Source organism: Pan troglodytes, chromosome X (assembly GCF_028858775.2).
Source record: "Pan troglodytes isolate AG18354 chromosome X, NHGRI_mPanTro3-v2.0_pri, whole genome shotgun sequence".
Taxonomy (NCBI): domain Eukaryota; kingdom Metazoa; phylum Chordata; class Mammalia; order Primates; family Hominidae; genus Pan; species Pan troglodytes.
The window spans coordinates 41753751-41824843 of NC_072421.2; the positions used below are offsets into that span (position 1 = coordinate 41753751).

The following is a 71093-nucleotide window of genomic DNA, read 5'->3' on the forward strand; positions in this document are numbered from 1 at the left end:
GGAGGCAGAGTTTGCAGTTTGCAGTGAGCAGGGGTGGCACCCTTGCACTCCAGGCTGGGCAACAGAGCAACACTCAGCCTCAAAAAACAAAAATAAAAAACAACAACAAAAATAGTAATAGTATGTGCATTTCCAGACTTCACAGACACCCTGTATGTTAACGTCAACCATCTCAGATCTTTGACTGGCTTAGTCTCACAGGATGCGACAAATCCTTTGGTTTTCTGAGGCTTTGTGCAAATTCCTGTATGGCATAAACTCTCTTGTCAGTGCTGCCCAGGGGCCTCCCACAGGGAGGAACTCAGAATTGACAAAGTTGACTGGGAGTCCATCTGTGACAGCCAGAGAAGCCAGCGGGCAGCAGCGCGAGAAACGGATCACCTCATTCCAGTCCTTCCCCAGCAGCACTGGGCTGTGGGGCCAGAGGCAATAATGGCAACAGGGAAAGCAGGAGCCGAGGTGGGGCCGGTCCACAGAACAAGGAAGGCCCTGATTCCACCCCCACGCCGCTCTCTCCCAGGTCTTTCTGGAGAAACAGTTCCCCCAACGGGACTTGCCTTTCTTTTCTCTCAGCTTCCCCAGCCAACCCAGTAGAGGGTCACCTCAGATTGGAGGACCTGGGAGAATCTTCATCACTTGTCCTTGTGATGAGGTCAAGAAATAATACAAGGGCCGGGCTTGGTAGCTCACGCCTGTAATCCCAGCACTTTGGGAGGCCGAGGTGGGCGGATCACCTGAGGTCACCAGTTCGAGACCAGCCTGGCCAATATAGTGCAACCCCGTCTCTACTAAAAATACAAAAAAAAAAAAAAAAAAAAAATTAGGCCAGGTGAGGTGGCTCACGCCTGTAATCCCAGCACTTTGGGAGGCCAAGGCAGGAGGATCACGAGGTCAGGAGTTCGAGACCAGCCTGGCCAATATGGTGAAACCCCATCTCCACTAAAAATACAAAAATTAGTTGGGCGTGGTGGTGCGTGCCTGTAGTCCCAGCTGCTCGGGAGGCTGAGGCAGGAGAATTGCTTGAACCCGGGAGGCAGAGGTTGCAGTGAGCCAAGCTCACGCCACTGCACTCCAGCCTGGGCAACAGAGTGAAGCTCTGTCTCAAAAACAAGAACAACAACAACAACAAAAATTAGCTGAGCGTGGTGGTGCACACCTGTGGTCCCAGCTACTAGGGAGGCTGAGGCAGGAGAATCGCTTGAACTTGGGAGGTAGAGGTTGCAGTGATTGCATCTGGAGATTGCACCACTGCACTCCAGCCTGGACAATAGAGCAAGACTCTGTCTCAAAGAAAAAAAAAAAAGAAAGCAAGCATACAAGGAGCTTGTGATCATTAATTAACTACCAAGTAAGGAGGCTTTCCTGCTATTAAAGGTAGGTGAATGAAAGAGCATAATTGGCCAATAAAACTTTGGGGAAAACAGTAAAAAGGATACTCTAGCATGGGTGCAGTGGCTCACGCCTGTAGTCCCAGCTACTCTGGAGGCTGAGGCAGGAGGATCGCTTGAGACCAGGAGGTTGAGGCTGCAGGGAGCTATGATTGCACCACTGCACTCCAGCCTGGGTGACGAGCAAGACTTGTCTCAACGACAACAACAAGAAAAAAGAATGTTCTAGCATGTACAATGCCAACTGGTTTATGTTTCTAGACACTATATTAATCTTCCAGGATCCTCAGAAAACACTTCACCCCTGGCTGGTCTGACTGCAGTGGTGTTTACAACTAGTTGATCACAACTACTTACAGATTTCTTTGTTCCTTCTCCACTCCCACTGCTTCACTTGACTAGACTTAAAAAAAAGAAAAGAAAAGAAAAGAAAAAGAAAAAGAAACAGAAAAAGAAAACACTTTACTCCAACATTTGTCAGAAGAGTTTTACCAAGGAGGAAGGCAATGATGATTTCCATGCCCAGGAAGGAAGGGGAAGGAACCTGTATTGGGCCTTTAAAAGAAATACGCTCCCAGTATTACCACCATGAAACAATCACAAAAGATTCAAACTTTAAAGGCACATTTGAAGCTCTACATATATTTTAATGGCTGCGAAGTTCTCACACATCATGATGTAAGAAACAGTTTTAAAAGAGACAGTGTGGCCAGGCGCGGTGGCTCATGCCTGTAATCCCAGCACTTTGGGAGGCTGAGGCGGGTGGATCACCTGAGGTCGGGAGTTCGAGACCAGCCTGACCAACATAGAGAAACCTCTTCTCTACTAAAAATACAAAATTAGCCGGGCGTGGTGGTGCACGCCTGTAATCCCAGCTACTCAGGAGGCTGAAGCAGGAGAATTGCTTGAACCCAGGAGGCCGAGGTTGCAGTGAGCTGAGATTGTGCCATTGCACTCCAGCCTGGGCAACAAGAGTGAAACTCCGTCTCAAAAAAAAAAAAAAAGAGAGAGAGAGACACAGTGTGGGCTGGGCGCGGTGGCTCACCCCTGTAATCCCAGCACTTTGGGAGACCGAGATGGGTGGATCACTTGAGGTCAGGAGTTCAAGACCAGCCTGGCCAACATGGTGAAACCCTGTCTCTACTAAAAATACAAAAATTAGCTGGGCGTGTTGGTGGGTGCCTATAATCCCAGCTACTCGGGAGGCTGAGGCAGGAGAATTGCTTGAACCCAGGAGGCAGAGGTTGCAGTGAGCTGAGATTAAGCCATTGCACTCCAGCCTGGACAACACAGTGAGACTCCGTCTCAAAAAAAAAAAAAAAGACAGTGTGCATAAAGAAAAAACAAAGTTGGGAGTCAGAAATACTGACTAGTTTCTTTTTTAAACTATTTAATTTCAAAATAATTATAAATTCACAGGAAGTTGCATAACTATAGTACAAAATCAAAACCAGGAAATTGCCATTGGTACAATCCACAGAACTTATTCAGATTTTGCCAGTTTTACAGGAGCTCATTCGTGTGTGTGTGTGTGTGTGTCCCTATGCAATTTTATCACATGTAGGTTGCACCACATCAAGATGCTTAACTCTACCATCACCACAAAGCTCCCTTGGGCTGTCCCTTCATAGCCACATCCACTCCCCTCCTCCTCCCCCATCCCTAATCCCAGGCCACACTAAACTGTTCTCCATCTCTAGAATTATGTTATTCAATGAATGTGATATAAATGGAATCATGTGACATGTACCCTTTTGAGGCTGGTTTTTTTTCCACTCAACATAATTCCCTGGGGATCCGTCCATATTGCTGTTCGTATCAATAGCTCATTTCTTTTTCACTGCTGAGTAGTATTCCATGGTATGGCTGTATCAGAGTTTGGTTAACCATTCATCCATTGAGCAACGTTTGGATAGTTTCTAGGCTTTGGCTATCACAAAGCTGCTGTGAGCATTTGTGTAGAAGTTTCTGTATAAAAATAAGCTTTCATTTCTCTGGTATAAATGGCCAAAAATGCAAGTGCGGGGTTGTATGGTAAATCCGTTTTTAGTTTTAAAAGGAACTGCCATGGCTCACGCTTGTAATCCCAGTATTTTGGGAGGCTGAGGCAGAAGGATGGCTTTAGGCCAGGACTTCAAGAGCAGCCTGGGCAACACGGTAGTAGATAGATAGATAGATAGATAGGTACATAAATAGGCCCGGCGCAGTGGCTCATGCCTGTAATCCCAGCACTTTTGGAGGCCGAGGTCAGGAGTTCGAGACCTTGAGGTCAGGAGTTCGAGACCAGCCTGGCCAACATGGCGAAACCCTGTCTGTATTAAAAATACAAAAATTAGCCAGGTGTGGTGGCACAAGCCTGTAATTTCAGCTACTAGGGAGGCTGAGGCAGGGGAATTACTTGAACCTGGGAGGCAGAGGTTGTGGTGAACCAAGATCATGCCACTGCACTCCAGCCTGGGCAGCAGAGCGAGACTCCATCTCAAAAATAAATTAAAAAATAAATAAATAAATAAACTGCCAAACTATTTCCAGAATGATTGTACCATTTTACGTTCCCACCAGCAATCTACAAGTGATCCAGTTTCTCTGCGTCTCCAGCATTTGATGTCACTATTTTTTATTTTTGCCATTCTGATAGGTGTGTGGTGATAGAGATTCATTGTGGTTTTAATTTGCACTTCCCTAATGACTAATGACAGTGAGCATCTTTTCACATGCTTAATTGCCATCTGTATATCCTCTTCAGGGAAATATCTGTTTATGTCTTTTGCCCTTTTTCTAATTGGACTGTTTATTACCAATAAGTTTTTCTTTTCTTTTTTTTTTTTTTTTTTTTTCTGAGACGGAGTTTTGCTCTTGTTGCCCAGGCTGGAGTGCAATGGTGCGATCTCAGCTCACTGCAACCTCTGCCTCCTGGGTTCACGCCATTCTCCTGCCTCAGTTTCCCAAGTAGCTGGGATTACAGGCATGCACCACCATGCCTGGCTAATATTACTGATAAGTTTTGCGAGTTCTTTATATACTCCAGATGCTAGTCCTTTGTCAGATATGTGATTTGCAAATATTTTCTCCCAGTCTTTGTCTTTTCATCCTCTTAACAGGGTCTTTGGCAGAGTAATTTTTAATTTTGATGTGGTTTCTCCTTAAAGGTTAAAAAATAATAATGATCTCAGGCCGGGTTCAGTGGCTCAGGCCTGTAATCTCAGCACTTTGGGAGACCGAGGCAGGTAGATTGCTTGAGTCCAGGAGTTCCAGGCCAGTTTGGGCAACATGGCGAAACCCCGTCTCTACAAAAAATACACACACACAAAAAATTAGCCATCTATGGTAGCATGTGCCTGTGGTCCCAGCTACTTGGGAGGGTGGGGTGGAAGGATCGCTTGAGGCCAGGAGTTGGAGGCTGCAGTGAGCTGGGATCATGCCACTGCACTCCAGCCTGGAGTGACAGCGAGACCCTGTGTCAAAATAATAAAAATGAAAATTACCAAAATAATAATAATTATTATCATCTCCTGGCCTGCCCTGTCATCCATGCCAAGTAAGGGCATGTACAAATTTCATCTACCCATTCAGTCAATGTTTATTGAGTACCTACTATGTTCCAGGTTCAGTCCCAGGTGCTAGTGATCTGAAAATGAATAAAATACAGTTGCCTTTAAGTGTTCACAGTCTAGTGGAGACAGAGACATTTTTTTTTTTTTTTTTGAGATAGAGTCTCACTCTGTCACACAGATAGAGTGCAGTGGCACAATTTCAGCTCACTGCAACCTCCACCTCCCAGGTTCAAGTGATTCTCCTGCCTCAGCCTCCCGTGTAGCTGGAACTACAGGCCCCCACCACCACGCCTGGCTAATTTTTGTATTTTTAGTAGAGATGGGGTTTCACCATGTTGGCCAGGCTGGTCTCGAACTCCTGACCTCAGGTGATCCACCTGACTTGGCCTCCCAAAGTGGTGGGATTACAGGTGTGAGCCATGGCACCTGGCCGGGACAGAGACTTCTGAGCACATGCCTTCCGTGGAAGTGTGGTAAGGGATGGAAAGCAGGCTGTGGGACCTCAAGGCAGAGCACATGCTCTGGCCAGGGAAGTGGCGAAGGCCACTCCTTGCTTGTCAGTTACAAACCAGTTGAAATCTTAGTATTATTCTTGCTATATACAGGTTATAGTATATTCTATAAAAACATTTCCAGCCATTATTTTCATCATGATTACCACTGGTTCATTTTCTGCAAGATTCTTTTCCAAAATGCCAAAATGGCTAATATCCAAACTGAGATCTTGTGAAATTTATGGCGGATTCACCCCTATAAATGATAATTTTTCAAAAATACAATGACAACTGTTAGTTCAACAAGTGGTCTTTGCTGTGAAGCTCAGGCATCAAGGAAAGGTGTAGATAGGTCTTACTGCATAACAGTCCTCGGTCCTAATATAGCAACGTTCATCTGAGAAGCTTAAAGGACTTGCCTCACATGACAAGCTGCCTCATTTTTGCACTGACTCTTCGAGGAAGGCAAGATAAGATTTATTATCCAGTGGCCTATATTCCAGGTAGAGAAGGATCCTCTCTGCCCAGGTAACTAGAAAAGTGTGTCTGATGACACATTTGGGAGGAACGAAGGGATCCAGCAGCAAGAAGGGGATTGAACCATTGGTTTCAGGTTGCAGTTCTCCACCAAGAATTTTTTGAAGTGTAAGGCCTGATCTTGCTTATATAGGACTGATTACATTTCTTTCTTTCTTTCTTTCTTTTTTCTTTTCTTTTTTTGTTTGTTTGTTTTGAGTTGGAGTCTCACTCTGTAGCCCAGGCTGGAGTGCAGTGGTACAATATCCAGCATTGCAACCTCTGCCTCTTGGGTTCAAGCGATTCTCCTGCTGCAGCCTCCCCAGTAGCTAGGACTACAGGTGCACACCACCATGGCCGGCCGGCTAATTTTGGTGTTTTTAGTTAGAGACAGGGGTTACAGGCGTGAGCCACCGCACTCATACTAATTTTTTTTTTTTTTGAGATGGAGTTTTGCTCTTGTTGTTCAGGCTGGAGTGCAATGGTGTTATCTCAGCTCACTGCAACCTCCAACTCCGAGGTTCAAGCAATTCTCCTTCCTCAGCCTCTCTAGTAGCTGGAATTACAGGCGCCTGCCACCACGTCTGGCTAATTTTTGTATTTTTAGTAGAGATGGGGTTTCACCATGTTGGTCAGGCTGGTCTCGAACTCCTGACCTCAGGTGATCCTCCTGCCTTGGCCTCCCAAAGTGCTGGGATTACAGGCATGAGACACCGCGCCCGGCCCTTACATTTTCATTGCAGTAAATACTTGAGCCTCAAAACCTGAGAATGCTTTCCAGCCCCATCTCTAATCAGGACCTTGTCTTGTCAATTTTCCCTCCATGAGACAGCTCTGGTGAAACAGTAACAGAGGGACGGGGAACACCGAGGTATTGATGTCTGGGCCAGAGCTGCCATCCAGGGCCCCACACCCCACCTTTGGTCCAGACAGCCCCTTGGCCCAGGTGTCCCTGCTGCCAGAACACATTGGACTGGGGTACAGGAGTTGCATATTCCATGAAGCCGGTGTCAGGGGAAGCAGGAACTCTCACATTAGCCAGGTTATTCCTCTCCTCCGGGCCAATTTCCCTCCACAACCCAGGGGTTTCAGTCTCACATCAACTATCATGTTTTAAAACAGAAAACGTGCCTGTAATCCCACCACTTTGGGAGGCCAAGGTGGGTGGATCACCTGAGGTCAGGAGTTCGAGACCAGCTTGGCCATCATGGCAAAACCCCATCTCTACTAAAAAAAAAAATTAGCCGGGCATGGTGGCACATGCCTGTAATCCCAGCTACTAGGGGGGCTGAGGCAGGAGGATCACTTGAACCTGGGAGGCAGAGGTTGCGGTGAGCCGAGATCATGCCACTGCACTCCAGCCTGGGCAACACAGCGACTCTGTCTCAAAAACAAAAACAAAAACAAAAACAGAAAATAGGCAAAATGTTTGGCTAAAATAAAATGAAAACACTGCAGGGAAGAGGCTTGAGTGTGCTGGTGGACAGGCCGCCCTGCTCACCTGTGGGAAGGGCAGGGCCAGCAAGGGCAGGAGAGCTCCCTGTGGGCAGCTAGGCTGGGTGTGGATGTGGTCCTCCAGGTGGTCCCAGGGAGGATGCAGGGACAGGAACAGTCCAGGCAGACAGCTCTCAGATGAGTAGGGCTCTGCCTGAGGTGTTCTGGCATCAGGAGGCTGCCTGACCCCCAATGGGCATGACACAGGCTCCAGGGAGCAATGGGACATCAGCCCAAAGGATCAAAGCCCAATTTGGTCAGATCCCAAGCTTTACCTACATTATGTCTCTGGCTCTGTGAAGGGTACCCCCAACTCTGGGGACAAGCCATGGCCTCAAGTGGCAGCTGGCTACGCTGCTGAAATCAGGACACATCTGTATCATACTCACAGAAAGCTGCGCCATCCTAGTGTGACAGGCCACGCTCCGTCACCCTAGGGGAAGCTGGAAAAGAACTCCAGATGTGCCCTGGAGAGCCCCCCACCTCTCAGGGGCCACCTCCCAGGGTGCCCCCACCACCCCATTCTTCGAGTTTGGCTTGAGATTTTAGGAAGCATAATTTCAGGTGAGGAAGATAACAAAGTCTGGTCCCAACCCACTCTGCTGGCAAGGATCACTCCCCACCTAGTCGGCATCAGAGGAAGCCACGTATACAGACAGGACACACATAGCACACACGGGGCATAAGGAACCGTGCCTGCACACCACTCACACACACATGACATGACCAAGTGGCAGCCAGAGAGGCCAGGGCACGCTCAGGGGGCCGCCTTCGGGGCATCCATGTAGCCTGGGTTGGAAGGAGGCTGGCTGGTGGGGTAGGGCGTGGCTGCTCCTCCAGCCAGGGTCTCGAAGTAGGCCGGCGGGCCCATGGGCTGGGCCGGGTAAGGTGATGGGTACTGCACTGGGTAGGATGCTGCTGGCATTCCTGGCTGGGGGGGGGGGCATGGGGTGGTAGCCCTGGTAGTCCAGGGTAGCTAGGTGGCACACTTGGAGGCTGAGGGTAAGGGGCATGCACCACAGTGGTGGGCGTGGTGGTGGTCACAACTGGACGTGGTCAGCGGCACATCTTGTAGAGGGAGCAGCAGGAGCAGGTGAAGCAGATGATGATAGTGACGACAGACAGCACAAAGATGGTCAGGCCGACGGCCACGGTCGCTCTGAACCCCATGTTAGCCTCTGCCTTCACCCAGGGGCTTCCTGTTCCCCTAGACTTCCCCTCTTTCCATCATGGGCCACTCAGTTCCAATTTCCTCTCCTTTTGGAGAAAAGGAAAGCAAATCTCCCGATGATGTCAGCCACAGGAAGGACCACTTCATGAACTCTCGAGTCCTTGATGGCATCTTTCTCCTTAGAACAGCTACTGTGCTTTTGGTACTATTCATTCATTTGTTCCACATTTACAAAGATGAATAGAATGCAGGCCCCACCGTAGAGGAGCTCACAGTCTAGATGACTGGCACTACATATTGCCTCATGTTGTGTCATAATCTTTTTGTGCATGTGTCTTGTGTCTCCAATTCCATGACAGCAGAGGCCATGTCCTAAACTTCTTTGTCTTCCCCAGAGCCCTTACTTAGCATGGTGTTCAATAAACATCTCTTTTTTTTTTTTTTTTTTTTTTTTTGAGATGGAGTCTTACTCTGTCACCCAAGCTGGAGTGCAGTGGCGCAATCTTGGCTCACTGCCACCTCCACCTCCCGGGTTCAAGCAATTCCCCTGCCTTAGCCTCCCGAGTACCTGGGATTACAGGTGCATGCCACCACACCCAGCTAATACTTTTTGTAGTTTTAGTAGAGATGGGGTTTCACCATGTTGGCCAGGCTGGTCTCAAACTCCTGGCCTCAGGTGATCCACCTGCCTCAGCCTCCCAAAGTGCTGGGATTATAGGCGTGAGCCACCACACTTATCCAATAAACATCTCTTGAATAAGTAAAATAATTTGATTTGATTTGGTACTTTCCTCTTCCGTGGTTTACTTCTGCCACCTAGATAAAATAATGTATCACCCATATGTAGAAATGTATTTTATTTATTTATTTATTTTATTATTATCATTTTTTATAGAGATGAGGTCTCACTTTGTTGCCCGCTCGAACTCCCAGGCTCAAGTGATCCTCCCACCTCAGCCTCCCAAAGTGCTGGGATTACAGGTGTGAGCCACCGCACCCAGCCTAGAAACTTGTAAGTGAGGAAATTGAGGCACAGAATGGTGAAGTAACTTGTTCCAGGCTGCAAGTGACTCATGGTTGCTTCATTCAAAATATATGCTGGACAACTTTGGAACCAAAGACAGCTATATATCCTTGATGCCAGTATTTAGATGTCTCTTAGATTCTGAGATGCAAATTGTGCCTTCATATACACACATACAGACTTTATCAAAATCATGTATATGTTTGAAGTCAGACTCTGGTTTATGCAAAATGATTAATATTTCTTCTTATATTCAATATCAAGTTGTGTGAAAGGTAACACATGATAGGTTCAAAAATATTCCAGAGAGGAAAGAGTGGGTGGCAGTTGGTGAGCTGCAACATTTTTCCTTTCACAGAACAATTCTTGTAGAAGAAACAGCATCGCTGACTTTTTCTATTTTCAGCACAAAGTAACACTTAACTGATTAATATTCAAGTGAAGGTGTACAGCCACAAACCTCATTTAATCAACAAGCAATGCAAAACAACAAACTAACGCACAGCGGGGATGCAAACGGGTGGTCTGCCAGCGAAACTGAACTCATAGAAAGGGTTTCAAGAGTTCTCAACTTAATTTTGAATACATAAGAAATGATATTTATAATATTTCTTTTTCTTTCTTTCTTTCTTTTTTTTTTTTTTTGAGATGGAGTTTTGCTCTTTCACCCATGCTGGAGTGCAGTGGCGCAATCTCGGCTCACTGCAACCTCCGCCCCCAACCCGGGGTTCAAGCAATTCTCCTGCCTCAGTCTCCCAAGTAGCTGGGATTACAGGCATGCGCCACCACACGTGGCTAATTTTTGGATTTTTAGTAGAGACGAGGTTTCACCATGTTGGCCAGGCTGGTCTTGAACTCCTGACCTCAGGTGATCCACCCACCTTGGCCTCCCAAAGTGCTGGGATTACAGGTGTGAGCCACCACACCCAGCTGATATTTATATTTCTATAAGGCAAGAAAAATACAGGAAAACCAAACACTCATGTACCCATCAACCCGGCTGAAAAACAGAACAGTACCAGTAGCCCTGAAGCCTTCTAGACACAAACAGTACACTGAAATAATCGGAATTAGCTGCCGACAGTTACAAATTGGGACATTTCACACAAAAATCTGGATTTCCAGCCTCTCTTGAAAAAGCTGGCATCACTGTGCCTATATTCCCATAGGGAAATAAGGGGCTGGCCCTTCATGGGGCACCCATGCCGATCACCCCATCCCACCCTCATCTGTTCTCTGCTGCCTCCTCCATCCACATGACCTGCCCAGCCCTGGAGACATCTGCGTTGGTAACCCCTGCCATGTGTTTCCTTTCTGGGTTGGCTCCTTCTCCCTTGATGCTGTTCAAGCTCTCCATTTCCCTAGTTCTCCTGCCTGTGCTTTGGGCCGTCTCCTTTCTTGGTGGAGCAGGACCTTTAAGAGGCCAGGCAAGGTGGTTCATGCCTATAATCCCAGCACTTTGAGGGGCCGAGATGGGAGGATCGCTTGAGCCCAGGAGTTCAAGACCAGCCTAGGCAACATAGTGAGACCCCGTTTCTACAAAAAAAATTTTAAAAACCTAGCCAGTCACGGTGGTGCACCTCTGTGGTCCTAGCTACTCAGGAGACTGAGGCAGGAGAATCACTTGAGTCCAGGAGTTCCAGGCTGCAAATGAGCTATGATCATGCCACTGCAACTCCGGTATGGGTGACAGAGTGAGATCCTGTCTCTTAAAAAAAAAAAAAAAAAGGCACTAGGCTCCATGGAGATGTGCAGACAAGGAGAAATGGTCTGCCCTCAGTGGACGTGTAGCTGTGGAGGAAACTGACCTGTGGGCCAGGCGCAGTGGCTCATGCCTGTAATCTCAGCACTTTGGGAGGCTGAGGCGGGAGGATCACAAGGGGCCAGGAGTTTGAGACCAGCCTGGCCAACATGGTGAAATCCCATCTCTACTAAGAATACAAAAATTAGGCGGGTGTGGTGGTGCACGCCTGTAATCCCAGCTACTCGGGTGGCTGAGGCAGGAGAATTGCTTGAACCCGGCAGGCAAAGGTCGCAGCGAACCAAGATTGCACCACTGCACTCCAGCCTGGGCGACAGAGTGAGACTGTCTCAAAAAAAAAAACAAAAAAAACCCGACCTGTGTCTGATTACATATCATACAAGACAGGCAAAGATAGAAATAGAAAGAGGGTTACGGGAGCACAGAGCAGGAAAGACTGTATTAGTCAAGGTCTTCCAGAGAAACAGAACCAATAGGATGCATGGGTATGTGTGTGTGTGTATGGAGAGAGAGAGAGAGAGAAAGAGAGAGCAAGAGAGAGAGACAGAAAGAGAGAAGAGAGAGAGTATGTATGTATTTAATGAATCGGCTTACATGATAGTGGGGTTAGCAAGTCCAAAATCTTTAGGACAAGCTGCAGGCTGGAGACCCAAGGAAAAGTTGATGTTGCAGTCTTGAGTCTAAAGGGAGTCTGGAGGCAGAATTCCCTCTTCCTAGGGAGACCTCAGTGTTTTAAAGCCATCAGCTGACTGGATGAGGCCTGCCTGCAATATGGAGGCTAACCCACTTTATTCAGTCTACTGATTCAAATATCAGTCTCATCTAAAAAATACCTTTACATGGCTGGGCGCGGTGGCTTATGCCTATAATCCCAGCACTTTGGGAGGTTGAGGCGGGTGGATCACCTGAGGTCAGGAGTTCGAGACCAGCCTGGCCAACATGGTGAAACCCCATCTCTACTAAAAATAAAAAAATTAGCCGGTGTGGTGGTGCACACCTGTAATCCCAGCTACTCGGGAGACTGAGGCAGGAGAATCGCTTGAACCCGGGAGGTGGACGTTGCAGTGAGCCAAGATTGCACCACTGCACTCCAGCCTGGGCGACAGACTGAGATTCCATCTCAAAAAATAAAAAATAATAAAAAATATATTTACAGTGACGTCTAGACTGATGTTTGACCAAATATCTGGGTACCGTGGCCTAGACAAGTTGACACATTAAAATTAACTGTCATTGGCTGAGTGAGTGTGTATGCAGGGATTAGAAGGTGGAAGCACAGGTGCCGGGAGGGACGTGGTGAACAAAGGTGCAGAGGTGGGGAGATGCTGAGCATGCTCAGAGAATAGTGAGAAGTCCAGTGGAGGAGCAAAAAGTGCAGCCTGGGGGTGGGGTGGTAAAAGGGGGCAAAGTGCACAAGATGGGTGGGGAACCGTGGAGGATAGGAGCCATCGTGACTGGATAGGCGCTAGGTCTGCAATGACCTTGAATGCCATGGGAGGTGTCAGAGGTTTTCAAGCAGGGAAATGGCACAACAGGACTGTGTTCAAGAAGAAAACTCTGGTAGACACACAAAGGGTGAGGTAGAGGGGGAGAGGTTGGAAAGTTCTATGGGACAAATGATCCATTTTGTTTGTTTGTTTTTTGAGATAGAGTTTTGCTCTTGTTGCCCAGGCTGGAGTGAAGTGGGGTGATCTTGGCTCACTGCAACCTCCGCCCCCCAGGTTCAAGCGATTCTCCTGGCTCAGCCTCCTGAGTAGCTGGGATAACAGGCGCCTGCCAACATGCCCGGCTAATTTTTTAAAATATTTTTAGTAGAGACGGGGTTTTGCCATGTTGGCCAGGCTGGTCTTGAACTCCTGACCTCAGGTGATCTGCCTGCCTCAGCCTCCCAAAGTGGTAGGATTGCAGGCGTGAGCCACCGCGCCTGGCATTTTTTTTTTTTTTTTTTTGAGACAGGGTCTCACCCTGTGCCTTAGCCTCCTGAGTAGCTGGGACTACAGGTGCATGCCACTACACCTGGCTAATTTTTTATTTTTTGTAGAGATGGGAGCTTGCTATGTTGCCCAAGCTGGTCTCAAACTTCTAGATTCAATGGATCCTCCCACCTTGGCCTCCCAAAGCTGAGATTATAGGCGTGAGCCACCAAGCCTGGCCCAGTTTTTCTTTTTCTTTCTTTCTTCTTCTTTTTTTTTAAAATTTTTATTTATTTAAGAGATGGGGCCTCGATCTGCTGTCCAGGCTGGACTGTAGTGCACTCATAGCTCTCTGCAGCCTCAAACTCCTGAGCTAAAGAGATCCTCCAGCCTCAGCCTCCCAAGTAGCTAGGACTACAGGCATGAACCACTGTGCTCAGTTTGTATTTCTTGAGAGGACACTGGGTTGGACAGTTATAGCAAGATATCTTTAAAGGGCTGAGTGTGGTGGCCCATGCCTGTAATCCCAGCACGTTAGGAGGCTGAGGCTGGAGGACCACTTTAGCTCATGAGTTTGAGGCTGCAGAGAGCTATAAGTGCACTACAGTCCAGCCTGGACAGCAGATTGAGACCCTGTCTCTTCAAAAAAAAAAAAAAAAAAAAGTCTTTAAATAATTCAAAGTTAAAACCTTGAAAAAGGTCCAGGCGCGGTGGCTCACGCCTGTAATACCAGCACTTTGGGAGGCCAAGGTGGGCGGATCACAAGATCAGGAGATCAAGACCATCCTGGCTAACACGGTGAAACCCCGTCTCTACTAAAAATACAAAAAATTAGCCGGGCGTGGTGGTGGGCGCCTGTAGTCCCAGCTACTTGGGAGGCTGAGGCAGGAGAATGGTGTGAACCTGGGAGGCGGAACTTGGAGTGAGCCGAGATCGCGCCACTGCACTCCAGCCGGGGTGACAGAGCGAGACTCTGTCTCAAAAAAACAAACAAACAAAAAAAACCTTGAAAAAGTTTTAAAAGCTTTAAAAATGATTAAATCTAATAGACATCAAAGAAGGTCTGAAGGACAATAACAGCAATAATCTGTAAGTAGGAAGGTGTAGGGGAGAGTAAATTGGTTTGAAGTACAGAGCATATAATTCCAACACAGGACTGCTATGCAGCCCGCAGCCCTGTCTGTGAGGTAAGGCTAGGCTTTAAGTTCTGCATCACCTGAGAGAGAGTGATTGCTTAAAATGCCCCTACTACCTAAGAGGCAGCTTGGCCTCCTGAGGGCATATGACCCAACCCCCTTCACTATACTTCCAAGACTTCAGTCTTCGGTCACTTTGCATGAACAAAGGCAGAAATGCACTGAGCTTTGCTGTTTGAAAATATTTTTAGCAATTTTAGTGGTAGAAAAGATGCCCTTTGATACAATTTTGTTTTTGATCTTGTCTTCTTTGAGGAAGGAAAGCAGATTCCAGGCCGGATCTGCTGTTTGAGAGTATAATAATTGCCTAAGGCCAGGCGTGGTAGCTCACGCCTGTAATCCCAGCACTTTGGGAGGCCGAGGCGGGCAGATCACCTGAGATCGGGAGTTCGAGACCAGCCTGACCAACACGGAGAAACCCCGTCTCTACCAGAAATACAAAATTAGCTGGGCGTGGTGGCGCATGCCTGTAATCCCAGCTACTCGGGAGGCTGGGGCAGGAGAATCGCTTGAACCCAGGAGGCGGAGATTGCGGTGAGCAGAGATCGTGCCATGGCACTCCAGCCCCTGGGTGATAGAGCGAGACTCCGTCTCAAAAACAAAAAACAAAAAACAGAGAGAGTAAGTACGGAACTGCATTTACCTCCACACCTATAATTATCCTTCTTATTATAGGGAAGTTCTATGTCTTTGAACTTTATTCCAAATCCACCCTAAAGAAAAGTATGGATCAGCTGGACCCAGGAGGCCCTTCCCCTGGACCTTGCAGAAAAATGACTGGCAATCATGAAATTCACTAAAGGCTTTAAGGTACCTATCTCTTGGAATCCCTTTTACAACTCCTTTTCTTCTAGCTTCGGAATAGTCTAATTATCTTTGTCCCAGGTTTTAGGTTATTTGGGCACATTATTTATGTGCATCGCAATAATGTGATTTCAGTCTATCTCTGTCTCCATTCTGCATACAGAGGTGTGACAAATTTCCTGTCCTCTGTGGGCTCACACACAGCTGCAGTACCACACGGAATTACAGTGGAGGTTTGAACAGTGGAGACTGTGGGAGCCCAGTGCCCAGAGCAACCTACTCTACTAAGGGAGTTGAGAGGATGGGGAGCTAGACACGTGTATGTGGATCCAGAGCCACTTGGTACTAAGCTCTTACTCCCTGCAAAACACTTAAAAAAAAAAAAAAAAGATCTTAAACACTACCTCTCCTCCCCCCCCCTTTTTTTTGAGACGAGTTTCACTCTGTCGCCCAGGCTGGAGTGCAGTGGCGCAGTCTCAGCTCACTGCAAACTCCACCTCCTGGACTCAAGCGATTCTCCCACCTCAGCCTCTGGAGTAGTTGGGATTACAGGCGCGCGCCACCAAGCCGTAACTCCTGGAATCAAGTGATCCCGCGTGCCTAGGCCTCCCAAAGTGCTGGGATTACAGGCATTATCCACCACGCCCTGCCTCGCAGAGCACTTTCAATTCATGCACAAGCCCTTGAATCCCAAACACTCTTGGAGGCAGAGACTACTTTTATTCCAACTTTATAGATAAGGAAGCCAGGGCACTGTCAAGGGAGTTGCCTGGTGCCTGTAAGCAGGGAGCTGAACTGGTAGTTAGAGGAATTGCAATTCCCAGGCTCTGGTTCACTGCGCTACCTCCAGGAATGGGGGTGGAAGTGGAGGGAGGGGGCGGTGTTGCAGGAAGTACATTTGCTTCAATATGAACAGTTAAAATGCCTGGAAACATTAAGAAAGGGAGCGTGCAAAAAAAAATTTCCCTGGTTTCAGCCATTTCTTTCTTTTTTTGGGGGGGGGGGGCGGAGTCTTGCTCTGTCGCCCAGGCTAATTTTTGTATTTTTTTTTAGAGACGGGGTGTCACGGTGTTAGCCAGGATGGTCTCAGTCTCCTGACCTCGTGATCCGCCCGCCTCGGCCTCCCAAAGTGCTGGGATTACAGGCGTGAGCCACCGCGGCCGGCCTGGTTTCAGCCATTTCTAACCCTTTTTAGGTCACTTCAAATAAAATTTGCAAATAACTGCCACGTGGAGAAAATATGCAAATGTTGCTAAACGGAAAAGTCATTCGGAGTGCTGTGAAAGTTGGCTCATTTATTTAGCTGCCCCAAGTGTGCACATCATTCTTTTTCAAAGTGAATGTGTTTAAAGACAAAGCTTTGTATGTTTTCCCGCTTCCTCTCCAATTGGATATTCCAATTATAACGTATTGATTAACAAAATACCCTGGTGGTTTGAACCAAGTATGCCTATGAGCAGGCGTTAATTGAAAATAGGGAACTGCTGTATATTTTAATTCTTTTAGGTACTCCCATGGCGGTACCCTGTACTCGGCTCTACTCAAAAGTAAAACAAAGCCCAGAACCAGGGTAGTCAGTGCATCCCATTGTTGCTATATGCAGTTTGAAGAGCTGTCGGAACTCAGTTTTCGAACCTGACTCATGTTTACCCTGGTTCATAGGAAAACGAAACTGAAACAAAACCGAGGTCCTTCACCAAAACTCCATGAGAATCCACGAATCTCAGGGCAGGAAGGGACCCTAATATCATTAAACCTAGTGGCTCTCCAAGGGGCATTGTAGAAATCTGTGTATTTCTGGTTGTCACAATGACTGGCGAGAGCTACTGGCATTTAGTGGGCAGGAGCCAGGCACGCTAGGATGTTCTATGATGCTGGTCAGTCCCACAGAGCGAATAATTGAATCACTGGACACATGTCGGTGAAAAACTAGTTCATTATCATCTAAGCCTAGAACTAACACTGTTTTATATATGAACACAAAGTATCTTTGCCCAGTTTCCATATATCCTGAATTTTCCACAAATGCAACTACTGTTTCAATTGAAGGAAGATTGTACTGTTTTATTTAAAAATTATTAATAGTTCATCATTTTGGAAAATGAGGTTCCTAGTAGCAATGCTGCTCATGGAACTTGAGTTGTGAAATCAACACACCTTTCCAGTTTGCATTTGTGGCTCTACTGGGCAAGTGTCTTCCCACCAGTTAGTGTAGCTGTGCGGCGGCATTTACATATTATAATACATTGTTTTATTATAATCATTTTGCTTTCGTTTGTTGACAGATCATGTTTTTTGAAATTGTGTTTGTAGGTTTACATAAACAATTTAGGTTTTGTTATTTCAGTATAGGTAAAGGGGGCGTTAGAAAATACTAGTTATAAAAAGGAGTTGGGTCTTTCACAGGGTTATGGAATGTAGCAGACTCCTTTTATAGATGAGCAAATTGAGACCCAAAGCCGTTAAACAACTTGCCCCCGACAGTGTGATATTCTCTCCCTATCTCGTTCGAATTTCCGTCTCGATTTTAAAAATTGAGAAGGGAGAGAAGTTATGTGTATAGTAAATTATGTGATGAGCACGAACTATTTGAATTCTGGCAGCAGAAGACCTTTTGTGGGGGTGGTGGAAACCACTGCGTTTTATTTAATTCCGTAGGGCTGAGGGTCAGAAGAGAGGGGAAAGCGGTCATAAGAAACTACGGATGTGCGGGCGCCGGCTCAAAGCCGGGAATCCACTAGTAAACACCTTCTTCTATTTAAGGGCCTGCGGCACCGAAGCCGGGACTTGGGGTGGCCTGCCTAGGAGGGAACCACAGGAAGAGGTTCCACCGACGGCAGAAACCCGGTTCCTCCTGTTCCTCATCCACCGCAGCGGCCTGAGAGTCACCCCGAGCCCAGGCCGGTAACCCCGCTGCAGCCCCTCCGGCAGGCCCAGGTTGCACCGGCTACAAACATTCCCGACACCCTTGGGCCCTAGAAGAGCCGTTCGCCACCCGCGGGGTCCCCGCAACGCCGGTGGTCACCGGCCCTAAGCCGCTGGGCGCCCCGCGGGAGGAAACTAGGGGCAAATGGAGCCCGCATTCCTGCGGAGAGCCGGGGTCCCGGGAGGGCGCGCCAGCGGCGGTTCCGGATCAGCGCGTGACTGTCTCATTGTTCCCTCACCGCGGGGGGCGGGGGCGGCGGCGCGCGCGCACACGTCGGGGGGTTGGCCAGGAGGGGCCATTGTGTGTTTCTAGGCGGCGCCCCCGCTGCCTAGGCAACCGCGCAGGAAGGTGTCCGGCCACCTGCGCGCGCCGCCGGCTCCCCTCCATTTCCCCCCGACTCCCGCCCCGGTCACCATCCTACCCTCCTCCCTCCTCCTTTCCCCTTACTCCGCTCCCCTCTTTTCCCTCCCCCTCCTCCCCTTCCCTCTGTTCTCTCCTCCTTTTCCCCTCCCCTCCCCCGTCCGGAGCACTCTATATTCAAGCCACCGTTTCCTGCTTCACAAAATGGCCACCGCACGCGACACCTACGGTCACGTGGCCTGCCGCCCTCTCAGTTTCGGGAATCTGCCTAGCTCCCACTAAGGGGAGGCTACCCGCGGAAGAGCGAGGGCAGATTAGACCGGAGAAATCCCACCACATCTCCAAGCCCGGGAACTGAGAGAGGAATTAGAGTGAAGGCCAGTGTTAGGAAAAAAAAAAAAACAAAAAAAACGAAAAACGAAAGCTGAGTGCATAGAGTTGGAAAGGGGAGCGAAGAGGCCTAGGTTAACATTTTCAGGCGTCTTAGCCGGTGGGAAGCGGGAGACGCAAGTTCTCGCGAGATCTCGAGAACTCCGAGGCTGAGACTAGGGTTTTAGCGGAGAGCACGGGAAGTGTAGCTCGAGAGAACTGGGACAGCATTTGGCACCCTAAGCTCCAAGGCAGGACTGCTAGGGGCGACAGGACTAAGTAGGAAATCCCTTGAGGTTAGACCTGAGGGAGCGCGCAGTAGTCGGGCAGAAGTCGCCGCGACAGGGAATTGCGGCGTGAGAGGGAGGGCACACGTTGTACGTGCTGACGTAGCCGGCTTTCCAGCGGGTATATTAGCTCCGTGGCCGCGCGGTGCGCTCCAGAGCCGCAGTTCTCCCGTGAGAGGGCCTTCGCGGTGGAACAAACACTCGCTTAGCAGCGGAAGACTCCGAGTTCTCGGTACTCTTCAGGGATGAGTCATGTGGCAGTGGAAAATGCGCTCGGGCTGGACCAGCAGGTGAGCCGCAAGAACCCCACCGGGCTGGCTGCTGCGTGAATTCCTCCCCTGACCTAACCTGGCTAATGGCGCAGCGCTAACCGGCACCCTTACTTTTCATTTTCTGGGTGCCCCGGGCTGGCGGGTGTGAGTGCCCCGGGGCTATGGAGGGACAGGAATGTTGGTTGGGGCTGTCGCCCGGGCCCGGTCTCGGCCCGCTGTATTGTCCCCGGGACGAGCACAATGGCGGCTTTTGTGTGTGCGTGCGCAGGCGGGCGGAGGGGGAGGGAGTGCGCGCGCTCTCGCGGGGATGCGCATGCGCGAATCCCGACTGATTAGTGACCCGGGGGGGTTTGCGGGAGTGCGCAGCGCGGCGGGACGCGATTGGAGGCCCTTTTGGCTTGGAGGGCTTCGGCCTTCACGGCTGGCGCAGCCTGGATTCCCGTCCGGAGGACCTGGCGGCACCCGGTGTTTGCGTGCCTGCGAGCAAGGGGTAGAACGCGGCCCAGGAATGTGGGAGGGGGCGGTCTTCGCTCGGGGTAATGGCGGCGGCCTCTTTTGTGTGGTGCTGGGCGGCGCTGTGGCTCACCTCCGGGAGACGGCGGGTCTCGGGCGGGCGAAGGCCTGGAAAGGAGGAGGGAATGGGTTTCTTGTTTTTCCTGGGTTCCTTCCGCTGGCTTTTTCGCTTCAGCCCAGGTTCCGCAGGGTCCGGGGGCCCTGCGCCGCAGCCGGGGAGGCTGCGTTTCCGGAGTGGAAAGTTTTGTGACGCAGAAGATTGGGGAGGAGTGGGGGAGGGGTGGGGGCGGGGAGGGGAGGCAGGAATGGGCCGCTGCGCGCTGGTCTCTGGAGATAGAGGTTGGACGTGGCGGGGAGGTTAGGGAGCCAGCGAGGCCCTTTCTCCTCCTTGCTTGCCCCAGATTGTCCCTGTGTGGTATGTTAGCCGGGAGTCCCGCGTTGTTTTTCTGGGGTGGAGGGGTCATCGCGGGTTGTGGGAGTGTCTTCGTGTTAGTGATCCAGGAATCCGCCATTGGAAAAACACCCGGCTTAGGGGGGAAGTAAACAGTTTCGTTGTTGATTTGTTGCTGTCTGTGGAGTAGAATCTTGCAATGGGTCCCAGGCCCCCGGGTCTTTTCTCTTAGCCAGAATCCCCTCTTCTAAGGGTTTAGGGGCAGAGGAGAGAAAGATGTGTGATCTGAGAGGAGAAGGTTATGGACTTTGGTGGCAGGAAGTCTGCATCCCACCGCAACAGTGGCACCAGGCTTCAGATAAGCTCTTGTGTGGGTTATGCGGAGCTTTTAAATAAACTACTGTCTACTGTGATTAGGGGAGCGTTGATTTCACAAACTCCGGAATAATCCTGAGAGGAAGTTTAGTGGCACAAATTAATTGAATACATATTTTAATGTAGTCATATGTAATATTTTTTAGAAATTGATCTGTTCCTTTGAAAGCATTTTCTACCCGTTAATGAACCAATTATATTAAATCCTCTAATTGCTGACACTTACATGTTGAATTGAACACAGACACTTTAACAACCTACCAGCAGCACAGAGTATTCCCAGTTTTACCATTTTCCATTTAGCTATAGTGTCCTTTTAAGGATTCTAGGCAACAGTGAACCTTATTTAAAAAGCAAAATTGTGCTATAACAAGTGCAAAAGGAACGTTTGTGTTCCTACCGTGCTTTAAAATATTGATGGTAGCAAGAGAAAACGCGGTGGTGTTTTTGCTCATAGAAATTCTGGAAATTAGGTGCCTGAAGTCTTACACTCATTTTTTAAAAGTATAGCATCTGCTTCCAGTTTTCAGTGACTCCATTGATGATGCATGCGGTTTGGCCGTATCATATTGAGCTTTCAACACAAGATTTATAAACATGGTATGTAGTGCATCTTTTGCAAACACGTTGGCAACGGTACTGTGTGACTTGGTCTTTTGTGGCTTTTTTGAGAAAAATGAAACACTTTGCATGTATAGTTTTTTCCCCCAACTACTTGTGAGTAGTTCCTGGTTATAAAACGTTATGAAGGTAGCACATAACCCTTTTCTAGAATGAAGAGGCTTTTGAGCTACCAGTGTAAGGGGATAGGTAGAAATAGAGATGAAAGGCACTAAGATGTCCTACTCTTTAAGAGCATTGAACGCCAGTTGTGCCATTTATTCAAAGTCATCTTTGAACTTATGTTAAAATGGGGTAAAAACAGGTAACTACTTCAGGCCGGGCTCATGCTTGTAATCCCAGTGCTTTGGGAGGCCAAGGCAGGTGGTTCACCTGACCTGAGGTCAGGAGACCAGCCTGGGCAACATGGCGAAACCCCATCTCTACTAAAAGTACAAAAAGTAGCCTAGCGTGGTGGCGCACCCCTGTAATCCCAGCTACTCAGGGAGGCGGAGGTTGCAGTGAGCCGAGATCACTTGACTGAATTGCAGCCTGGATGACAGAGGGAGACTCTGTCTCAAAAAAAATAAAAATAAAAACAAACGAAACAAACTACTTAAGAGTTGTGCTTAACATAGTGTTCTGTAAGTGGTAGGTATATTGCTATTTTTTTGTTGTTCTTAAGAGTACTACCCGACTAAAAATACTTGGGCAATATTTAGGGATGAAGTATCTAACTAAAAGAACGGCCACTTCGAAATTTGTCCTGACATTTTTCAGGTGTGCATTTTAGGTTTAAAATATCAAGTATTACGGAAAGTTGGCATTGGAAACTTTCATAACCGGCACTAAAACGAATCCTTTATCTATTTGACATTGAGGAATAATTTTGAGATTCAGTGTAAGCTTTAGTTTGGTGATTAGGGAGCCTGTGCTATGGAACATGTTAGTGAAAATTTATTTTGAATGCATGAATTAAATTTGGACAGTTGCTACTGAATAGCACAAGCATCTTGGTGTGCCGCCTTCTGTAGTATATACAATAGTAATATTGCATTTGCTTAGAGCATTGCAGACTTGAAAACATTCTTAGTCACATTCTCATTAAGGGTTGGTATTAGCCCTGTGAGGTGGACTGGGCAACTACTTGAATGCAGTACTAGCAAATGCTAGAGGGCAGGACTAGTTTTCTCTTAATGTAGTATTTGAGCACATGGGGTGCTAACCATCTCACTCTCTTCTAGTTTGCTGGCCTAGACCTGAACTCTTCAGATAATCAGAGTGGAGGAAGTACAGCCAGCAGTAAGTACAACATCTTACGGGTTTATTGAATATTAGAGCTTAACATCTTAAGATTTCATTGGGCTTATGTAAAATTTAAGAAATTTGCCTTTCAATTTTTTACTGCTTAAAGAATTATGTAGTCTTTGTGTTATAGAATTATGTAGTACTTAGTGATCAATCTAAAGCATCGTTGCCTTTTTTTTTTTTTTTTTTTTGGTTGAGATGGAGCTTTGCTCTTGTTGCCCAGGTTGGAGTGCAATGGTGTGATCTCGGCTCACCGCAGTCTCTGCCTCCGGGTTCAAGCGATTCTCCTGCCTCAGCCTCCCGAATAGCTGTGCCTTTCTGATAAAACATCAATGACTAGCTGGCTCTCTTGAGTAAAAGCAGCTAATCATTGGAAAGAACCTTATTATATCAAATTATCTCTAGAAGAGTTTTTGTCCATTATAAATCCTGAGCCCAGTTTAGAGGTGATGGGAATGTGTCCCTGTTAACTGACTATATTTATTAAATTGAATTAAGGGAATATGCATTTCATTGGTTATAGCTACTCCTTTCTCCTGAAGAACAGAAGACTATACTGAATTTTGGATTGGTGGTTAGGTTAGGTTTTCAAATGTGTCATTTCTTTTAAAAAGGCATTAGAAAAGTTGCTTTTTTTCTTCTAAGGGGGGTTATTTAGAGACTTGTTAGAGGTTAGTGTTAAGATAGGGGATCTTGGTGGTTTATTATAAGGGCAATAGACCCTTATTTTTAGCTCAGATCTCTTCCTACTTATTAAAACAAAAGAGTATGGGCTATGATGTGTCCTCATTTTTAGGCAAGAACAGCTTCACTGGGCACAAAATTACTTGGTGGTTGCTTTAACTTTCACCTTATTTGTCATGCTAAGAATCTTTTAGGAACTGATTGTCCTAGTAGAGATTTTTAAAAATGTTTAATTCAGTCTAGAAGTGAAAAAGAAAAATGACACGTTTACTAGTTATAAAGCAAATTTGTTTGGGTTTATGTTATTTGCTTTTTTTGCTTATCCATATTCGAGGCTGTACTCCTGCTCGCATACAGAGCAACTGTCAACTTTCCTTAAACTCAGCAAGCCCCAAATTAAAACCTGCAATTCCTTGAAATTAACTCCCCTTTGCAGCTTTTCCTTGTTTATTTATTGTATGTTTTGCAACTTACTGGCATAGAAACAAAAGATTGTGAGATATGTTACATGAGTAATCTTAAATTGTTACAGTAATACTTAATGCTTTTGTTGACAGTTTTGATGACAGTTCTCTTAAATCTAGCAGGCCTTTAAAAAAATCACATTAAATGACCACTGGTGGCTAAATGTGCTCAATTTGTGAATTTCAACTATTAGGTTCCAAATCAGCTTTTTTTTTTTATCAAACTCCTTTCAGAGTTCTCCTTATAAAGCAGTAACCCATTTAAAATTAGATTCTTATTTTTCCCCCCTCAGTGTCCAGGTAAGTAATCAGATTGGAAGGCTGGAGATTTTAATTTCCCAGAACCATTTTTTAGTAACAGAAATTTAAATGGAAGGTTTTTTGGCATTTAATTAATTTTACATATATATATATATATTTTTTTTTTTTTTAGAAGGGCGCTATATTCCTCCTCATTTAAGGAACCGAGAAGCTACTAAAGGTAGGTCCTCACAAGTAACTTCGTAGGTCTATTTTTTGCCTCCTTTAGAAATTAGTAAAGCCTAAGGAAAACCAGGCATTTGGGGGAGGTCTAAACATGGTGTTGTTTTTCTATGCTTCTGTCAGCCTTGGTTCAAATACTAGAGCTTAATAATTTTGGAAGAACTCATCTAATGTTACGCAGTGGGAAATTCGGCATTCCTATGTCAAACTGTTCTGACGCCAAGGGCATGGTTTTGTACAGTTTCACTAGTCTTGTGCTGAATCTGTTTGTAATCATTCACAGCATGGTTTTAGTTTGGAAGAGGTGGGTGCCCTACTGTGTAAACCAAGCTGTATAATGATAACAACCTGGTTATTTCTGTCTTGGCAAAGTTGCCAGAAATGAAGATGGGCTTATTGTAGAACAGTTAACAAGTTTTACAGCGTTGGAAGTGATTCTCTGGTTTCATCTCCTTGCCTTGCTGCTTTTGAAAGGTTTTGTCCAAAATGTATTACAATATCTGGTGTCTTTTCCCATTGTAATTGTAACGTAGCGATAGATGACAGCTAGTATATGTTTCATATTATGAGACAGCTGTTCGGGTGCTTTATATTCTGTAAAATAGACCATCCAAAATTTGGAGGAAAAGGGAAAGTCAGGAAAACCAAAGATGAGGAGGGAAGATAATGTATAAAGAAGGCAGATAGGAAGAGTGGAGAGTCCACAGGGGAGCACATGGTTTGCTGCTGTTCCTCCATCTCCATATGTAGTCTGTATTACCTTCACTGTCTTGGCAATGCATGGATATAAAATCTGTATTATTTCTACCAGAAGATCACTTTGGCTTTTTTTTTTTTTTTTTGAGACGGAGCCTTGCTCTGCTGCCGAGGCTGGAGTGCAGTAGCGCGGGCTCACTGCAACCTCCGCCTCCTGGGTTCAAGTGATTCTCCTGCCTCAGCCTCCCAAGTAGCTGGGATCACAAGCATGTGCCACCATGCCCGGCTAATTTTTGTATATTTAGTAGAGACGGGGTTTTGCCTTGTTGCCCAGGCTGGTCTCGAATTCCTGACCTCAAGTGATCCACCCGCCTCAGCCTCCCAAAGTGCTGGGATTACAGGCGTGAGCCACCATGCCTGGCTGGCATTATATTCTTTTTAGGGGAGGTTACTTTGGAATTTGTCTTTATCATCATGGATGTTCTCAATATTCCTAGTATACTAGCTAGAATTGACCCTCGTGTATATGGCAGTATCATAGAGGTTTTAGAGCTGGTAGAGATCTGGCAATCTAACTTAACTCTTTCTTGCTAGCAAAGGCTGTTGGTCACCTGACTGGCCTAACGGTAGGAGGTAGAAGGCAGAAGGAAAGTAACTGAATTGAGAAGCTGTTTCTGTTTAATAAGGTGTTGCTGAAGCTAGTTAAACCCTCTACCTGTCTTTAAACCCTCTACCTGTCTTTGGGTTAATTTACATGTTTGTCATCCCCTTACCTGGATATTTATAGCTGTACCCAGGAACCTTGTCTATACTGAGAATATATAGTGATGAGGGTTTTTCTTTTTCCCAGGTATTCCTGATTGTCATCAAGCTTATAGTAGATGAACCACTAAAATAATACTACAATTTGACATTAGTGTTCTTGTACTTTATACTATTGAAACTGAAAAATACTGTATTAAACCAAGTAATCTGACAGTCTAAGAATGTTCTAAATGAATACCACCTCCAAGAAACATGGAAACAATGGTAACTGTTTTTCCTAGTAAACTCATTCACACCTATAAAATGAATGGAAATTAAATTGTTATGGTCACACAACGTCATAATGCGTTACAGGCAAAGCTGTTGACCACTTAGAGGTAGTATTCATTGAGAAACATTCTTAGACTGTCAGATTGCTTGATTTAGTGTAGAGTAATTTTTTTTTTTTTGAGACAAGGGTGTTTCACTCTTGTTTCCCGTGCTGGAGTGCAGTGGCGCAATCTTGGCTCACTGCAACCTCAGCCTCCCGGGTTCAAGTGATTCTCCTGCCTCAGCCTCCTGAGTAGCTGGGATTACAGACATGGGCCACCACGCCCGGCTAATTTTGTATATGTAGTAGAGACGGGGTTTCTCCATGTTGGTCAGGCTAGTCTCGAACTCCTGACCTCAGGTGACCTGCCCGCCTTGGCCTCCCAAAGTGCTGGGATTACAGGCGTGAGCCACCATGCCTGGCCAGTGGACAGTATTTTCTAGTGGGGAGAATTAAAGAAAAACTTTGTCTTGGTGTAAACCAGCTTTAAATCTTGGTTCTCTTACAGTGCCATGGTAGGAATATCTTGAGATTGAACCTCGAGCCCACAGAGATAAGATAGTCAGTGGAGGCTTTCAAATTCAGAAAGATTGATAATACCTTAACATGGTTCCTATTTCTAATTAATAATAAAATGTATTTGTGCTTTTTTAATCAAAGGTTTCTACGATAAAGACAGTTCAGGGTGGAGTTCTAGCAAAGATAAGGATGCGTATAGCAGTTTTGGATCTCGTAGTGATTCAAGAGGGAAGTCTAGCTTCTTCAGTGATCGTGGAAGTGGATCAAGGGGAAGGTAGGTGATTTCTTATCACCTTACGTGTATGTATAATAACAGTTTAATAAGTCATTATCCTGACCACCTGTTTGGATGTTAAGCATTATGTCTGTTTGGTCATTGTATTTTCTTAGCCGTAAGAGGCTTTTACTAAATTGAACCTGTTACTTAGAAATTAGATGAAAATAGGAATATGCTCATTGGCATAATGAAATGAGTTATTCTATTTCTCGAGTTTTATATGTTCTACTTAAAAGAGTAAGTTCATCTAGTGAATGGCCTAATTTGGTTGGGATTTTTGTGGACTCTGTAACAATTTCTAAACACCTTGTATTTTTGATTACACAAGTGTGGTGAACTGACCCCACGTGCCTAATAGCTGTGGTTAGTCCTGTGTCCTGATTTTTCGCAAACAGGCCTAAAACTCTTAAAAACATCTTAGTTCAGGTAAGGATTATTTTCTACCTTTTATCCAAAGTCTGTCACACAGGTGAATTGTCCTTTAAGTGACATCCTAGTATAACTAGGACGATTGATATTTGGTGTGCTATTTTCTTCTTTTCCCTACCATTAAATATATTTGGATGAGCACTTTAAATGAAGGTTGTGAGCTGTGTGCCGATTTCAAATAAAATCCTTATTCTTAATTTTGGCATCTGTGAGGCCTTTTAGGCTATACAACTTTATAGAAATGTAAAGATTACTGATTTTAGAAAACGAGGTTATGTAAATGATGCTGGTTAGAGAGCCTTATTTGTCAAGTAACTCAGAATTGGATTGTTGACATCCTTATGGTTAGCCATAACTTAAGTCTCCAGATACAGTTCTAGAGTAGGGATAAGAATCTGATAATGGTTAAATGATATGATTCTGATTAATTGCTTGTGCTGTTCAGATTTGATGATCGTGGACGGAGTGATTACGACAGCATTGGCAGCCGTGGTGACAGAAGTGGCTTTGGCAAATTTGAACGTGGTGGAAACAGTCGCTGGTGTGACAAATCAGATGAAGATGATTGGTCAAAACCACTCCCACCAAGTGAACGCTTGGAACAGTAAGTTTTTGAAGTGTATGTTACTTGTGATGAAGCCTTACTAGCTAGTGTAACAAATGAACTTATCCATTTTTTGATTTGAGGGAACTCTTTTCTGGAGGCAACACTGGGATTAATTTTGAGAAATACGATGACATTCCAGTTGAGGCAACAGGCAACAACTGTCCTCCACATATTGAAAGTGTGAGTATTTTTGCTTGACTTTTTAAGACACAGAGAGGTTAAATGTTTTCATGTTACATTAGAATGTGAGATGGGCTTCATAAAGTCATGTAGACCAGAGGCTTCATAGATTTGTGGAAAAGGAGAAGTTGAGTTCAGTGTCACCATTATGAATAATTTATTACCTAAAATAGAAAATGGGTCAAACATAGGAACAACCCAAAGTCTTCTCCAATGTGCAGTAAGCCTGGGGGTTGGTTTTTCTCAAAGTATAATGTGATAATTTTACTTAAACTATAAACTGAGTTACCAATCAGCTGTTGGTTGGTTGTTTCCATTATTAGTATAAAACAGAAATAGCTCTAGATAGCATTCCTAACCACATTGAATTTCTTAACAGTTCAGTGATGTTGAGATGGGAGAAATTATCATGGGAAACATTGAGCTTACTCGTTATACTCGCCCAACTCCAGTGCAAAAGCATGCTATTCCTATTATCAAAGAGAAAAGAGACTTGATGGCTTGTGCCCAAACAGGTAAGCTCAACTCATAAGAGTAAAACATCATATTTCTTCTGTAAAGGACTAGACAATAAAATATTTTATTTTTTATGGGTCATGCAGTTTTGCAGCTGCTCTGCGCTGCTATTGGACTGTGAAAGAAGCCATAGGTGATACATAAATTATTGGTTACGGCTGTATTCCGTAAGAGCTTTATTTATAACAATAGCAGGCTTTATTTACAAAATAGTCTCAGTTTGCTGACTCCTCTTAGAGGTGGAGCAGAGAAGCCACTTTTTGGAAAACTTAAGCATAAACTAAAAGTACTAATTATTAGTAATAGGGTAGTTAAAAAACACTGTCATCTACCAATGTCTGTTTAAAAGTAATGAGCAGGATTTGTTTGTTTGTTTTTGAACAGGGTCTGGAAAAACTGCAGCATTTCTGTTGCCCATCTTGAGTCAGATTTATTCAGATGGTCCAGGCGAGGCTTTGAGGGCCATGAAGGTAGATGTTTCTTTATAAAATGGGAAATTGTAGAACTTTGTAGGTGGCCATTGAGAGGGCTTTCTAAATGATGCTAAGACTTAAGTAGAATGAAAACCAGTTTTCAAGTGTAATCTGTAATCTATAAATTACAAAAGGGTATTATGTTGTGATGAACTTTTCAAACAGGGTAGGTAGAGTTAACTTAAAAATTAACTTATTTCTTAGGAAAATGGAAGGTATGGGCGCCGCAAACAATACCCAATCTCCTTGGTATTAGCACCAACGAGAGAGTTGGCAGTACAGATCTACGAGGAAGCCAGAAAAGTAAGTATGAGTTCCAGTGATTATTAGCTTTTTCATTGATTCTAATTAAATGTTTTATGAACATGTAAAAATTTTGACCTTGAAGTTCATAACACTTTTTTTGCTTATAGTTTTCATACCGATCTAGAGTTCGTCCTTGCGTGGTTTATGGTGGTGCCGATATTGGTCAGCAGATTCGAGACTTGGAACGTGGATGCCATTTGTTAGTAGCCACTCCAGGACGTCTAGTGGATATGATGGAAAGAGGAAAGATTGGATTAGACTTTTGCAAGTATGTTTTATTTTGTTTTTGTTTTTTTGTTTTGTTTTGTTTTGTTCTTTTGTTTTTGGCAGAGTTTCGCTCTTGTTGCCCAGGCTGGAGTGCCATGGCGCGATCTCGGCTCACCACAACCTCTGCCTCCCGGGTTCAAGCGATTCTCCTGCCTCAGCCTCCCAGGTAGCTGGGATTACAGGCATGTGCCACCACGCTGGGCTAATTTTTGTATTTTTAGTAGAGACGGGGTTTCTCCATGTTGGTCAGGCTGGTCTCGAACTCCTGACCTCAGGTGATCCGCCTGCCTTGGCCTCCCAAAGTGCTGGGATTACAGGTGTGAGCCATCGCACCCGGCCAAGTATGTTAATTTTTAAATGTATGGGATGCAGTATTAAAGTTACTGCCCATTAGTTTTGTGGTGGTGTTAACATTGTCTAAATGTTAAGGCTGAGAAGTGATGTATTTCAGACATCTAACTTTTACAAAAAGCTTGTTCATTGTAATTTTAATGTTGAAAAATCAGTAACATCTTGGTTGAGACTTACAACAATGATCAGCTCGTGGGACAGTCAACTAGGATGGGCTTAATTTGACTGTGTAATCTTGAATGACTTATGTAGTGGCAAGAATCCTGTGCTGTGTCTGTAAAATTATGCAGTGTGAGGCACCATCTTAATGAATATATAATTGTAATAACCTATACAGTTGTAATTGTAATTATACTAACAGCCATACTAAAACCATCTTGATTTCTCCTCAAATTCTAAACTCAGGCTTGTTTTTTTTCATGACATGACAGATACTTGGTGTTAGATGAAGCTGATCGGATGTTGGATATGGGGTTTGAGCCTCAGATTCGTAGAATAGTCGAACAAGATACTATGCCTCCAAAGGGTGTCCGCCACACTATGATGTTTAGTGCTACTTTTCCTAAGGAAATACAGGTACTGTTTGATGTTGCAAATTTTATTTATTTAGAAATTTGTTTATCTCAGGTAATAATAAAAATTTTTTTTCTTTCAGATGCTGGCTCGTGATTTCTTAGATGAATATATCTTCTTGGCTGTAGGAAGAGTTGGCTCTACCTCTGAAAACATCACACAGAAAGTAGTTTGGGTGGAAGAATCAGACAAACGGTCATTTCTGCTTGACCTCCTAAATGCAACAGGTAACATTATGAATTTTTTATTTTATTAGACATGGGGGTTTCTCTTTGTTGCCCAGGCTGGAGTGCAGGGGTTATTCACAGGTGTGATCCCATTACTGATCAGCATGGGAGTATTTGACCTGCTCTGTTTCTGACCTGGGCCTGTTCACCCCTCCTTAGGCAACCTGGTGCTCCCTTGCTTCTGGGAGGTTACCATGTTGATGCCAAACTTAGTGTGGACACCTGATAGGCATAGTACACTACAGCCCAGAACTCCTAGACTTAGACAATCCTCCTGCCTCAGCCTCCAGAGTAGCTGGGACTACAGGCACGCACCACTGCACCCAGCTAAAATTATGAATAATTTAATTGGTAATAACCCATTTGGGCTGGGTGCAGTGGTACAGTGCATGTAGTCCCAGCTACTTGGCAGGCTGAGGCTGTAGTATGCCATGATTGCACCTGCGAATGGCCAGTGCACTCTCAACCTGGGCAATTTAGTGAGACCCCCATCTCTTAAATGTATTTGGATTACCTTTATTACTTTTCCTCCTCAATTCAAAACATGCTGTGTTGAAAGCCCGTTTTTAAGAAGATATATATGTATTTTAATTGACACATTAAAATTGTGCATACATAAGTGCAAAGAGAACTAAGCCATGTTAGTGACAAAAACCTATGATTTTTCAACGACAGGCAAGGATTCACTGACCTTAGTGTTTGTGGAGACCAAAAAGGGTGCAGATTCTCTGGAGGATTTCTTATACCATGAAGGATACGCATGTACCAGCATCCATGGAGACCGTTCTCAGAGGGATAGAGAAGAGGCCCTTCACCAGTTCCGCTCAGGAAAAAGCCCAATTCTAGTGGCTACAGCAGTATGTATAAACATCTTTCTTTTATTCAAATTGAGCATGTTCAAGTATTTGTTTTCTTTTAAGTGGGCCATATCTCATAAAAGTTATTTTCCAGGTAGCAGCAAGAGGACTGGACATTTCAAATGTGAAACATGTTATCAATTTTGACTTGCCAAGTGATATTGAAGAATATGTACATCGTATTGGTCGTACAGGACGTGTAGGAAACCTTGGTAAGTATTTGATTACTTGATGGTTTCATTGTTTTTTGCTGTGATGTGTGCAGGAAAGAACTTGCTAGGATCTAAAATACATTTTTAACTATGAAAGTGACAAAGATTTTGCTCAAAGCACTTGTTTAAATATTACGTGGTAATATTTTAAATATTTCTACGTAGGAAAGTAAGAATAGTAGCAAGTTACTTTATGGAAGACCTTTGTTTATATACTTTTTTGGGAACTCTTTTAGGCCTGGCAACCTCATTCTTTAACGAGAGGAACATAAATATTACTAAGGATTTGTTGGATCTTCTTGTTGAAGCTAAACAAGAAGTGCCGTCTTGGTTAGAAAACATGGCTTATGAACACCATTACAAGGGTAGCAGTCGTGGACGTTCTAAGAGGTGAGGTATAAATGGTATATAATGAGGGGAATGGGTGTTCACTTACAGTTCGTAGTGTTTCCTCTGCATGCATAACGTCCAAGGTTAACTGTACAGTATTTAAAAAGCTTAATCATCTTAGGCTTCCTAGATTCTTTGGTAAGGGGTTGTATTAGAATGGGTGACACTCTATTGGGGAAAATATGGCTGGATGGGGAATTGTTTGAATGGAAAAATTAGAAATTGGTCATTAGGAAAGAGTTAGGTTACTTTAGTGGAATTTCATCTTCATGTGAACCAACATAATTTTTTTCTTATAGTAGCAGATTTAGTGGAGGGTTTGGTGCCAGAGACTACCGACAAAGTAGCGGTGCCAGCAGTTCCAGCTTCAGCAGCAGCCGCGCAAGCAGCAGCCGCAGTGGCGGAGGTGGCCACGGTAGCAGCAGAGGATTCGGTGGAGGTAGTGTTAATCTGTAACTTCATAGCTTTGGGAAGGGTTTTTTTCCTTTTAGTCATCTTTTTCAAAGCCTAATTAAACAATTTAAGTTCAGCACTATAGAAACTTGATGGCAAATTACTTAAGGGAAGGATTGTATTTAATGATGGATAACTTCATTAATTTCTCTCTCTTTTTAAATCTCTCATTAGGTGGCTATGGAGGCTTTTACAACAGTGATGGATATGGAGGAAATTATAACTCCCAGGGGGTTGACTGGTGGGGTAACTGAGCCTGCTTTGCAGTAGGTCACCCTGCCAAACAAGCTAATATGGAAACCACATGTAACTTAGCCAGACTATACCTTGTGTAGCTTCAAGAACTCGCAGTACATTACCAGCTGTGATTCTCCACTGAAATTTTTTTTTTAAGGGAGCTCAAGGTCACAAGAAGAAATGAAAGGAACAATCAGCAGCCCTGTTCAGAAGGTGGTTTGAAGACTTCATTGCTGTAGTTTGGATTAACTCCCCTCCCGCCTACCCCCATCCCAAACTGCATTTATAATTTTGTGACTGAGGATCATTTGTTTGTTAATGTACTGTGCCTTTAACTTTAGACAACTTTTTATTTTGATGTCCTGTTGGCTCAGTAATGCTCAAGATATCAATTGTTTTGACAAAATAAATTTACTGAACTTGGGCTAAAATCAAACCTTGGCACACAGGTGTGATACAACTTAACAGGAATCATCGATTCATCCATAAATAATATAAGGAAAAACTTATGCGGTAGCCTGCATTAGGGCTTTTTGATACTTGCAGATTGGGGGAAAACAACAAATGTCTTGAAGCATATTAATGGAATTAGTTTCTAATGTGGCAAACTGTATTAAGTTAAAGTTCTGATTTGCTCACTCTATCCTGGATAGGTATTTAGAACCTGATAGTCTTTAAGCCATTCCAGTCATGATGAGGTGATGTATGAATACATGCATACATTCAAAGCACTGTTTTCAAAGTTAATGCAAGTAAATACAGCAATTCCTCTTTCAACGTTTAGGCAGATCATTATGAGCTAGCCAAATGTGGGCATACTATTACAGGGAAAGTTTAAAGGTCTGATAACTTGAAATAGGTTTTTAGGAGAATTCATCTACTTAGACTTTTTAAATGCCTGCCATAAATGAAATTGAAATGGTAGAATGGCTGACCACAGCAATGACCAGCCCTCATTGGGGCCCTGGATGATTTTTGGTCTAATAACGCATGCTAGTGTTGATGTTTTTTGGTCAAGAGGGTATGAACAGGAAGAATTAAATGCAGCAGGCTTTATTTTAAATGCCGATTCACATTACTCTGTTCAAGCTGCGTTGAGATGTTAAACTGGCTTACTATAGACTTCGTAAAAATGGCTCCAGAAGAGTAACAAACTGAAATCTTTGAGATCACACAGGTTGGAAATATGTACATAACTGCACAAGGTGTCAATTCTGCTCTACAGTGCAGTTTTAGTCAGTTTTAGTTGCATAGGTTTCCATTGTATTTATAGTCTGTTTATGCTAAATCTGGCCAAAGATGAGCATTGTCCACCACTAAAATGCCTCTGCCACTTTGAATTCTGTGCTAATTTTGTGGCCAGAATGCGGTGATCAAAACGCTCCATCTTTTTACAGTGGCATAGGAAGACAGCAAAAATTTCCTAAAGTGCAATAGATTTTCAAGTGTATTGTGCCTTGTTCTAAAACTTTTATTAAGTAGGTGCACTTGACAGTATTGAGGTCATTTGTTATGGTGCTATTTCAATTAGTCTAGGTTTAGGCCCTTGTACATTTTGCCCATAACTTTTTACAAAGTACTTCTTTTATTGCACATTCAGAGAATTTTATATATATGTCTTGTGTGCGTGTCCTTAAACTTCCAATCTTACTTTGTCTCTTGGAGATTGTTGAACGCAGCTTGTCTAGGAAGGGGATGGGACTAGATTCTAAAATTTATTTGGGACCATGGGAATGATAGTTGGGAAGAAAACTATTTGCACACGACAGATTTCTAGATACTTTTTGCTGCTAGTTTTATGTAATATTTATTGAACATTTTGACAAATATTTATTTTTGTAAGCCTAAAAGTGATTCTTTGAAAGTTTAAAGAAACTTGACCAAAAGACAGTACAAAAACACTGGCACTTGAATGTTGAATGTCACCGTATGCGTGAAATTATATATTTCGGGGTAGTGTGAGCTTTTAATGTTTAAGTCATATTAAAATCTTAAGTCAAATTAAGCAGACCCGGCGTTGGCAGTGTAGCCATAACTTTCTGATGTTAGTAAAAACAAAATTGGCGACTTGAAATTAAATCATGCCAAGGTTTTGATACACTTGTCTTAAGATACTAATGAAACACTTCAAAACACTGATGTGAAGTGTCCAGATTCTCAGATGTTTGTTGTGTGAATTTTGTTTAGTTGTGTGTTTTTTTGTTTTTTTTTTCAGTGAATGTCTGGCACATTGCAATCCTCAAACATGTGGTTATCTTTGTTGTATTGGCATAATCAGTGACTTGTACATTCAGCAATAGCATTTGAGCAAGTTTTATCAGCAAGCAATATTTTCAGTTAAGGTTTCAAAACTCATGTAAGGATTTAAACTTGCTGAATGTAAAGATTGAACCTCAAGTCACTGTAGCTTTAGTAATTGCTTATTGTATTAGTTTAGATGCTAGCACTGCATGTGCTGTGCATATTCTGATTTTATTAAAATAAAAAGTTGAACTGCACAGTCTCCTTTGTTGTTGTCAATTGTGGTTTATTTTCAGAGGTGAAAATAAAGTGCTCTTGCCTGAAAAATTGTAAAATGTTATTTTTTGCTTGTCATCCAGTGCTATTTTTTGAGATGCCTCTTGGATACAGAATGACTCATACCATAAGTATTTGCAATGAAAGATGAAGATAGTATTAGTTTGAAATACAGTGAAACAGGATTTTTGTAATAGATGGAAATCTAAAAGGCCCTTACTGATAATACAGCATGTATTAGAAATTGGCTTATACTTTGAACAATTTGACATAGGTGGGAGTCTCTTTGTTCTTTGAAGTATCTATTATGAAGGATGGTTGAACAGTGGAAGAATGAGCAGGATAAAAGTCAAGTGTGTCAGTAGTCCAACAAGTGATGGTAAGTATATACTTAGGGAAGGAATCAAGAATGTATTTGGGCCAGGTGTGATGATTACATAGTCCTATAGTGCTAGTTTACTTGGAAGCTGAGGGGCAGGAAGATTGCTTGAGCCCACGAGTTCAAGTCCAGCCTGGGCAACGTATAGCAAGACCTTATCTCTGAAAACAGGTAGTAAGACATTTATGCTTACCGTACACACTGCTGCAATACGCTGCTACCACAAGTGTATAGGTGTTTGGTTAGATTGAGCCATACTAGCAGTTTGATATGTTTCAATCTAACAAATACGTATTCAGCTTTTGTTTCAGTAAGTTGAAGGTTTGCAGTATGATTAAGAATTTTTTGCATTGTAAGGAAGTATGGTTCTGGATAATCTTTCCAGTCATGAACTCAAAATAAGCCTAAGTTTTTAGGGCAGAATTTTGACACATGGCCATATGTATTTTGAAGATAGAAAAGATGATGGTACTTGAGTCTCGATTTAGTCAAAATAAGTATGGGAAGGTTTGGGATTGCTAGATTGGATAGTCAATGGCTGAAAGTGACTCATGGAGTGAAACGATGCTAAGGAGAGTTCAGTTTCCACTTTATGTGAATGATGAGTGAACATGACAATCTGCTGTGGGGGAACTGCCAAAATTTGAGGTTATTTCTAGTCTAGCATGGTTAGGATTATGGTGACATAAATTTAGTATGTTTACATACTACATTAATGTGGTTTAATTTTAATTACACTTAAATGCAGTTGTCACTCTTGGGCACTGTTGATGTGTTTCCTGGATTCTTGGCTGAATTTCAAGATTTTTAAAATGGCTTTATAGGAGCTGTGTCTAACCTTCATGCTTAAAATGTTTCCTTTGCTCCTATGCTCTACGTGACCTGCTTGAGTGGCCACAGGCTTGCTCTTTAGAGCACAGTGACTTTGTTGATAGGGCCTCACTACTCCCACAATGCAGAGATACCTACTTATTGTAGGTACAGGGCATTGAAAGTTGTAAGACTATCTTTGGGTTTTGCTTTCTTCTGTTCCATTCTATTTTTAATACAATTCTGAGTATATTTAAACCTGCTTTGCTTCATGTCCTCATTTCAGTTTATGATCTATTTTTCAGCATGTTTAGTGTCATTGTTTCTAATGTGGCTGTCCTCTATAATGACTACTCTTCAATTTCTTCATTTTTTTTTTCCTCTTAGTTTTCTCTACATACACTTGACTGGGTTTTTAGGATAATTCTGAGAAAGGACTTTTTTTTGACAAAGCACTTTAATTATATTATGAAAGGATATTTTGTGACTTGGAAAGATGTTTATTATGGGAGAAAACAAAACGGACCAATACGATTTAAGAGCAGGAAATAGGTGTCTCAAAACAAGATAAAGTCAGCAATTCCACTCCCAGGAGGATTCTACCCAGGAGAAATGAAAATGCTAAGTATGTGAATGTTTTGTAGCGTTATTCATCGTAACCAAAAAGTGGAAACAAAAATGTCCCTCAACTGGCAAATGGATAAACTAAATATATACATAAAATGAGATACTATCTCCTCTAGGTGAACAGCCACATCCCCAATTTCCTCCCCCCTCTTCAAAGGGTCATTAGGTAGGCCTATCAGTACTGTGACATATCTATATTCTAAGGCTTTCTGTAGATGTATATCCAGTTTTAGTCCTTATTTTACTGTGTGAAACAGATACAATCATGGTTTATTGGATATTTACTGTCTTCCTTGTTACATTGAAGATGTTTCATTTTTCGAGAGAAGTACCTCCTATCTTTCGCTGGAGAGCCTCCATTCACTTCCTTTTCCACTCATTCTATTCCCAACAGCCCATCTCATTTACCTAACAGTCAACATTAGTGGTATGCAGAATGGTCCCTGAACCTCTCCTCCAGACCTCAATCACCTGATGGGATCTTTCAGTGCAAGGCGAGGGTTGACTTAGGGTGCAATCAAAACCTGATTTGGTGTCTGCTTGAGTATTGGCACTGGGAGATGTAGTGATTAATTTAGATTAGTCTTTCCTCTCTTGGAACCTAGCCATTTTCCTTTTGTGTTTCTCCAACTTGGTGTTGCAACAGAAAGTACCTGGGAAATGATTCTAGGGCAACTCTCCTAACAGGATCCTCCACCTCTGAGGTTCTCTCAGAAATCTGTGGTTTTGGTTTTGGTTTTTGCCTGTTTTTATTCCTAAAGCTCCCCAGGCAATTCTGATACAGCAGGCTTAGGTGTGGAGTCCACTGTTCACTCCCCTTCTTTTTGTCATTTGTTTCAGACTTAGCATTGCCATGATCATGCTTCTGGTTCTTCATTGTGGAAGCATCTCTGTATTCCAAATTAAAACAGATATTGCAAACAAAGTAATGGCATTCTATTACGTGGCCCCTATGGCGTGGTTCTAATCTACCATTGCAACTTTAACTTGCCTCCCAGACCTTATCCTGTAGCTGAATGTCATGCTACTGTCTATGCAAATCCTGTGCTTTCTTCTGCCTTTGCCTTAGTTTTTGCTCACCATGTTCCTTCTAACTAGAATTGGAGCTAAATTAATGTTTTAAAATATTGGGCTGGGCGCAGTGGCTCACGCCTGTAATCCCAGCACTTTGGGAGGCTGAGGCGGGCAGATCACGAGGTCAGGAGATCGAGACCATCCTGGCTAACACGGTGAAACCCTGTCTCTACTAAAAATACAAAAAAAAAAAAAAAAAAAAAAAAAATTAGCCAGGCATGGTGGCAGGCACCTGTAGTCCCAGCTACTTAGGAGGCTGAGGCAGGAGAATGGTGTCAGCCCAGGAGGCAGAGCTTGCAGTGAGCTGAGATTGTGCCACTGCACTCCAGCTAATATATTGTATTCAGAATATTAAGGTGCTGGCCCGGCACAGTGGCTCACACCTGTGATCCCAGCACTTTGGGAGGTGGGTGGAGTTCAAGACCAGCCTGGCCAACATGGTGAAACTCCGTCTCTACTAAAAAAAAAAAAAAAAATTAGCTGGACGTGGTGGCAAGCACTTAAGTCTCAGCTACTTGGGAGGCTGAGGCAGGAGAATCACTTGAACCTGGGAGGTGGAGGTTGTAGTGAGCCAAGTTTGTGCCACTGTACTCCACTGTGGGCAACAGAGTGAGGTTCCATCTCAAAAAAAAAAAATCTCTCTCTATACACACGCATACACACACACACACACATATAAAGCTGCCATTGACAATTACTAGTGACATAGAGAAAATAACTTGTTCCAGTGGGTAGAGAAAAAAGTAGGTTACATCTCAGTGTGCAGAATGATCTTAAGTATTTTGAAAATACATAGAAGACCAGAAGGAAACCTGCTAAAATATTAATAGTTTTTGCTTCTGGTTGAAATTACAAAGATTTTCTGCTGCTTTATCCTTTCCTGAGCAGATTTTATACAGTTAAAATGTATTTTCTAATAAAACTGTATAGATTCACAGGAAGTTGCAAAAACAAGAGAGGTTCCACTGTACCCTTCACGCAGTTTCCCCCAATGGTAACATCTGGCATACTGCAGTACAAAACCAGGAAATTGCCATTGGTACAATCCACACACCCTGTTCCAATTTCACCAGTTTTACTCATTTGTATGCAGTCGTGTGTGTAGTTCTGTGCAGTTTTATATGTGTAGATTTGTGTTACCCCCTCCACAGAACAGTTCCATCATCACAATGATCTCCCTTGTGCTACCTCTTTTTTTTTTTTTTTTGAGACAGGGTTGCGCAGGCTGGTGTGACCATAGCTCGCAGCAGCCTTGACCTCCCAGGCTCAAGCAATCCTCCCACCTCAGCCTCCTGAGTAGCTGGGACTACAGGCGTGTGCCACCACACCTAGCTAATTTTTAAATTATTTGTAGAGATGGGATCCCACTATGTTGCCCAGGCTGGTCTTGAACTGAACTCCTCAAGTGATCCTCCTGCCTCAGCCTCCCAAAATGCTGGGATTACATGCATGAGCCACAGTGCTCAGCTTGCTACCTCTTTTTAAATCGTATCTGTCCCCTTCCTGCTTCCCTCACCTGTCCCCAACCCCTGACAACTACTTGTCTGTTTAACATCTCTAAAATGTAATTTAAAAATTGTTACATAAATGCAGTATGTGACCTTTTGAGACTAGGTTATTTTGACTCAGTATAATGTCTCTGATCAATCCAAGTTGTTGTAAATAGTTTTTTTTTTTGTTGTTGTTGTTGTTGTTTTTTTGAGATGGAGTCTCACTCTGTTGCCCAGGCTGGAGTGCAGTGGCGCGATCTCGGCTCACTGCAACCTCTACCTCCAGGGTTCAAGCAATTCTCCCCAAGTAGCTGGGATTACAGGTGCACGACACCACACCCAGCTAATTTTTGTATTTTTAGTAGAGGCGGGGTTTCACCATGTTGGCCAGGCTGGTCTCGAAGTCCTGACCTCGGGTGATCCGCCCGCCTCGGCCTCCTAAGGTGCTGGGATTATAGGTGTGAGCCACTGTGCCCGGCCAGTTTGTTCCTTTTTATTGCTGAATAGTATAGATATTCTGTAGTTTATCCGTTCAGCCGTTGAAGGATATTTGTCTTGTTTCTGGTTTGTGACTTACAAATAAAGCTGCTATGAACATTCAGCTACATATGAACCTATATACAGGTTTTCGTGTAGACATAAGTTTTCATTTATGTGGCATAAATGCCCAGGAGTACAATTGCTGGCTCCTGTGTTAAGTATGTGTTAGTTTAAAACACTGCCAAACCATTTATCAGAGCGGCTGTACCATTTTACATTCCTACCAGCAATGCAGGACAGATCCAGTTTCCCTGCATCCTCACCAGCATTTGGTATTGTTATTATTATTACTATTATTATTTTTTGAGACAGGGTCCCACTCTGTCACCCAGGCTGGAGTGCAGTGGCCCTATCATGGCTCACTGCAGCCTTGAGCTCCCAAGCTCAAGCCATCCTCCCACCTCAGCCTCCTGAGTAATTGGGACCACGGGTGTGTACCACCATGCTCGGCTAATTTTCTTTTTCTTGTTTTTTTTTTTTGAGATGTGGTCTCACTATGTTGACCAGGCCAGTCTTGAATTTCTGGGCTCAAGTGATCCTCCCATCTAGCCCAGCACTCTCAAAGTGCTAGGATTACAGGCATGAGCCACCACACCAGGCATGTCATTATTTTTAAATTTTGGCTGCTCTAATTGGTGTAAAGTAGTATCTTATTGTCTTAATTTGCATTTCTCTAATGGCTGGTGATGTTGAACATCTTTTCATGTTCTTATTTGCCATCCCTGTATCCTCTTTGGTAAAATATATCTCTGTGTCTTTTGCTCATTTTTAAATTGATAGTTTTTTACTGTTGAGTTTTGAGAGTTCTTTATTCTAAGTACAAGTCTTTTTGACAGTTTGCAAATATTTTCTCTCAATCTAAGTCGTCTTTTCATCTTAAAAAGGTCTTTTGCAGAGCAAATGCTTTTAATTGTTCTTAAACATTTAAAAGTTTGATGTAGTCCAATTTGTCAGCTTTTTTTTTTTTGAGACAGTGTCTCACTCTGTCGCCCAGGCTGAAGTGCAGTGGTGTGATCTTGGTTCACTGCAACCTCCGCCTCCCAGGTTCAAGCCATTCTCGTGCCTCAGCCTCCCAAGTATCTGGGATTACAGGTGCCCACCAACATGCCCGGCTAATGGCTAATTTTTGTATTTTTAGTAGAGACGGGGTTTCACCATATTGACCAAGTTGGTCTCAAACTCCTGACTTCAGGTGATCCACCTGCCTTGGCCTCCCAAAGTGCTGGGGTTACAGGCATGAGCCACCTCGCCTGGCCAGTATTTCTTTCTTTTTTTTTTTTTTTGAGACGGAGTCTCACTCTGTTGCCAGGCTGGAGTGCAGTGGTACGATCTCGGCTCACTGCAACCTCTGCCTCCTGGGTTGAAGTGATTCCCCTGCCTCAGCCTCCTGAGTAGCTGGGACTACAGGCGCACACCACCACACCTGGCTAATTTTTTTTTATTTTATTTTAATAGAGATGGGGTTTCACCGTGTTGGTCAGGGTGGTCTTGATCTCCCACCTTGTGATCTGCCCGCCTCGGCCTCTCAAAGTGTTGGGATTACGGGCCTGAGCCACCGTGCCCGGCCGGCATCATTCGTCAAAAAGAATGTTCTTTCTCCATTGAATTGCTTTTGTACCTTTGTCAAAAATCAGTTGGCTGTCTTTTTGTGAGTCTATTTCTAGGTTCACAATTCCGTTTCATTAATCTATATGCCTATCCTTCCACCACTCCTGCAGAATATCACACTAATTCTTTTTTTTTTTTTTTTTTTTTTTTTTGAGACGGAGTCTTGCTCTGTCACCCAGGCTGGAGTGTAGTGGCACGATCTCAGCTCACTGCAACCTGTACCTCCTGGGTTCAAGCGATTCTCCTGCCTCAGCCTCCCAAGTAGCTTGGATTACAGGTGTGCGCCACCACGCCCAGATAATTTTTGTATTTTTAGTAGAGACAGGTTTTCACCATGTTGGCCAGGCTGGTCTTGAACCCCTGACCTCAGGTGATCTATCCACCTCGGCTTCCCAAATTGCTGGGATTACAAGCGTGAGCCACTGCGTGTGGCCTCAATTATTTTTATCTATATAATAAGTCTTAAAGTTGGGTAGGAGTGATTCCTCTCACTTTATTATAGTTTTGCAAAAGTAATTTAGCTCTTCTAGTTCCTTTGCCTTTCCACATAAATTTTAGAATAAGCTTTTTTTCTATCTACAAAAGAATCTTGCTGGGATTCTGATGGTAATGCTGCTAAACCTATAGATCAGTTTTGAGGAGAATCGACATCTTTACTATGTTGGGTCCAAAACTTTTTTATTTTTATTTTTTGAGACAGGGTCCAGTCTTGCTCTGTCACTGGGCTCAAGCAATCCTCCTGCATTAGCCTCCTGAATAGCTGGGACTACAGGCACACACCACCACACCTGGCTAATTTTTGTATTTTTATTTTTAGTAGAGACGAGGTCTTGCTATGTTGCCCAGGCTAGTCTCCAATGCCTGAGCTCAGGCGATCCTACCACCTCAGCCTCCCAAAGTGCTGGGATTACAGGCGTGAGCCACTGCGTGCAGCCTAAATTTATTTTTATGTTGTGAACTTGGAATATCCAACCAACAGTAAAGATTACCTAGTACTTCCTAACATGGGATTCTCCTATTTGTTCATCCTAGGATCGTGCTCCTCTGTGGAGCAAGCGCCTCCATGAAATGCCGTATTTTGTGAAGAAAGTGCATGCAGGAATATTCAGGAGTCCAGCATGTAGTCATGGCAGCCTTAGATATTTGAGACCGACCAACCCTCCTGATGAAGACAACCATAACTCATGCAGGCATGAGTCTGTAAGCATTCTTAGTCTGTAAGCACCTTTTGGAAGGTTTCCTATCTGGGACAGAGATAGACACTCTTTTTTTTTTTTTTTTTTTGAGATGGAGTTTCGCTATTGTTGCCCAGGCTGGAGTGCAATGGTGTGACCTCTGCTCACCGCAACCTCCACCTCCTGGGTTCAAGCAATTCTCCTGCCTCAGCCTCCTGAGTAGCTGGGATTACAGGCATGCGCCACTATGCCCTGCTAATTTTGTATTTTTTAGTAGAGACAGGGTTTCTCCATGTTGGTCAGGCTGGTCTCGAACCCCCGACCTCGTGGTCTGCCCGCCTCAGCCTCCCAAAGTGCTGGGATTACAGGCGTGAGCCACCGTGCCTGGTTGACGCTTTCTAATAGTCAATTAAGTAAGTTAATAACTGCCTGGGCAGAAAATGCAGTATTCAGCTAATCCCAAACTTGGAATTTTCTACCTTTTCAGTTTCATCTTCTTAAAACTCATCATTTCGAGAGTACTTTGGAGTTACTTGAATATTAATTCTCAGCGTGCATTCAACTTAATTACCTTAATGTCCCAGGATTTTAATAACCCTTAAAATTTCCATGTCAATTTTCATCAGGGAACCTTGTCCTTGAATGCTGCTGCTGTGACTTCCTGTAGAAGTTCTTTAATTGGAACACTCTTGGGCAGAGCCTTCCCTTTCATATGGAGCACAAAAGCAGCTGCCATGCTCAATTTGCAGTCCTCTTTATTGTGCGGGGATTTTTTTTATTTTTTATTTTTTGAGATGGAGTTTCACTCTTGTCCCCTAGGCTGGAGTACAATGGCGCCATCTTGGCTCACTGCAACCTCCGCCTCCTGGGTTCAGGCAATTCTCCTGCCTCAGCCTCCCGAGTAGCTGGGATTACAGGCGCCCACCACCACTCCTGGCTAATTTTTGTATTTTTAGTAGAGACAGGGTTTCACCATGTTGGCCAGGATGGTCTCGAACTGACCTCAAGTAAGACACCCACCTTGGCCTTCCAAAGTGCTAGGATCACAGGCGTGAGCCACTGTGCCTGGCCTGTACAGGAATTTTGAAGAAATCTACAGTGTTAACAGAACCTGTGGTATAAATTTATCCCAAGTATCAGTGTCACAAATACTCTTTGCGTCTAAGAAACATGCTTTCTTGGAAGCAACACTGGGAAAACTAAGTGATTTCACTTTTGCCCACCACAGGAATGAAGTCTTACTGCATTTATTAGCAATACCCATGGTTGAATCTCTTTTACTTATTTTCTTTTTTCCAACCTTTTCATTTTCTTGCATGGACATCTGAAAGTTGCCTCCAGGCCGGGCATCGTGGCTCATGCCTGTAATCCCAGCACTTTGGGAGGTGGGCATATCACCTGAGGTCAGGAGCTTGAGACCAGCCTGGCCAACATGGTAGAAGCCTCTACTAAAAATACAAAAATTAGCCAGGCCTGGTGGTGTGCACCTGTAATTCCAGCTACTTGGGAGGCTGAGGCAGGAGAATTGCTTGAACCCAGGAGGCAGAGGTTGCAGTGAGCCAAGATGGTGCCACTGCACTTCAGCCTGGGCAACAGAGTAAGATTCCATCTCAAAAAAAAAAAAAAAAAAAAAAAGTTGCCTCCAAATTTTGGAGTGAGATAAGGTATAAGTACATCAAATGAAAAGTTAAAGCTATTTTTTAAAAAGTGGGCCAGGTGTGGTGGCTCATGCCTGTAATCCCAGCACTTTGGGAGGCCGAGGCAGGTGGATCATTTGAGGTCAGGAGTTCGAGACCAGCATGGGCAACATGGCGAAACCCAATCTCTGCTAAAAATATAAAAATTAGCTGGGTGTTGTGGTGCACACCTGTAATCCCAGCTACTTGGGAGGCTGAGGCAGGAGAACCACCTGAACCTGGGAGACAGAGGTTGCAGTGAGCCAAGATCGTGCCATCGAGACAGAGCACCTGGGCGACAGAGTGAGTCTCCATCTCTTTTTTTGCAGAGTCTTACTCTGTTGCCCAGGCTGGAGTGCAGTGGTGCAATTTGGGCTCACTGCAACCTCCGCCTCCTGGGTTCAAGTGATTCTCCCGCCTCAGCCTTCTGAGTAGCTGGGATTACAGATGTGCGCCACCATGCCCGGCTAATTGAGACTCCATCTCAGAAAAAAAAAGATCGGGTGCGGTGGCTCACACCTGTAATCCCAGCACTTTGGGAGGCCGAGGCGGGTGGATCACGAGGTCAGGAGATCGAGACCGTCCTGGCTAACACGGTGAAACCCTGACTCTACTAAAAATACAAAAAAATTAGCCGGGCGTGGTGGCGGGCGCCTGTGGTCCCAGCTACTCCGGAGGCTGAGGCAGGAGAATGGCATGAACCTGGGAGGCGGAGCTTGCAGTGAGCCAAGATCGCGCCACTGCACTCCAGCCTGGGCGACAGAGCGAGACTCCGCCTCAAAAAAAAAAAAAAAAAAAAAAAAAAAGAAAAGAAAAAGAAAAAGTGTACTGTTTTGGTTTTTTACCAAACAAGAAGGAATATTTTGAGACAGGAAAATTTGGATTTAACGGTGATAATAAAAAGAAGAATGGGAGGAGGGTGAGTCTTACCTAAAGTTTGGCAGCGGAGCAACCCAGGTCATCCTATTCATTTCCTGCTTCGCAGGAGCTGGGATACAACTCTTAGGTTTTATCTAATTCTACAGGGAGGTAGGGTTTTATCTTCCTGAATTGTTTTAGAAACAATTGTTTTATCTTCCTTACAGAAGCGCATCAAGACTGGATGGTTCCTATGACTGTATTTTCTACTAAGGTAGATAAAATAACTAATGAATAGTAGTGTCAATAGAGTGGACACAGCTATAGACTTACTATGTTTTAATGATTAAGCAGTCAAAATAAAGGTGTAGCAAGATGTGTTAAGTACGGGAAGACAAGTATGTATTTTGGAAATAGCTCTGTTTAAAACCCCAAGATGGCCGGGCGCGGTGGCTCTCGCTTGTAATCCCAGCACATTGGGAGGCCGAGGCGGGCGGATCACGAGGTCAGGAGATAGAGACCATGGTGAAACCCTGTCTCTACTAAAAATACAAAAAAAAATAAAAAATAAAAATAAAAATTAGCTGGGCGCGGTGGCGGGGGCCTGTAGTCCCAGCTTCTCGGGAGGCTGAGGCAGGAGAATGGCGTGAACCCGGGAGGTGGAGCTTGCAGTGAGCCGAGATCGCGCCACTGCACTCCAGCCTGGGCGACAGAGCAAGACTCCGTCTCAAAAAAAAAAAAAATAAAATAAATAAATAAATAAATAAATAAAACCCCAAGAGAGGAAGCAGTGTCACTCCAGCCATATGTGTGCCTTTTCTTCCCTTAGAAGCTTTCAATTTCCGGCTGGGCATGGTGGCTCATGCCTGTAATCCCAACACTTTGGGAAGCGGAGGTGGGCGGATCACCTGAGGTCAGGAGTTCAAGACCAGCCTGGCCAACATGGTGAAACCCCGTCTCTACTGAAAGTACAAAAATTAGCTGGGCGTGGTGGTGCGTGCCTGTAATCCCAGCTACTCGGGAGGCTGAGGCAGGAGAATCGCTTGAACCCGGGAGGCAGAAGTTGCGGTGAGCTGAGACCATGCCATTGTATTCCAGCCTGGGCGGCAGAGTAAAACTCTGTCTCAAAAAAAAAAAAAAAACAGAAGCTTTCTGTTTCCTCCTAGTGGAGGAGGTATGGAGTGCTCTTGTTTGCTTGTTTGTTTGTTTATTTGAGACAGGGTCTTACCCTGTCGCCCAGGCTGGAGTGCAGTGGCGTAATCTCGGCTCACCGCAACCTTTGTCTCCCAGGTTCAAGTGATTCTCCTGCTGCAGCCTCCCAAGTAGCTGGGATTACAGGCATGCACCACCACACTTAGCTAATTTTTGTGTTTTTAATAGAGACGGGGTTTTACCATGTTGGCCAGGCTGGTCTTGCACTCCTGGCCTCAAGCGATCCACCCGCCTTGGCCTCCCAAAGTGCTAGGATTACAGGCATGAGCAACCACACCCAGCCTAGTGCCTCTGTTTAAGGCCAAATCTTCTATTTGTTTCTCAGGAACCTAGCGCTTGTGGTTGTCTCTCATCTATTCATGCATCATCTATATTTCCCACTCTCCTGGCTCACTCCCTTAATATCACCCATCTTTTTTTGGGGGGGGCACAGTTGGGGTATAGGGTCTCACTCTGTCACCCAGGCTGGAGTGCAGTAACACCATCACGGCTCACTGTAGCCTTGACCTCCTGGGCTCAAGCAATCCTCCCACCTCAGCCTCCCAAACTGTTGGAATTACAGGCATGAGCCACGGTGCTTGGCCCAATATCACCCATCAAGCCCTCTTGATCTTATGTCCCTCCGCAGCTTGCCGCTCTGTTTTTTTTTTTTTGTACTGCCCCCTGCTTCCTGCAAGACCTCAAACTCACTGTGTCTACTTCCTTGCCTTATTTTTATTCTACTCTAATCAGCTTTTGTCATCCCAACGAAGTGGCTCCTATAAGTCACAGTCGGCCGGGCATGGTGGCTCATGCTTGTAATCCCAGCACTTTGAGAGGCCAAGGCGGGTGGGTCATGAGGTCAGGAGATCAAGAACATCCTGGCCAACATGGTGAAACCCTGTCTGTACTGAAAATACAAAAAATTAGCCGGGCGTGGTGGCTGGCACCTGTAATCCCAGCTACTCGGGAGGCTGAGGCAGGAGAATCACTTGAACCCGGGAGGCGGAGGTTGCGGTGAGTTGAGATCATGCCACTGCACTCCAGCCTGGCAACAGAGTGAGATTCTGTCTCAAAAAAATTAAAAAAAAAAGTCACAGTCACCTATTCTTTGTCGTTTTACTAGGCCCTTCAGCAGTACTGTACACTGAGTACATCCTCATGGACATGCTTTAGTCCCTAGGTTTCCATGTGCGCACACTTCTTGGTTCTCCTCCACTTTGGCCTCTCATGCCTGGCCCTCTTTCTCCTCACAACCCAAATATTAGACAATATATCACAAACAAATCCCAAAGTGCTGGGATTACAGGCATGAGCCACTGTGCCCGGCCTACTTATTTTCATAGATTATCTAATGTTCAAATAATGCAATATTCCTCAGCATCTGAACAAATGCATGGAATGGATGGTGGATAGCAAGAGATACTTGTACTTTCTCCCTGCCTTTCCCTGCCTTCTCCAGGGTCCCCCCACATCTCATTAAGTGGCATCTTCTTTCACCTAGTCACTCAGGTCAAAGCTGGGAAGTCATTCCTTTTTTCTTTCTCTCATACCACTTGTCATTGAATTTCCTAAGTTCTATCTCCACACCGGCCCACTGCATCATCACCACTGCTAAAATCCTGAGCCAAATTAACTTTTTTTTTTTTTTTTTTTGAGACAGAGTTTTTCTCTTGTTGCCCAGACTGGAGTGCAATGGCGCGATCTTGGCTCACTGCAACCTCCGCCTCCTGGGTTCAAGCAATTCTCCTGCCTCAGCCTCCTGAGTAGCTGGGATTACAGGCGTGTGCCACCACGCCTGGCTAATTTTTGCATTGTTAGTAGAGACGGGGTTTTGCCATGTTGGCCAGGCTGGTCTCGAACTCCTGACCTCAGGTAATCTGCCCGCCTTGGCCCCTCAAAGTGCTGGGATTACAGATGTGAGCCACAATGCCCAGCTGAGCCAAGTTAACTTCTTTCCTCATCTGAACTACTGGAACAGCCTCCTTACCTGGTCTCCCTGTCTCCATCATGACTTACTATACAAGACTCCTGCCAACCTTCCCTCATCCACTGTGCTCCTATCATACCAGCCACCTTTCAATCCTTAACTGCACCAAGTTCATCCTTTCTGCTGGAACCTCCTTTCTTCACATGGCTGTCTCCGCCTCATTCAGGACTCAACTCAAGTGTCACTTCTCCTGAGAGGCTCTCCCTGACATCCTTAACTAACTACTCTAATTATAAAGTTCCAAGGAAGCGCTACAGAAAAGACATCCGTCCCCTGACAGGGCTCTGGGCTAGTCTCTTCCCTATGGGAGGTGGGGCATGAGCTGCTGAGGCTCATGATTCTTCTTTGGCCACCTCACTCCCAGCTGATGAGGGACAGGTCAAGGACAGCCTGTGCTTCCACTGGCTCCTGGTCACTACATGTAGCGCACTCCAGGTAGACATGTTCTTCCTGGCTCCCATATTATGAGCTCATCAGACAGCCTCCCCTGCTGTCTTCCTGCCTTGAAAGGATCTAACATGAAAGCACTTTTACTTTCTAAAAGTAAAATGCTCTCTATTCATGGGCAAGAGATTACCACCTCACTGACTGGGACCTTCAGCTAATGCCTTTCTTTCTTTGCTATGAAGTGAGAAGAACCATACTTGCTGTATACAATTAAGAAGTGATCTATTCAAAGAGCCACTTGATGACTGAGTGCAATGGCTCACACCTGTAATCCCAGCACTTTGGGAGGCCGAGGCAGTGGATTACTTGAGGTCATGAGTTCAAGACCAGCCTGGCCAGCATGGTGAAACCTTGTCTTTACTAAAAATACAAAAATTAGCTGGGCATGGTGGCAGGCGCCTGTAGTCCCAGCTACATGGGAGGCCAAGGCAGGAGAATCGCTTGAACCCAGGAGGTGGAGGTTGCAGTGAGCCAAGATTGCACCACTGCACTCCAGTGTGGGCAATAGAGTGAGACTCTGTCTCACAAAAAATAAAAGAGTTGATGATTCCATGGTTCCTATGGACATATAATAGTTGACTGTCACAAAAAATATAACTCTGGCCGGGCGCAGTGGCTCACACCTGTAATCCCAGCACTTTGGGAGGCCAAGGAGGGCAGATCACCTGAGGTCGGGAGTTCAAGACCAGCCTGATCAACATGGAGAAACCCCGTCTCTACTAAAAATACAAAATTAGCCAGGCATGGTGGCGCATGCCTGTAATCCCAGCTACTCGGAAGGCTGAGGCAGGAGAATCACTTGAACCCGGGAGGCAAAGATTGCAGTGAGCCGAGATCGCACCATTGCACTCCAGCCTGGGCAACAAGAGCGAAACTCCGTCTCAAAACAAAAGAAACAAACAAACAAAAAACCAAAACCCTGCCCCAATCCTTCCACTACTCTCCCATGGGAGGAAGCTCAGAGCCACCCTGACCGCTCTTCATTTCACCACCTCTCTCCATTTGTCAGTGACCTGAGGCTGCCTCATTGTTTCTGAGCACTGTTCATATCAGCTGTTCTTCCACGCTTCCTTCAGCCTAGACCCCAGAAACAGCTGCCCCTCTGCCTTCATTCTCTCACCCTTCTGTAACAGATATCCCCTTCCACTCCTTCCTTCCTAACAGAACCCCAATTTGGTTCAGGATGGCAATGTGCCTCTCTAAGAATAGTTGGCTCCTCAGCCTTGTACTCCAGGAGAGACTTGCCTCCCAGTTCCGGTCAATGTAGTAATGGGAGTAGGTGGGAGTATTAGGTGGAAGTCCATGGGGCGGGTGCCCCTTCCCAAGCAAAGCCTCACAAGAGGCTTTTGGCTCTGCTCTTTTTTCTCTCCTAGAACTTGGAGCGTGATGCCCAGAAGTGTGTGAACTGGTCTGTGACCACAAAGATGAGAACCGCATGCTGAGATTGGTGGAATGGAGACTTCAGTGAGCCTACATGCAGATGACATGGTGACACCCGTGCCCAGCCTGAGCTGTTTTCTTCTGGCCCTCTTATTACATGAGAAAAATAAACCCCTATGCACCTTGGCCTCATCCCCTCGGCTGTCTATTCTTGCAACTTTGGGGCAGGTTTAAATTTTTTTCTAAATTAAAAATTGGGGCCAGGTGCAGTGGCTCATGCCTGTAATCCCAGCACTTTGGGAGGCTGAGGCAGGCGGATCGCTTGAGCCCAGGAGTTACCAATGAAATGGAGTGATGTCTGGGATTTGCTTCCAAATAGAGGGGAAGTGGGTCAGGGTATAGATGAAACAGGATTGATCATAGTTGACAGTTGTTGGAGTTGGGTAATTGGTAAGTCTTTAAAAAAATATTCTCTTTAGATAAATTCCCAAGAATGTTGTGCGAACACTTATGAGCTTGACATTGTGTTATGAATTGATTCTTTTTTTTTTTTTTGGAGAGACAGAGTCTTGCTCTGTTGCCCAGGCTGGAGTGCAGTGGCTCAATCTTGGCTCACTACAACCTCCGCCTCTGGGGTTCAAGCGATTCTCCTGCCTCAGCTTCCCAAGTAGCTGTGACTACAGGTGTGTGCCACCATGCCCAGCTAATTTTTGTATTTTTTAGTAGAGATGGGGTTTCACTACATGTTGGTCAGGCTGGTCTTGAACTCCTGACCTCAGGTGATCCACCTGCTTTGGCCTCCCAAAGTGCTGGGATTACAGGTGTAAGCCACCGTGACCGGCCTTTTTTTTTTTTTTTTTGACACAGCGTCTTGCTCTGTCACCCAAGCTGGAGTGCACTGGCATGATCTTGGCTCACTGCAACCTTCACCTCCTGGGTTCAAGCAATCTTTTCCCCTCAGCCTCCCGAGTAGCTGGGACTATAAGCCGCCACCACCATGCCTGGCTAATTTTTGTATTTTTTGTGGAGGCAGGTTCTCACTATGTTGCCCAGGCTGGTCTCAAACTTCTGGGCTCAAGGGATCCTCCCACCTTTGCCTCCCAAAGTGTTGGGATTACAGGCCTGAGCCACCTGGCCTGGCCTGGATCAGTTCTTCTCCACACTGCTAATGGTGCATAATTGCTATCTGCTTAAACCCCATGGTTTGTGGTTCCTGAAACACATTTGTCTTCTCCTAATGTAAATGATTTGAAAAGGAGGTAAAAGGTATTCTGGTTCCAGCCCCCTGCATGGGCTAAAAGGACACAAAAGGAAAAGGATGATGTTAGTAAGAAAAGGATTACGCAACTCAAAAAAGCTGAGCCCAGGCTCCCTTGACTTCCTGCATGGCCCCTGTGCACTCATCAACACCCCAAAATGCTAACTCCAGTTGGCTCCATTGTCCAAGCTCCCCTCCGATGCCTGCTTCTCCTAAACTGCCTGCCGCCACCCTGGTTGAGGCCCCCATCGATGCCCTCACCTTAATTGCTGCAGCAGCCTCAGAATTGGTCCAGCTGTCCTGAGGGCTCTCACATTCCATCCGTTCTCCACCCAGAAGTCAGAGCCACCTTCCCAAAGAGCAAATCAGATATATTATTCTTCCGCTAAAATAAACCCTGCAGTGTCAGTTTTTTAAAAATGCAGGAAAAAGGCATATCACATAATTTAATTTTTTTTTTTTTTTTTTTGAGACGGAGTCTCCCTCTGTTGCCAGGCTGGAGTGCAGTGGCATGATCTCGGCTCACTGCAACCTCTGCCTCCAGGGTTCAAGCAATTCTCCTGCCTCAGCCTCCTGAGTAGCTGGGACTACAGGCGTGCGCCAACACGCTTGGCTAATTTTTGTATTTTTAGTAGAGACGGGATTTCACCATATTGCCCAGGCTGGTCTTGAACTCCTGAGTTCAGGCAATCCGCCCACCTCGGCCTCTCAAAGTGCTCGGATTACAGGCGTGAGCCACCACGCCCGGCCTAAAAAAATTTTTTTGGAGGGATCAGAGTCTGGTTCTGTCGCCCAGGCTGGAGTGCAGTGGTGCGATCTCAGCTCACTGCAGCCTCGATCACCCAGGCTCAAGTGACCCTCCCACCTCAGCTTTCCAAGTAGCTGGGACTACCGGTGTGCACCACCACATCCTGCTAATTTTTTTATTTTTATGTTTAGTATTAATAGAAACTAGGTCTTGCTGTGTTGCCCAGGCTAGTTTTGAACTCCTGGGCTCAAGTGATCCTCCCGCCTCAGCCTCCCAAAGTGCTGGGATTACAGGCATCAGCCACAGTGCCAGGCCGATCATATAACTTATGACACAAATAGCAGTCTATTAATAACTGTCTCCCAGGCCAAGAAACAGCTTTGTCAGCATCCCAGAGGCCCATCAGAGAGACTTTCCTGGCTGGACGCGGTGGCTAACACCTGTAAATCCCACCACTTGGGGAGGCCGAGGCAGGCGGATCATTTGAGGTCAGGAGTTCGAGACCAGCATGGGCAACATGGTGAAACCCTATCTCTGCTAAAAATACAAAAATTAGCTGGGTGTTGTGGTGCACGCCTGTAATCCCAGCTACTTGGGAGGCTGAGGCAGGAGAACCACCTGAACCTGGGAGACAGAGGTTGCAGTGAGCTGAGATCAGGCCACTGCATTCCAGCCTGGGCTACAGAGAGAGACTCCATCTCAAAAAAAAAAAAAAAAAAATACTCTTTTCTAATCTTAACCCCTTCTTCCTAGGGGCAGCCACACTCCTCCCTTGCTTTATAGTTTAATCACCCACATACACAGCCCTAAATTTTGCTTTGCCTGTTTTTGAGCTTTCTTTGTTGTATAATATTCCATTTCATGAACACCACAATTTATTTGTTTGTTTGTTTGTTTGTTTGTTTTTGAGACAGAGTCTTGCTCTGTCACCCAGGCTGGAGTGCAATGGCACAATCTCAGCTCACTGCAACCTCCGCCTCCTGGGTTCAAGCAATTCTCCTGCCTCAGCCTCCCGGGTAGCTGCGATTACAGGCGCCTGCCACCACGCCTGGCTAATTTTTGTATTTTTAGTAGAGACAGGGTTTCATCCTGTTGGCCAGGCTGATCTCAAACTCCTGACCTCAGGAGATCCGCCCACCTCGGCCTCCCAAAGTGCTGGGATTACAGGCGTGAGCCACCGTGGCCGGCCAACCACAATATATTTAATCCATTTTATTATTGCTGGACATTTGAGTTGTTTCCAATATTTTGCTATTGAGAACAATTGCAAAGCAAGATTGGGGGTTACAGAATTTTCAAACTGACACAAAAGTAGAGAAGGAATGGTATAATGAACCCCCATAGCGCTGTCTGCAGCTTCAACAATTAACACTGCAATGCAATTGTTTGTAATGAGGGATGCGCATCAGAATCTCTGGAGGTGCCTTTGCCAAACACACAGGCTCCAGTTCAATCTCTGGAGATTCTGAGTTGTTGGCTTGGCTTGTGGGTTGGGAATGTGTAGTTTGCAAGCATTCCCCATATGACTTTGGGACACACCTCTGGGTAGGAATCACTGTTTCAGTGGCTCCTTGTTGCCCTTATTCTTTAATGTGACTGATATGGCCTGGCTCCTGCTTTAGCTTTCCTACTTTTTTGCTTGCCTTTTATTTATTTATTTATTTATTTATTTATTTATTTATTTGAGACAGAGTCTAGCTCTGTCACCCAGGCTGGAGTGCAGTGGCACGATCTCAGCTCACTGTAACCTCCACCTCCTGGGATCAAGAGATTCTCCTGCCTCTAAGCAATTCTCCTGCCTCAGCCTCCCGAGTAGCTGGGACTACAGGTGTGCACCACTACGCCCAGATAATTTTTGTATTTTCAGTAGACATGAGGTTTCACCATGTTGACCAGGCTGGTCTTGAACTCCTGACCTCAGGTGATCCGCCTGCCTCGGCCTCCCAAAGTGCTGGGATTAAAGACGTGAGCCACCGCACCTGGCCAATTTATTTATTTATTTATTAGAGGCAGAGTCTTGCCATATTGCCCGGGCTGGTCTCAAACTCCTGGGCTCAAGCAATGATCTCACCTTGGCTTTTATTCCTAAAGTCAGATTACAGGTGTGAGCCACCGTGCCCAGCCCCTACTTTTTTTTTAAACTACTCCCTCCTTTATACTCTCACTCTAGCCACACTAAGCCACGTTTATTCTTCTGATGTTTTTCTCGCTTCCTGGCTTTTGCACATGCAGTTTCTTTCTTTTCTTTTTTTTTTTTTTTGGAGGCAGAGTCTCGCTCTGTCAGTCACCCAGGCTGGAGTGCAGTGGTGGAATCTCAGCTCACTGCAACCTCCGCCTCCCAGGTTCAAGTGATTCTTGTGCCTCAGCCTCCTGAATAGCTGGGATTACAGGCATGAGCTACCACACCCGGCTAATTTTTGTAGTTGTAGTAGAGATGGGGTTTCACCATGTTGGCCAGGCTGGTCTTGAACTCCTGATCTCAGGCGATCTGCCCACCTGGGCCTCCCAAAGTGCTGGGATTACAGGCATGAGCCACCATGCCCGGCCTGCACATGCAATTTCTGTCAAAGACATGCTTTCCTTTCCCTTTCTTCTGCCTATTTTCTCCTTTAAATCTCTTTATAGTGGCTGGATCAGTCAGGGGCCTGAGAGAAAACAGAAGCACACCTGGCAAGATTTTATTTTTACTTGTATTTTTTAAAGTTTACATAGAGTAAAACTGAATTTTTGAGGCTGTACAGTTCTGATTTTAACACATACACAGACTGTAATCACCACCACAGTCAGGACACAGAGCATCTCCATCATCTCTAAAATCTCCCTCTTGCTGTTTCTATCACACCCTCCCCTGACAACCAATGATCTGTTCTCCATCACTGTGGTTTTGCCTTTTCCAGAGTATCATATAAATGGAATCATATCGCATGTAACCTTTTGGACTGGCTTCTTTCACTCTGCGTGCCTTAGAGATTCAACCATGTCGTTGTGAGCATTAGTACACCTTTCCTTTTATCTTGGAGTAAATACAGTATTTCATTGAATTGACATACCACAATTAGTTTAACCATTGACATGTCGAAGGACATTTTGATGGCTTCTAGTTTTTGGTGATTATGAATAATGATACCATAAGCATTCATGTACAAGTTTTTCTATGAAAATAGTTTTTATTGGATCACATGGTAAGTGGATATTTAACTTTATAAGAAACTGCCAAACTGGTTTGTATTTATTTATTTACTGAGACAGAGTTTTGCTCTGTCACCCAGGCTGGAGTGCAGTGGCACGATCTCGGGTCACTGCAACCTCCACCTCTCAGATTCAAGCGATTCTCCTCTCTCAGCCTCCCGAGTAGCTGGGATTACAGGAGTGTGCCACCACACCCGGCTAATTTTTGTATTTTTAGTAGAGACAGGGTTTCACCATATTGGCCAGGCTGGTCTCAAACTCCCGACCTCAGGTGATCCACCCGCCTTGGCCTCCCAAAGTGCTGGGATTACAGGCGTGAGCCACTGTGCCTGGCCCCAAACTGTTTTCCAGAGTGGCTGTACCATTTTGAACTCCCACCAGCAGTGTATGAGAGTTCCAGGGGCTCTTCCATCTTACCAGCTGGTGTTGTCAGGGTGTTTTTTATTCCAGCCATTCTAATATTTAACTTAATATCTCATTGTGATTTTGTTTTGCATTTCCCTAACAGCCAACAATGTTGAGCATCTATTCATGTGCTTATTTGCCATCTATATTATTTTGGTGGAATATCCATTCAAATCTTTTGCCCATTTAAAAAATTGGCTTGTTTTCTTATTGTTGAGTATTGAGAGTTCTTCATATATTCTGGATATAGGTCCCTTGCCAGATATGTGATTTGCAAATATTTCCTTTCTGGAGCTTTTCTTTCCATTCTCCTAACAGTGTCTTTTTTGTTGTTGTTGTTTTTTGAGACAGGGTCTCGCTCTGTTGCCCAGGCTGGAGTGCAGTGGTGTAATCTTGGCTTACTGTAGCCTCAATCTCCCTGGCTCCAGCGATCCTCATGCCTCAGCTCTTGAGTAGCTAGGACTACATGCATGTGGCACCACACCTGGCTAATTTTAAAGTTTTTTGTAGAGACAGGCCTCACTATGTTTCCCAGGCTGGTCTCGACCTCCTGGGCTCAAGTGATCCTCCCGCTTCAGCCTCCCAAAGTGCTGGGATTACAGGCATATGCCACAGTGTCTGGCCCTAACAGTGTCTTTTGGGGACCAAAATACTTTTAAGTTTGGTGACGCCCAGTTTACTGATTTTATCTTGTACAGATCAACTTTTGGACTTAAGTCTAAGAACTCTTCTTTTTTTTTTTTTTTTTGTTTTTGAGATGGAGTCTTGCTCTGTCACCCAGGCTGGAGTGCAGTGGTGTGATCATGGTTCACTGCAGCCTTGACCTCCCGGCTGAAGTGATCCTCCCACCTCAGCCTCCTAGGTAGCCAGGACTACAGATGTGCACCACCACAGTCAGCTAATTTTTGTATTTTTTGTAGGTGGGGTTTCACCATGTTGCCCAGGCTGGTCTTGAACTCCTGGGCTCAAGCAATCCTCCTGCCTTAGCTTCCCTAAGTGCTGGGATTACAGGCGTGAGCCACCACGCCCAGCCAATTGGAAGGTTTTTAACTACAAATTCAATTTCTTTATTAGACATGGGACTATTCCACTATGTATTTCCTCTTGGGTAGTTGTGGCTTTCAAGAAATTGGTTCATTTAATCTAAGTTGTCAAATTTATGTAAATAGTTATTTATAGTATGCCCTTACTTTTTAAATATCTGTGGTATCTATTGTGATACCCACTCTTTTATTCCTGACATTGGTAATTTGTGTCTTTCTTTGTTTCTTTGTCAGTCTGGTTAGAAGTTTATCAATTTTACTGATTTTATTTTTTTCAAAAAACTAGCTTTCGGTTTCATTGATTTTCTTTATTGGCTTTCTGTTTTCTTTCTTTCTTTTTTCTTTGTTTTTTTTTTTTTCTTTTTTTTGAGACAGAGTTTCGCTCTTGTTGCCCAGGCTGGAGTGCAGTGGCATAATCTCGGCTCACTGCAAATTTGCCTCCTGGGTTCAAGTGATTCTCCTGCCTCAGTCTCCTGAGTAGCTGGGATTATAGGCGCCTGCCACTACGCCTGGCAAATTTTGTATTTTTAGGAGAGACAGGATTTCACCATGTTGGCCAGACTGGTCTAGAACTCCTGACCTCAAGTGATCCACCTGCCTCGGCCTCCCAAAGTGTTGAGATTACAGGTGTGAGCCACAGCGCCCGGCCTGTATCTCATAACAATACAAAAATTAGCCAGGCGTGGTGGCGCGCACCTGTAGTCCCAGCAACTTGGGAGGCTGAGGCAGGAGAATTGCTTAAATCCAGGAGGTGGAGGTTGTAGTGAGCTGAGATTGCACCACTGCACTCCAACCTGGGTGACAGAGAGAGACTCTGTCTCTAAATAAATAAATAAATAAATATAAAAATAAAATAAAAGTAGACTTCAGAGCAAGAAAATACCAGGGATACAAAGGGACGTTACAAAATGATAAAAGGGCTAATTCACCAAGGAGACAGAACAATCCTAAATGTGTACAACTGTCCAAATTCAAAATATGGGGAGCAAAAACTGAGATAATTGAAAAGAGAAATGGACGAACCTACAATTATAGTTAGAGACTTAAACACTCCTTTCTCATTAATTGATAGACCAAGTAGGGGGGAAATCAGCAAGGATATAAAAGAATTGAGCTGGGGCCAGGCGCGGTGGCTCACGCCTGTAATCCCAGCACTTTGGGAGGCCGAGGCAGGCAGATCATGAGGTCAGGAGTTTGAGACCAGCCTGGCCAACATGGTGAAACCCCGTCTCAACTAAAAATACAAAAATTAACTGGGTGTGGTGGTGGGTGCCTGTAATCCCAGCTACTCTACTCCAGAGGCTGAGGCAGGAGAATCGCTTGAAACTGGAAGGCAGTGGGTGCAGTGAGCCAAGATTGCACCACTGCACTCCAGCCTGGGCGACAGAGAGAGACTCCGTCTCAAAGAAAAAAAAAAAAAAAAAGAATTGAGCAAGACCATCAACCAACTGGATCTAATCAATGAGTGTAGAACATTCCATCCAACAACAGCAGAATATACGTTGTTTTGAGGTGCACGTGAAACGTTTACCAAAGTAGACCATATCTTGTGTCATAAAACAAACCTTAACAAACTTAGGAGAATTGAAATAATGTAGAATGTGTTCTTTGTCCACAACAGAATTAAACTAGATAACAGATACCTTAAAAATCCCCAAATACTTAGAAATTAAGTAGCACATGCTTAAATAGCTTATAGGTCAAAGAAAAAGCCTGAAGAGAAATTAGAAATTATTTTGAACTGAATGGTAATGCAAATACATCATACCAAAATCTGTGGCATGCAGCTAAAGTGCAGTTCTTAAAGGAAAATTTCTAGCATTAAATGCTTATGCTAGGAAAATCGCTGGGCGAGGTGGCTCGTGCCTGTAATCCTACCACTTTGGGAGGCCGAGGCGGGACGATCACCTGAGGTCAGGAGTTCGAGACCAGCCTGGCCAAAATGGCGAAACCCCATCTCTACTAAAAACAACAAAAATTAGCTGGGCATGGTGGCAGGCGCCTGTAATCTCAGCTACTCTACTCCAGAGACTGAGGCAGAGAATCACTTGAACCCAGGAGGCAGAGGTTGCAGTGAGCTGAGATCGTGCCACCGCACTCCAGCCTGGGCAAAAAGAGTGAGACTCTGTCTCAAAAAAAAAAAAAGAAGAAGAAGAGAAAAGTAGCCTATCCTATTTATTCAGATATTTACCATTCCTATTGCTTTTCCTTTATCCGTAAAGTTCCACATTTCTTTCTGGTCTCATTTCCCTTCTGAAGAACCTCCTTTAGCTTTTGTTTTAGAGCAGGTCTGCTGGTGGCATACTCTCTCGGCTTTCCTTTGTCTGAGAATGTCTTTATTTTGCCTACATTTCTGAAGGATATTTTCACTAGATATAGAATTCTGGTTGACAGTTTTTTTCACTTACAGCACTTTTAAAATGTAATTTTAAAACTTGACTTCGGCCGCGTGCAGTGGCTCATGCCTATAATCCCAGCACTTTGGGAGGCCGAGATGGGTGGATCACCTGAGATCAGTCAGGAGTTCGAGATCAGCCTGGCCAACATGGTAAAACCTTGTCTCTACTAAAAATACAAAAATTAGCTGGGCGTGGTGGTAGGCACCTGTAATCCCAGTAACTTGGGAAGCTAAGGCAGGAGAATCACTTGAACCCGGGAGGCAGAGGTTGCAGTGAGCTGAGATGGTGGCACTGCACTCCGGCCTGAGTGACAGAGCAAGACTCCGTCTCAAAACAAACAAACAAACAAACAAAAAACAGTATATATGAAGCACACACTGCATGCCAGACCCTTTGCTTACAGATACTATGGGGATACAGTGGTGAACCAACCAGCCAGCCAGTGATGGAAGTAAGGAGATTACAGCCCTTCCTCCCACTGGAAGTCTCTCTCACTGCCCTGTGTCCTGCCCAGGCCAAGTTCAGGCCCCTCTGGCATCCTTTTTATCTTCTCCAGAACTCTGACCCAGCACACAAATATTTGTGTTTTTTAATTATTTTAAATTTATTTATTTATTTATTTTTGGAGACGAGGTCTCACTCTGTTACCCAGGCTGGAGTATAGTGATAATATCATAGCTCACTGCAGCTTGGAACTCCTGGGCTCAAGCAATCCTCCTGCCTCCGCCTCCCGAGTAGTTGGGACTACATGTGCACACCACCATGTCCAGCTAATTTTTAAACTTTTTGTAGAGACAGGGTCTTGCTATGTTGCCCAGGCTGGTCTTACACTCCTGGCCTCAAGCAATCCTCCCCCCTCTGCTTCCCGAAGTGCTGGGATTACAGGCATGAGCCACTGTGCCTGGCTGTGCACACAAATAGAGTTTTCTTGCCCTTTCCTGTGAACTGAGTTGTATCCCCCAAAACTCATATGTTGAAGCCCTTACCCCCAATGGGACTGTATTTGGAGAAAGGGACTTTGGGAGGTGATTAGGTTTGGATGAGGTCATGAGGGTGGGGCCCTCATGATGAGGTCAGTGTCCTCACAAGAAGAGACACCAGAGAGCTTGCTCTCTCTATGTGCACACACTGAGGAAAGGCCATGTGAGAACACAGCGAGAAGGTGGCCATCTGCAAGTCATAAAGAGAGCCCTCCCCAGAGCCTGATCGTGCTGGTACCTTGATCTCAGACTTCCAGCTTCCAGAACTGTGAGAAATAAATGCCTGATGCTTAAACCACCCAGTCTGTGGCATTTGGTTATGGCAGCCTGAGCTGACTAAGACACCCCTTGAGGTGACAAATGCCCCACGCCCTGCCCCAGTTCCAGGGGTATGGCTCATGATCCTTGGCTTCAGAGGCTGCTGATGGACATGAGTCCTGGGAGCTATGGTAACGGCTCAAGATGCTGGGGTCCTGGGGTGAAGTGCCCAACCCATAGAACTGGGGCAGATGTGGGCCTGGCTCAGGGGATTGGCGGGGAGGGTGCTCTGCAGTCGACCTAGCACAGCAGGACCCCAGCCTGAAGCGCATTTGGGGTTCTTTGCAGCTTCTCGAGTGAAGTTTAAGTCCAGCGCACCCACAGCCGTGCGCCACTCTCGCCCCTTACCATGTTGCAGGTTCTGCTCCTTTAACAAGCAGTCTGGTTACCGAGAAGCAAGGATACGTGGCACAGAGCATCCTCAGGGTCTTCAAGGGCGACACCCCCAGTGCTTAGGGCTTGCCCTGTGCCCTCTGGGTGGAGCTGGCCGGCCTCCCTGGGCCAACGGCCTCTCGGCACTCTGCAGCACAGTCAGCCTGGCCTGGGGTTGGGCAGGCAGCATCCTGTGGCCTCACCTCCACCCTCCTGCCCAGTTGGCTGTGTCACACTCACCCATTTTTTTTTTTTTGAGACGGAGTCTTGCTCTGTCTCTCAGGCTGGAGTGCACTGGTGTGATCTTGGCTCACTGCAACCTCCGCCTCCCAGGTTCAAGCGATTCTCCTGCCTCAGCCTCCCGAGTAGAAGGGATTACAGGCGTGTGCTACCGCACCTGGCTAATTTTTGTATTTTTAGTAGAGACGGGGTTTCACCATGTTGGCCAGACTGGTCTCGAACTCCTGACCTCAGGTGATCTGCCCATCTTGGCCTCCCAAAGTGCTGGGATTACAAACATGAGCCACTGCGCCTGGCCCACAGTCACCCTTTTAAGGTCAGGTTGGTTCCTGGCAAAAGTGTCCTTTCCAGGGGGCCTCCAAACATAGGATTTGGAAGACATAGGAATAGAGCACCCAGATGACCACGTTAGCAGAGCAGCCACACTCAAATGATGCCTTCTCCATTACTTGAAGCTTCTTTTTGTTCAGCCATTAAAGAAGAAACTTGACAAAATAGGAACAAGGTGATATTTCTCAATTGCAAACCTTTGTAAAGGGACAGTTGGCCTCTAAAGGCTTTTTTTTTTTTTTTTTTTTTAATTTTTAGTAGAGATGGGGTTTCACCATGTGGCCCAGACTGGTCTCGAACTCCTGAGCTCAAGTGATCCACCTGCCTCAGCCTCCCAAAACGCTGGGATTACAGGCGTGGCCCACCACGCCTGGCCAGTTTTTTTTTTTTTTTTGAGATGGAGTCTCACTCTGTTGCCCAGGCTGGAGTGAAGTGGCATGATCTCGGCTCACTGCAACCTCTGCCTCTTGGGTTCAAGCAATTCTCCTGCCTCAGCCTCCCAAGTAGCTAGGATTATAGACACCCACCACCACACCTGGCTAATTTTTGTATTTTTAGTAGAGACAGGGTTTCGCCATGTTGTTCAAGCTGGTCTCAAACTCCTGACCTCAAGTGATCCATCTGCCTCAGCCTCCCAAAGTGCTGGGATTACAGGTGTGAGCCACTGTGCCCGGCCAAAGTATACTTATTTTTGAGAACAAGCTTTGCGGTTGCCAAATATGTACACAGATGCCGATGCCTCCCCTGTGAGCAGCATCCCAGGACCACTCACGTGCCCCAGCTCTTGTCCTCATCCTCACTACCTTGGCCAGGTGCTGTCAACATGAACAGCCACTGCCATGGGCAGCCTGTTCCACTGTCCCTTCTGCCCGGCTCGCCCTCTGGGTGCTGCGGGGGTTTGGCACGTGGGGCAGGTTCTGATGCAGACTTCCTCCCTGGTCGTTATGTGTGTGTTTTTCTTTATGTCCTGATCCTTTTTCATTGCACCTAAAAGTGGTGTCTGGGTGCAGGTGTAACCAATGGTGGATCCAGAAATAAGAGCTTTGTGTGATAAGATTCTTACAACTGTCCCTGTCTTACACCTGGCCAGTGACTGAATCCTTGGTCTTTTTCAGGAGCTGGGATGTCTAAACCTATTGAAAATGAAATTGGAATTCCTGACATAGGAATTCGGTGTTTTCTCCTCGCTCCACCAAAACACTCACTTCTAGCATAGGGATTCAGGAAATTGGCATGTGGCTTCCAGAGTCATTTTGGAATGTCACAATCTAGACTCTTTTTTTTTTTTTTTCTGAGATGGAGTCTCACTCTGTTGCCCAGGCTAGAGTGCAGTGGCGCAATCTTGGCTTACTGCAACCTCTGCCTCCCGGGTTTAAGCGATTCTCCTGCCTCAGCCTCCTGAGTAGCTGGGACTACAGGCACCTGCCACCATGCCCAGCTAATTTTTGTATTTTTAGTAGAGATGGGGTTTCACCATGTTGGCCAGGCTGGTCTCGAACTCCTGACCTCGTGATCCACCCGCCTTGGCCTCCCAAAGTGCTGGGATTACAGGCATGAACCACCGCGCCCAGCCTTTTTTAAATGAAAGGCACCCATCAGTGGCCCTCACTCTGGGTCCCGGAACGTGGTCAGGGAGCAGGTTCTGTCTTCATGCGTCCTTTAGGGGTCCTGGGGCTGACTCCGCCTGCGAGCCGCGTCCTGGGGTCATGTTAAGCACCTTTTGTAGACATTGTATTTTTATTAAAATGTCAAATCTGGCCGGGTGCAGTGGCTCACGCCTGTAATCCCAGCATTTTGGGAGGCCGAGGCGGGTGGATCACGAGGTCAGAAGTTCAAGACCAGCCTGGCCAACATAGTGAAACCCCGTCTCTACTAAAAATACAAAAATTAGCCAGGCATGGTGGCGTGCGCCCATAATCCCAGCTACTCGGGAGGCTAAGGCAAGCGAATCACTTGAACCTGGGAGGTGGAGGTTGCAGTGAGCCAAGATTGTGCCACTGCACTCCGGCTTGGGCAACAGAGTGAGACTTCGTCTCAAAAAAAAAAAAAAAAAAAAAAAAAAAGTCAAATCTGTGTTCCTGTAACAGTGCAGAGTAATATTTCTGAACCATTTGACACATGAGTCAGAATGGAAACTGTGAGCATTGTCTGTGTGTCTGCGTGGGCTGCAGTCTGGGTCCTGGGGAGCCCCCCAGTGATGTGTGCAGCTGCAAGACCCACACCAGAAGGAGCCTTGCCGTCCTCTGGGGGTTTGAGTGCTGGGCCCCCTTCCGTGGGCTCAACCCCTAGCTCCAGGCCTCCTGCCCTGTGGGACAGGTCTACAGGGTTGGGACACCCACGTTGCCTGATCTTGTGACAGCATGAGGTGCTCATGGAGCGGAGTGTAGGAACCCTGCTGCTCAGATGTCATGCTGTGCCAGGCTGACCAGGGCCGTGATAGTGACCAGCCACATGGCCATGGTTTCTAAGTACACCATTTGATATAAGGAGACGATTTAATAAAGCATTGTCTTAAAAAAAAAACTGGAGCAGATGGAAAAGGTTTTCATTCTTGTTGAACAGGGTGTACTGGGTATCCTTCAACTGCAGCAGTAGAGATGTTGGCTAGACAAGGAAATCATGCTGCTGGCAAAAATGCTGAGCTCCAGAATGGTGCTGAGTGGAATGTGACCATTTCCTGTTTTTGTTTTTGTTTTTTTGTTTTTCATTTTTGAGATGGGGTCTTGCTCTTTTGCCCAGGCTGGAGTGTAGTGGCGCGATCTTGGCTCACTGTAACCTCTGCCTCCCAGGTTCAAGAGATTCTCCTGCCTCAGCCTCCCGAGTAGCTGAGATTACAGGCGTGTACGACCGCACCTGGCTAATTTTTGTATTTTTGATAGAGGCGGGATTTCACCATGTTGGCCAGGCTGGTCTCCAACACCTGACCTTAAGTGATCCGAGCACCCTGGCCTCCCAAAGTACTAGGATTACCGGTGTGAGCCACTGCACCTGGCTGAATGTGACCATTTTCTGCATGAAATTGCCACATGAGCTCATTTCGAGCTTTGTATATTTATTTTGGTAATGAGAACTCTGTGGGATTATCCTTTAGAAACCAACAATATATCTATCAAAACTGAACATACACATTCCCTGACCCAGCAACCCCACTCCTAGGTAGATAGCCAACGGAAATGCAGATATATGTTTACCCAAAGGCAAAAATGTCCATAGCGGTGCTCTTTGTAATAGCCCCAACAGAAAACTACCCAAATGCCTACCACCTATAGGGAATGGAGAAATAAATGGTGTATTCACCCAGTGGAATACTCTACAGCAACAAGAATCAGTAAGCTCTTGAGAAGACATGGAGGAACCTCATGCATGTAATGTTGCACAAGAAGGCCAACAAATGTAGGAGTCCATACTTTATGATTCCATTCATATTCAAAACAGGCCAAATGAATCCAGATACCACAACTCAGGATAGTGGTTATAGTTCACTAAGTTTTGTTTCTTTGTTTGTTTGTTTATTTTTTTCTCGAGACGGAGTCTTGCTCTGTTGCCCAGGCTGGAGTGCAATGGCGCAATCTCAGCTCAATGCAACCTCTGCCTCCTGGGTTCAAGCGATTCTCCTGCCTCAGCCTCCTGAGTAGCTGGGGCTACGGGTGTGCACCACCGCACCCAGCTAATTTTTTGTATTTTTAGTAGAGACGGTGTTTCACCATGTTGGCCAGACTGGTCTCAAACTCCTGACCTTGTGATCCACCTGCCTCGGCCTCCCAAAGTGCTGGGATTACAGACGTGGGCCACTGTGTCCAGCCATAGTTCACTAAGTTTTTAAAAATCCGTGATAGCAAATGGTTTACAGGGTACAAAGTGCCTTTGCATATGTGTTATCTCACGTTTTGCTCATTTTCATGCCAAGTGGACTTTATTGAGATATTATTTACATATAACAAAGTGCATAAATTTTAAGTGATGACCCTAATGAATTTTACCACACATACACACCCAGGTAACCCACACCAAGATCAAGCTACAGAACATTCCTGAACTCCTGAGAGTTCCTTCACATGATCTCCTTTGATCATCATGACAATCTCTGGACAGCAGAGCCATTATCTGCCCATATCATCTCTGAGGAACATCAGCCTTAAAGGCCAAGACCTGCCATGGTCCCAGTGCCCCCTCTGGGTTGGGACGGTGCTGCCCTCATGGCAGAGAAATGGCTGAGAGGCTCTCAGTAGCCTTCTCAGAACCCTCTGACTTGAGTTGGCATCATTAGCCTATGAATTCACTTTCTGGAAAATGAGGCTCTGTCCCCTTGCTACACAGCTGGGCAGGGAGCTGGGGAGGTGGGTTGGGTGGCACTAGCTAGTTATTTTTTTATTTTATTTATTTATTTATTTTGAGACAGTCTCACTCTGTTGCCCAGGCTGGAGTGCAGTGGCATGATCTCGGGTCACTACAACCTCCGCCTCCCAGGTTCAAGCGATTCTCTTGCCTCAGCCTCCTCATAGCTGGGACTATAGGCGCGCACCACCGTACCTGGCTAATTTTTTTTTTTTTTTTTTCTTGAGATGGAGTCTCGCTCTGTTGCCCAGGCTGGAGTGCAGTGGCGCAATCTCAGCTCACTGCAAGCTCCGCCTCATGGGTTCACGCCATTCTTCTGCCTCAGCCTCCTGAGTAGCTGGGACTATAGGTGCCCGCCACCATGCCCGGCTAATTTTTTGTATTTTTAGTAAAGGCGGGGTTTCACCGTGTTAGCCAGGATGGTCTCGATCTCCTGACCTCGTGATCTGCCCGCCTTGGCCTCCCAAAGTGCTGGCATTACAGGCATGAGCCACTTTGCCCGGCCAGTTTTTTTGTATTTTTAGTAGAGATGGGGTTTCACCATGTTGGCCAGGCTGGTCTCAAACTCCTGATATTAGGTGACCCACCCACCTTGGCTCCCCAAAGTGCTGGGATTACAGGCATTAGCCACTGTGCCTGGCCCTGGCTAGTTATTTTTAAACTCCAGTTATTTTCCAGAGCTATCTCCCAACCATCACCATTACGGACAATGCCCTGGAGTCTGAGGGTTGGCAGTGCCAGGTGAGGGATGCTAGTGTCTGTGAGAAACTGCCCTTGGGGAGGGAGTGGCCACCAACCAGCCCAACTGGGTGGACAGGGCTCCTGGGAGAAACAGGCAGATGCTGCACGGGAATGAGGCCTGTGTGGGCCTCATGCTGAAGCTTCAGGGGCGGCTCAGTGTGAGTGCACTCAGGGTTCGATTCTCACCACCCCCAGTCCCTGCCTGGGTCTGGGTGAGGTTTGAGGGCTGACCCGAGGCAAGCCCAGAGCAAAGACAAGGTGCACATTGGGCTTTCCTGAGGCCTTCTCCCTCCAGTTCCAAGCCCTTTCTCAAACTGACTGTTTCCCCAGGACATGGCCCTGGGGGTGAGGCCAGAATCCCTTGTGGCCTCTTTTCTCTCTCTCTCTCTTTTTTTTGAGATGGAGTTTCGCTCTTGTTGCCCAGGCTGGAGTGCAATGGCGTGATCTCGGCTCACCGCATCCTCCGCCTCCCAGGTTCAAGCAATTCTCCTGCCTCAACCTCCCCAGTAGCTGGGATTACAGGCATTTGCCACCACGCCCGGCTACTTTTGTATTTTTAGTAGAGACAGGGTTTCTCCATGTTGGTCAGGCTGGTCTTGAACTCCTGACCTCAGGTGATCTGCCCGCCCTGGCCTCCCAAAGTGCTGGAATTACAGGCGTGAGCCACCATGCCCGGCCGTTTTTTTTTTTTGAGACGGAGTCTCACTCTGTTGCCCGGGCTGGAGTGTAGTGGCGAGGTCTCGGCTCACTGCAACCTCCACCTCCCAAGTTCAAGCAATTCTGCCTCAGCCTCCCGAGTAGCTGGGATTACAGGCGCCCGCCACTACGCCCAGCTAATTTTTTGTATTTTTAGTAGAGACGGGGTTTCACCATGTTGGCTAGGCTGGTCTCAAACTCCTGACCTTGTGATTCGCCCTCCTCTGCCTCCCAAAGAGCTGGAATTACAGGCTTGAGCCACCAGGCCTGGCCTCGTGGCCTTTTTTCTTTAGGGGCGACCTGGTGGGTTCATCTGGAGCAAGGATGCCCTTCCTCACTTTGCTCAGAGCTCTGGGAAATTTCTGGGCCCTCTTAGGCAGTTCTCTTGATTCTCCCAGTCATGAACAAAGGCCCCCGTCCCCCACTGGGACTGGAACTCTTTGTTCTGGAAAGCTGAGTACTGCAGGGCAGGCCTGGGTCAGAGGCCACTGCCTGGTGTTCCCTCGGGGCAGAGTCCCCTCTAGCCACACTCTCACTGGCTTCTGAAAGAGGAAGGCTGACGAACTGGGTGACTCATCCCATTTCTGGAAAAGAGAGGATCAGGAGTTCAGATGGGCGTGTTTATGACTGACGTCTGGATGAGATGACACGATAAACATAAGGGCTTAACAAAATTTAGCAAATACTTGGGCAGCAGCCCATGAAGAAGTGTTTAGTTTTTCTATTAAAAAAAAAAAAAGCCGGGCGCCATGGCTCACACCTGTAATCCCAGCACTTTGGGAGGCCGAGGCGGGCGGATCACGAGGTCAGGAGATCGAGACCTTCCTGGCTAACACAGTGAAACCCCGTCTCTAGTAAAAATACAAAAATTAGCCGGGTGTGGTGGCGGGCGCCTGTAGTCCCAGCTACTCGGGAGGCTGAGGCAGGAGAACGGCGTGAACCCGGGAGGCTGAGCTTGCGGTGAGCAGAGATCGCGCCACTGCACTCCAGCCTGGGCGACAGAGCGAGACTCCGTCTCAAAAAAAAAAAAAAAAAAAAAAAGCCAGCCAAGCGCAATGGCTCACACCTGTAATCCCAGCACTTTGGGAGGATGAGGCAGGCGGATCACCTGAAGTCAGGAGTTCAAGACCAGCCTGCTGAACATGGTGAAACCCCGTCTCTACTAAAAATACAAAAATTAGCCGGGCTTGGTAGCGCGCCTATAATCCCAGCTGCTCTGGAGGCTGAGGCAGGAGAATCGCTTGAACCCGGGAGGTGGAGGTTGAGGGAGCTGAGCTCATGCCATTGCCCTCCAGCCTGGGCAGCAAGAGTGAAACTCTGTCTCAAAAAAAAAAAAAAAAGCCTTAATTCCAAAGCCACAAATGAGCCTACACCATTGGCTCATCTCAGCCTAAGAATCCAATTCCAGGAGGTAGGAGAGGGTGACCTGCGGTGGCCGAGAAGGATGTGACGGCTCTCCGAGGTGAACAACCGTTTATTCTCAATGAATAGTTTCACATGGACCCATGGACCCATTTCAGGGATTTGCTGTTCTTTAAAACACGGCAGAAAAAAACCCAAACAAAAATTCCTATGTACACCAGTCACCCCTTCTCTCTTCTGCTTTTTGGCTAACATCAGGCCAGGGACACATGGTGGCCCTAGCTCAGTCTTTGCTGGGACTTGGTGACAAGCCCAGGGACAAAGAAAACCAGGCTCTACTCTGACCTACCCCAAAGGGTGCCCATTAGGGACGGGGCAAATAAACAAGCTTTGAGATTTTTACATGGAAATCTCAAGGGACCAAGATTTCACTCACTCTGGTAAAACAAAAACAAAAACACCCTCCTTCTGTTCCCCGGAACTGAGCTTCTGAGTAACAACTGTTGGCCTCTGCCCACACACACAGCTCAGTCTCGATTTGCAACAAGATCCTGGATGCTGGGCTTTGATATGAATTCTAACCCTTTGATTTCAGCACCTGTCTGTCCCTGTTGTGTTGTAAAAGTGGGGTGGGGGTGGGAAGCTATAACCACTTCTAGACAGGAAGTTATTTAGGCAAAAAAAAAAAAACCAAAAAAAAAAAAAAACCAAAAAAAAAAAAAACAGATGAAGCATTGCACCAAGTACAAAGGTAGCCACACCTCAGGCTGAAAGGTTCCTTCCAGAGAGATAAGATACCGGACAGCAAAAGTCACACAGCTCTATGAGATCTGGGTGAAATGGAAACTTCCTGTTTATTTTAGTCCCTTCAGCCTGGGGGTGGAGAGGGAGCAGCAGAGATGGAAGCCGTGGCTGCTACTTTTGTTAAGAATCAAAACTGCTGGATCAGTCCAGAAGATTGTGGCATCGCCTGTCCCATCAACCATGCCCTCCCGTTCCCACCAAGGACACGACAGAGATAATACCATGAGAATATATGAGTTGCCCACAACTAGCACCAGATGCTGTTGGCAGGCTCATTTTAACTTCACAGCATCCTTCTGGGGATGGGAATAGGAGGGAGTAGATACAATCGTCTTTTTTTTTTGAGGCGGAGTCTTGCTCTGTCGCCCAGGCTGGAGTGCGGTGGCACGATCTCGGCTCACTGCAACCTCCGCCTCCCGGGTTCAAGTGATTCTCCTGCCTCAGCCTCCCAAGTAGCTGGGATTATAGGTGCCCACCACCACGCTTGGCTAATTTTTGTATTTTTAGTAGAGACGGGGTTTCACCACGTTGGCCAGGCTGGTCTCAAACTCCCGAGCTCGGGTGATCCACCTGCCTCAACCTCCCAAAGTGCTGGGATTACAGGCGTGAACCACTGCGTTTTTTTTTTTTTTTTTTTTTTTTAACATATCAGAGCTGCGCTGGGGAGGGTAAGTGACGCAATCACAGTCAAGTAGGCGCTCAGAGGCTGAGTCAGGACCTGGCTTGCTCTCAGGCCCTGCCCCCACCCCAGCTACTTCCTCCTGAATATCTCTAATCGCTCAGTTTCTTGGACCTTTAGTTTTAGCACTGGGACTGCCCTGATTAATTCCTTTAGCAATGATCACACCCATAAGTACGCCATTTCCACCCTCCCCACCCTAGGGCTCTCTGGGGAAGATGACCTAGTCCAGGGCCACCCAACATCTCAGAGCAGTCCCAGGTAATTCTCAGGATGGTAGACAGGGCTTCTGAGCTCAGCACAGGGATGCTTGATGTTGTTCACACCTGTGAAGAAAGGCAGAAATACACATGCCAAAGACGTGGAGAGACTGGATCCCTCATGCATTGTGGGAGGGATTGCTAAATGTTGCAGCCGCTTTGAAAAACTCCTAGGAAAA

General features: G+C 45.7%; 1 protein-coding gene and 1 pseudogene across 8 annotated transcripts; one reads left to right on the top strand and one right to left on the bottom strand.

Moving 5' to 3' along the window:
• Window positions 1-8203: 8203 nt before the first annotated feature.
• Window positions 8204-8718, bottom strand: LOC107970983 (protein shisa-5-like; annotated as a pseudogene).
• Window positions 8719-18542: 9824 nt separating this feature from the next.
• DDX3X (DEAD-box helicase 3 X-linked) lies at window positions 18543-50947 on the top strand. Of its 8 annotated transcripts, none has more exons than XR_010154624.1 (21): window positions 19422-19548; window positions 21333-21409; window positions 22654-22711; window positions 24299-24346; window positions 26780-26912; window positions 27790-27948; window positions 28032-28131; window positions 28511-28646; window positions 29032-29117; window positions 29325-29423; window positions 29534-29694; window positions 30476-30620; window positions 30700-30844; window positions 31520-31701; window positions 31796-31913; window positions 32150-32303; window positions 32603-32742; window positions 32931-33206; window positions 43071-43238; window positions 45975-46021; window positions 50749-50947. XR_010154624.1 is itself a non-coding variant. In XM_016943391.4 (18 exons), the coding sequence occupies exons 2-18, from the start codon at window positions 21407-21409 to the stop codon at window positions 33008-33010; spliced, it is 1947 nt and encodes a 648-aa protein (XP_016798880.1). In that variant the 5' UTR covers window positions 19422-19548; window positions 21333-21406; the 3' UTR covers window positions 33011-35496. The 8 variants fall into 8 exon arrangements, 4 of the variants coding, with proteins under 4 accessions (XP_016798877.1, XP_016798878.1, XP_016798880.1 ...); XR_010154625.1 differs by having other exon boundaries at window positions 32606-32742; XR_008542046.2 differs by lacking the exon at window positions 21333-21409 and having other exon boundaries at window positions 18543-19548.
• The last annotated feature ends 20146 nt before the right edge of the window (window positions 50948-71093 follow it).

What these genes read in the sequence shown, in the direction of transcription:
- DDX3X (XM_016943388.3), top strand. Translation starts at nt 19,504, where the DNA reads ATGAGTCATGTGGCAGTGGAAAATGCGCTCGGGCTGGACCAGCAG. An exon ending in AGGCTTTGAGGGCCATGAAG is followed by an intron (nt 29,118 to 29,324) that starts GTAGATGTTTCT and finishes CTTATTTCTTAG; the next exon opens with GAAAATGGAAGGTATGGGCG. An exon ending in CAATTCTAGTGGCTACAGCA is followed by an intron (nt 31,702 to 31,795) that starts GTATGTATAAAC and finishes GTTATTTTCCAG; the next exon opens with GTAGCAGCAAGAGGACTGGA.